This window comes from Bombyx mandarina, chromosome 25, assembly GCF_030267445.1.
Source record: "Bombyx mandarina strain Sakado chromosome 25, ASM3026744v2".
NCBI classification, from domain to species: Eukaryota; Metazoa; Arthropoda; class Insecta; order Lepidoptera; family Bombycidae; genus Bombyx; species Bombyx mandarina.
The window spans coordinates 262,309-334,397 of NC_143231.1; the positions used below are offsets into that span (position 1 = coordinate 262,309).

At 38.8% G+C, this 72,089-nt stretch overlaps 2 protein-coding genes across 3 annotated transcripts in view; both read left to right on the plus strand.

Annotated features, from left to right (window-relative positions):
• The first annotated feature begins 2,050 nt into the window (after positions 1-2,050).
• Poxm (paired box pox-meso) lies at positions 2,051-31,488 on the plus strand. Its single transcript, XM_089738349.1, has 5 exons — positions 2,051-2,270; positions 26,821-26,974; positions 27,428-27,560; positions 28,025-28,270; positions 29,190-31,488. The coding sequence occupies exons 1-5, from the start codon at positions 2,195-2,197 to the stop codon at positions 29,268-29,270; spliced, it is 690 nt and encodes a 229-aa protein (XP_089594475.1). The 5' UTR covers positions 2,051-2,194; the 3' UTR covers positions 29,271-31,488.
• A 12,461-nt stretch (positions 31,489-43,949) lies between these two features.
• LOC114243355 (high affinity copper uptake protein 1) overlaps positions 43,950-72,089 on the plus strand; it is a 29,623-nt gene continuing 1,483 nt past the window's right edge. The window contains exons 1-4 of one of the 2 annotated variants that reach the window (XM_089738539.1): positions 43,950-44,092; positions 67,388-67,485; positions 69,793-70,025; positions 71,539-72,089. The exon at positions 71,539-72,089 is cut by the window's right edge and continues 1,483 nt beyond it. In XM_089738539.1, the coding sequence (XP_089594665.1) occupies positions 67,390-67,485; positions 69,793-70,025; positions 71,539-71,740 (531 nt within the window). In that variant the 5' untranslated portion in view covers positions 43,950-44,092; positions 67,388-67,389 and the 3' untranslated portion in view covers positions 71,741-72,089. Of the gene's footprint in view, positions 44,093-50,907; positions 51,148-67,387; positions 67,486-69,792; positions 70,026-71,538 lie in introns of those variants that run through there. The other variant, XM_028174810.2, reaches the window with a different exon arrangement.

Sequence of the window (72,089 nt, forward strand, 5' to 3'; positions counted from 1 at the left end):
CTTTTCTCATTTTGGCGCCAATACATTACCTATATAATATTTTGCGATATTAAAATGGAGTGGGGTGATAAAGAGAACCGAATCGCTGTGATTGCATTACATAAAGTAGATATAATAATAATAATAAAAAAAAAAACATTTATTTCAGAAAAAATCCATATGGAGCCAAATGCAATTTTTAAAACTCTCCTTACGCTTGGTATTAGTAAAATGTTTGTGTACCGGGCTATAATAGGTGCAATGAGACCTCCTCTGTTTGTGACAGAAAAAGATCTGGCCGTCCACGTAATGTTCGTACGAAAAAGGTGGTCAAAGCAGTAAGGGAAAGAATTCGAAGAAATCCTGTCCGAAAGCAAAAGATTTTATCTCGGGAGATGAAGATAGCACCTAGAACCATGTCGCGTATTTCAAAAGATGGCTTAGGATTTGCAGCCTATAAGAGACGTACTGGTCATTTCTTAACTGTTAATTTAAAAGAGAATAGGATGGTAAAATCGAAACAACTACTGAAGCGGTACGCAAAGGGTGGTCATAGAAAAATTTTGTTTACGGATGAGAAAAATTTTACAATTGAGCAACATTTTAACAAACAAAATGACCGTATTTATGCTCAAAGCTCTAAGGAAGCGTCCCAATTAGTCGACAGAGTGCAACGTGGGCACTATCCGACTTCAGTGATGGTTTGGTGGGGTATTAGCTATGAAGGAGTGACTGAGCCATACTTTTGTGAAAAAGGTATCAAAACATCGGCACAAGTGTATCAAGATACCATTCTTTAGAAGGTAGTGAAGCCCCTTAACAACACCATGTTCAATAATCAAGAATGGTCCTTCCAGCAAGACTCGGCGCCAGGTCATAAAGCTCGGTCTACGCAGTCTTGGTTGGAAACGAACGTTTCGGACTTCATCAGAGCTGAAGACTGGCCGTCGTCTATTCCTGATCTTAATCCGCTGGATTATAATTTATGGTCAGTTTTAGAGAGTACGGCTTGCTCTAAACGCCATGATAATTTGGAGTCCCTAAAACAATCCGTACGATTGGCAGTGAAAAATTTTCCCATGGAAAGAGTGCGTGCTTCTATTGATAACTGGCCTCAACGTTTAAAGGACTGTATTGCAGCCAATGGAGACCACTTCGAATAAGCTTTTTATACTTTAAATTGTTTTATATTTATGTATTAAACTAACACACTGTAAAAGTAATAGATGTTATTTGCAATAGAATTTTTTTTCCTTTGTTTCAGTATTTATAGCAAGACTAGATACATAGTAATGCTTTTTTAAAAAGTACTTAGGCATGTAGGTATATCCAATATTTTTCTCAAAGCTCAAGCTCTATCCAACCTTTATGTAACTTGACGGTCCTATGTGTATTTCAGAATTCTGAAATTACTTTGTCCACTACTGACTGTTAACTACACAAAACCGGTGCCAAGAGGACGCTCGGAATAAAGGAAATCAATAGAAGATTATTCAAGAGTAGCTCACTCAGATGGAACTTGGATAGGCCTTTGTAACGGAAAGACCAAAGACGGTCATCTTAACTAATCTTTGATATCTCAGGGAAAAACTTGGCTCTCTTAAAACAATTCAAATCGTATAACGATTAAGCGCCTTTTGTTTTTAGGCCACTATTAAATACGCAACTTAAAACAATGTACAGGCTACCTGCATTATAATTTGGATCGTTCAATACTTGTAACAGAAATTATACCGCAAAATCGGCTCGAATTATTCCACAAAAGAAGAAATGTAAACCCTTTCATTGTAACAAATTAAACGAACGTAAAAATATCAATTACAGCCGCGTGTACATAGTGCGCCACTCGCACTCGCATGTACCGCACCCGCCAATGAACCGGCCCGGGCGGGACGCGCCCTCTGCCCGAGCGCAACCGACCAGACCACAAAACATACGTTAATCGTACAAGAATCACAACCGAGAGTCGGCTTTCAACCATCCGCATAGAGTTGAGAGTTGCACAGCGATACAGCGCACGCTTCGAATAAAATGCGACACGGAAAAGCGTGTGAAACGAAGCGGTTTGATTGGCGGCGTTGCGGGCTCCGCGGTGGGCGGAGCGAGGCCTGCGCCGGCGCATGTAGGTCCCTCACATGTGTCGTGGTCACGCGCCGTGACGAACGTCGGCCGTGAAGTTTCTGGTGATTGAGTGCGGCTTCTGGACATCACCGGGATGATGCTCGGAAGCATGGACGGAAAGGATTACGGTGCGCTCCACGCCGCCGCCGCCGGCTACACGATGGACCCCGGTGAGCGTGCATTACACTTTATTGCTATTTTCAAAATACACTACAGCAGGTGCAGTCTAATAAGAAGTACATAAATGGTATACCAGAGTGTAAATAAATAAACAGAGCGTATTTTCTACGATGAACTGTACGTATTGTTAAAATTACTGAAAATTTCGCCAAATAAAATTAATATTAAACTTTATCTAGGTATGTTAATACCTATAACTATAACTATAACTATAACTATAACTGCTAATACCTATAACTTCTCTGAATAACACAGATTCCACTGTCGTCATCGGTTTCACGAACCTATGTGAAAGTACGCGAGTATTATAAATATACCTACTGGAAACAACTATGCGATTAGATACAAACAAAAAATTAAACGGATTATAAGATAAATTGATTTTATCTGGATACAACTCTAATATTCGTGAAAATAACTATCTATCTATACGTATGCAGCACAGGAGTGTAATGTCTCGCTTGTGAGCTACTACATGGTTTTGTTGTGGGTGCCGACACCGTAGAGGTTGGAAATACCCCTAATTAAATGAATCAAAATACAGAAGTAAGGCAGGATAGTACTATTTACTGTTGTATAGTGAGGCGGCACGGGTAGGTGCCGCCACACTGCCGGTGTCTGCCGCACAACATCCATGCGTTCCAGTATGAAGGGTGGGAGAAAGCCCTTGTCCAAACTATTCGAAATAATGACCTTGTGGGTATAGGTTACGCCACTGCGGTCATCCACAGTGCGTTTCCAGTATTTCAGTCCTGTATTTTTTGCCACGTACCATCCGGCTTTGGAATGAGCTCCCCTCAATCCTTAGACATGTCCTTCTTCAAACGAGGCTTGTGGAGAGTACCTACCCAACGGTAGGCAGCGGCTTGGCTCTGCCCCTGGCATTGCTGAAGTCCATGGGCAACGGTAACCACTCATCATCAGGTAGGCCGTATGCTCGTCTGCCTACAAGCGCAATAAAAAAAAAGGTTGAGGGCGGTATTCACGTTGAGGAGTATATGGGCTTCATCGAGCGCGTTAAAATGGAACCACCAGTTCCATCACCAGTCTTTTTTTTTATATTTTCCCCATTTCCTCCTATTAGATAATATTAGTACTTCGTCTCGCAAGGCTTCCGTGAACACATACCTATGATAATTAAATGATCCTAAAAAAAATATAGCGGAAATCGAGATAGTTCGAGCGGTTAATGCAGTTCGGTTTATCTTTTATCCTGTTTTGTATTTTCAGTTAATTATTGAGTTAACTCCCTAAATAAATGTCGCGTATTGCCTTATGATTTTAGGCGGGAATCAACTTTATATATTTATTGCGTAGATGGATGGATGAGCTCACGGCCCACCTGGTGTTAAATGTTTACCGGAGCCCATAGACATCTACAACATAAAATGCCGCCACCCACCTTGAGATATGAGTTCTGTCTCAGCATAGTTGCAATGGCTGCCCCACCCTTCAAACCGAAACGCATTATAGGCAAATAGGCAGGGTGATGGTACCTACCCGTGCGGACTCACGAGACGTCCTACCACCAGTAATTTATAATTTTGCGGGTTTGTTTTTATTACACGATGTTATTCGTTCACCGTGAAAGTCAATCGTGAACATTTGCTAAGTACGTGTTTCATTAGAAAAATTGGTACCCGCCTGCGGGATTGGAACACCGGTGCATCGCTCAACACGAATGCACCGGACGTCTTATCCGTTAGGCTACAACGACTCAAATAACATTTTATAATTTTTATTATTACAAAAAAGCATAACATTTTGCGGTAGGCAGCGGCTTGGCTCTGCCCTTGGCATTGCTGAAGTCCATGGGCGACGGTAACCACTCACCATCAGGTGGGCCGTATGCTCGTCTGCAAAAGCAAAAAAAACCAACCACAATGTATTATATTGAAAAAGACCTATATGAGCGCTTTTAAAACCGCCATGACTCTATGACCAATTCAGTTTGCAGTTTAAGGGACGAGCTGGATTTGTGGTACTTGACGGTTTGCAGATGCTAGGAGCAGTCCGCGGACCCAGTGGTGTTTTTAGGGATCTAAAAACCCCTTGCTCTCTCTCGTCCGACGTCAGACTTTCGTTCAGGGTCAGAGCCCGCGTAGAAAGTAGGACACTTCCTAGGATCAGACCCTCTTAAAAAAAATCTCGTTGAACGTATAACGTTGAGGTATCTGATATTTTACACTATAATTTCGGAGGGTACATATTAATTAGTGATGTTCTTCCTTAAATAAATCAATAAATATTCGATCCAACGGCATGTAGTTCTGGCGTGGGCTTTTTTTTTTATTGCTTAGATGGGTGGACGAGCTCACAGCCCACCTGGTGTTAAGTGGTTACTGGAGCCCATAGACATCCACAACGTAAATGCGCCACCCACCTTGAGATATAAGTTCTAAGGTCTCAAGTATAGTTACAACGGCTGCCCCACCCTTCAAACCGAAACGCATTACTGCTTACAGCGCTAAACCTGAAGTAATGTTTAAAGTGCATGAGATGATCGTCCACCTTGGTGCCACTACCGCCCGCCGTGGTCCATCTCCACCGTACGATCGTCTGCGTTCAGAGACAGATAATTTCAAGCAGCATTTTTGTCTAAACACTTCTTAGTGCTCTTGAGGCGCTGGATATCTGAATTCTTCAAATGAGATTTTTAAAGCGACGAGGAGCAGCCTATCTGTACTCCTGGTATTGCTGGTCTCCATGATCGAAGGTTACTGCCCACCATCAACCGAATCGTATGCTAGAGCGTATGCTATAGGTACCTAAAGGGTCATAAAGAACAATACCCTGCGATAAATAAACCACAAATTTATCATAATTTTTTCTTCGAAATGTGTACCTATAATTTTAATGAAAATAAAAGTCACTAGGTAAATATATTACTAACATACATGTGTATATAACATATAAAAGCTTAGTTCATTAACTCCAGCGATAAAATCTAGATAGTGGTTCAAATGTCAGATGTAGTATCCTAATGTAACAGCTAATGAGTGGTCAGTGCGTCTAGTACCGATCTCAGGCGAGCGATATCGCGTGACGTATGTGACTCGTGACGCGTCACTCTGCACATCACACGCATGACACTTAATTTAGGCTTTTAGTGCTTCCTTCACTTAAAGATTCCAAGTAGGTATACCAGTTTCCGTGTACTATTTCACCGCGTGCAGTGACGGATTGTATGTGCACTACGCTCAATGTATTGCATAAAACAGTTCTTCTTTCTTGATTTTCAGTATTGCAATTAGCTTCTTGCGATGCAATTCTTACCAGTGTCGAGTTCATAAATATCTTCGAATATTGGAATTGGAATGAAACGAGGGAAAATGAAATGAGATAAGGTTCATTACGGATTCCAGAAATATCAAATCATAATGTGATAAACTATAGGTAATTATTTTAAGTAAAGTGAGTATGAGTGTGTGAAAACGATACGTGTAAGAGGGGAGTGAGCGAAGAAATGATGTATATGGTAGAGGAGTATGGAAGAAGAAAACATGAAAACATGAAGGGCAGGAGAATGACGATGAAATGATGACTTATCTATACTAATATTATCTATACTTCTATACTAATATTATAAAAAGGAAAGATTTGTTTGTTTGTTTGTATTGAATAGGCTCCGAAACTACTGAATCGATTTGAAAAAACTGTTTGGAAGCTACACTATTCCCGAGTGACATAGGCTATAATGTTTTTTGAAAAAATTAGGGATCCTTACTAAAACTCCAATAATGTAACCCATGGTGTAAAAAAATTACCTAAAATATTCTTTACATCGCGTGCCCTGCGAAAACTATTGATGATAGAATAAAATAATGTACTTCGACTTTGTAGAACACATTATTATTTACAAAAAGTGTCGCGACAGTAAATGTCTACCTATTATAGTTATGCCGCAATAAGTGTTATTTTATTTAAAAAATATTTTATTTAAAAAAATAAAATAACGTCTAATATCTTTGAAAATTTTGTTAAAGACCCGAGCGGAGCCGGAGCGGGCCGCTAGTTTTAATGAAACTTAAAAATTTCAGGAATTGAGTATATTATTTACATTTTCATTAAATTAACCATTGCTTTGAGGTAATTCTCTATTCGGCTACTGGATATGTACACACATATGTATATTAAGTAAGGTCATTAACTAAATCCGTGGCTTCAGTAAAATGGCACTGAAAATAAATAAAAATGTTTTATAAAAACTCAAATAAATAAAGGAAAATGTATTATAATATATATACAATTTATCAATATCTCGTGTTAATTACCTGGTTTAGTTAAAATAGTGATTAGGGCGAAGCGCATTGTTGCACCGAACGCGAACAGTTTATCAATAGTTCAAAGGGCTTAGGTTATCGACACACGATAGTTCGGCGCGCGCGTCACTACTACCGCGCTCGGGTTAACTTAATTACGTACATATAACCAATATGTACATTCCGTTGTATATTTTTATACATTGTATATTTGTATATTTTAGCTTCAATACCAAAAATTTTATTTAAAAAAAACTCGCAAAATTGTAATGATAACCGATGACTGATATTGACATTCATCTATACTAATATATAAATGTACAGTGGTTTTTACGGATGTTCCGTTATAACTACTAAACCATGCATCCGATTGACTTAAAACTTGGTATCCATGTAGAAAATACATGTAGGTACTTAATGGATAGGCTAATATTTATATGAGTGTTAGACTCCCTAATAATAATGACAATAAATAATAATGTTAATTTTAAATGCCAAGCGAAGCACGCGAGTTCGGTTAGTCTTCTTTTAAAAACCAATCTAATGTGCCATCGGAAACTGATTAAAACTGTAAAAATAAAGATGTAGGTGAATTATTCTTAAAAAATTACCGATCTTGCCACATATACATGTTGGCACACGTCAGGGATGGCTGAGCGCTAGTTTCCGTCATCACTCGTATTTGGTTGAACTCAGTTTATAAAAAGTCAATAAAACCTTTTGAATAATAATTATTGAAACTCAGCACACAAACTTTCACAATGACAGGATTAACCGACAGTTTCCGACCGACAGACCGACTGACTGACTGACTGACTGACTGTCAGAGACTTACTGTCTGAGACGGACGGAATGACTGTCTGACACGGAATGCCACGACTCTGTCCACGTACCGCCATTTTATACTGTGGCGTTACGGAGTCTACCTTTCATTTTGTGATATTTATCAAAACAACATTTCATCATTTAAAATAATAATCAAAACCACCGTCTTAATATTCCACTAATAGTCGTTAATAGTCGTTATCCACGACATACATATATTGATAGTTTTATAAGGTATTTAATATTGTGAGTTGCCTGCCATAAATAAAAAGAACAACCGCTTTTATTAACTATAGGTACTGTAGCAGAATCGATACGCTTCCAGCTTCATCATGAGTTCCACGTTTTCTGTGTTTCTGTGTTTGTTTACATCAGAAATTCACAGTTGCTTTGGCTGTATGAGCCCTTTGCCTATTTAAAACATGCTACTTAACCAAAAAAAAATAGTTACCGCCAAAACCACTAAATGAAGTGAATAACTTTTTGGAGGGAACGCGAGGAGTGAAGTTGTGTGATTTGTTTTATTTAGTCTATTTAGTGCTTCTTCAGGTTTAAATATGTAATAGCGGTGATTTATTAACTGTTTAGAATCTGTGAAAGTGCACAAATGTGGGAATATGAAACAAAACCGCTGAACGTAACTTCTCGGGACGCTGGTTACATGGGCACAAGTCGTGCCGGAGAAAAAAATTAAAGAAGAAGAAATGAAGTGAAAACACTTTTTCATTTCAATAACATTTCTCAAATGTCCATGAGTTTGCAATTAGCGCATACTTTGTGTTTCTTAGGATAATTGAACCATCGCCCTTAGAAATGATTTCCATTTTTGACGTGACAACGTCTTATAATTCGATGGAGCCGGCTGCACGCACAAAAAAACATGACTCATTGAGGCGTTCCATTTAAGGCTTGAAGTGCAAGCGAGAGCGCGCAACGAGCGACAAAGAGGCACAATCGGCTTCCGCATTCGGCAGCGTTCGACATCTGTCTCTCTCCTACTTGAGTGAGCGATGCATCCGCGTGGACAGCTGCTATACAATAATACATTTACATGTTGTCGTCAAGTATGAAGTTCAGTGAAAAGTGAATGTGGTGTCAATTTTCCATAAGAAATATTTATCAAACAAATAAAATTAAAATTGTCTTTTGAAAATTAAACCATTCCATCAGTATTTTCTTATGACGTTGTCACGTTCATCTACGGTCAGTAAACCGACTTTACAGACAACCGATTTTAATACACTAGCGGAACTGGACTATTTGCCAGGCCCTCAGTCCACTGAGGATATTTCGTAACTCTGTGTGTGTGTATGACGCGACGATGGTTGCAATGAAATTTAGTTGGTGCGTTAAAGAGAGTTTTAGTAAAATGGCCAGTTCGTGGCTGTAATGTGAGTAACTGAATTCATCTTATTGTCGCAGGAGAATTTATATATTACAACAAATCATGCACAATCACCGGCCCCCAATTAGGATTCCCTGTGCTATGGATACAAGAGACTGACATACTTACTTATATACGTTTAAATACATATATTTTTTTATTGCTTAGATGGTTGGACGAGCTCACAGCCCACCTGGTGTTAAGTGGTTACTGGAGCCCATAGACATCTACAACGTAAATGTGCCACCCATATAGTTACAACGGCTGCCCCGCCCTTCAAACCGAAACGCTTCACGGCAGAAATAGGCAGGGCGGTGGTACCCACCCGCGCGGACTCACAAGAGGTCCTACCACCAACATATATTGATAAAAAACGCCCAAGCAAAGAGCAAACAGACCTTTTCATCATACGAATGTTTGCACCATGAGGGAATCGAACCCAGGACCCTCGGCACAACAGTCAGAATCACTAACTACCGAATCAGTCATTTTGAGACAAATAACAATTTGTACAGTAGGTATTATTGCGTCACGCTTATACAAATATATTCGTACTCGTAGGTATTTATTGACCCCGAAATTTGTTTGTTAATAAGCAGAATGGAAAATTATTTACTTTAAAATCCTTATCGTTTTAAAATTATAATACACGTGAAAGTCTGTTTTTTTGTTTATTTTTTGTCGTTATTTCACATCGAAATGAGGCAACTGAGTGATATGATTTTTTTAGTTATTCGATTAGGTCAGCATTAGGAGGCTGACATCCGCTGCAGAGCCGGGGGGTCGGAGGAGGGGGCCTTGGGCTCGCGGTCTGCTCCCAACATCTGCAGATCGTCAAGTCATAGCCGCGCGCCCCCTAAACACGGGGTCCTCCTCGTAGAAGGTTCTGAACCCGGCCCGAAAAAAAAGAAAAAAGAAAAACATTCCATCCCCACGAGAAACTACACTGACATTCATTCTTAAGCCGCGGGTTACAACTAAGTTATTAAATATCACGTAGACCGTACCTACAGATTTTCAATGAACCGTTGTATTTTTTTCACAATAAATAATTGGCAACCGCTTATTAACTATTAACAGCATAAAAACTAAAGCACTCGTAGACGTAGCCAATATACTGGGTTCGTTGGACATCTTTATATAAGCATTTATCTCCCCAAAGAACCTAAAAATAATGTTTCTAGATATTTGTTGTTTTTTTCTTTCTAGTCGATGGTGACCACCGTCAGTTTTAAGGAAACCGAAGCGAGAAGAAAAGTTTTAACGCTGCGACCTCTTGCTTGTGTCACGCGTATCATTCCATTCCGCCCATAGTGTACCAGTGCAAGTCGTCTATTAACGAGTCGAGTACTGACTATATTGACATCTCATGAACACATCGGCTAGAGTCGTTTATCATTACCGCACTAAAGGTGCACCCGACAAACAAAAACAAACTCGCAAATATCTCGGAGACTCCGTTCCCGTGTCTTCAGAAAGCTTTGGCCCCATCGTTTGGCATCAGCTGCCCTCATTAACCCCAGTAAACACTGTCGGGCAGCACCATAACTCATGGCCGACTAATTATTGCACGGCACGCGCCATAGACACGCGGACTCACTAATGAAAACCGCCTAGCGCTCTCCGCGCGATCCGTCTGCAATCGTAACAGACGGTAATTTGTTAAGCTGTGCCATTTATGGGGTGGTTATGGACTATTTTGAGATATCCTCTTTGGTTTTCGACCCACAATGGTGACTTAGTGTTTTGATTCCATGAACTGGATAAGTTGTAATGATTTACATGAGTGCCCAAAAGAGATGCCAATTGTGAAATAATTTAAAAAAATGGCTGAAATATATTACGAATTGAAGGCTAAATAAACAACGACATAATCAGAGCCTAAAAATTAACAAAGGACAGTCTAAGCCCGGGCCGCAGAACGACAAGACGAAAAATTATATTTACTAAAATGTAGTTCATTTAAAGCTGCTCTGAGAAATAAATTGTTTGAGAGGATCCCTTCGTGATTGATTGATGATGAAGACGTAGCGTAGGCCTCCCACAAGTTGAACCGATGACTTATTGAGGCTCGCGGGGATCGAGGAAGCAGCGCAGGACCGATCTTTGTGGCGAGGCTTGCGGGAGTCCTACGTCCAGCCGTAGTCCGTCTGTGGGCTGATAGATAGATCCCTTCATAACCTTTTACCGTTGTACCAAAGTAGAGTTCATCCATACTACCGAGAATTTGTAGTTAATCTGCAATGAATTTCCAGAGAACTTTTCTGCTACGGCCATCCAACCATCCAGCTTTGGAATGAACTCCCATCCACGATTTTTCCCGAGCGCTATTACATGTCCTGCTGCAATCAACGTTTGCAAAAAATTCTCAGCAATAAAACAACAATAAACAACAATAAAAAATTATAGCGATTTGGCTGTTCCTCTGGTATTACTGTCGTCCATTTGCGACAGTAGACACTCATCATAAATTGGGCAGCATGCTCGTCTGCTTACAAAGGCATTAAAAAAGTTCAGTTTTCAATAAATAAGATCAACGAAAATATCCAGTATATTTTTAAACATATATTTAGTTCATAAAGCCGGCAGGTTCATGTTCGCAATATCCGAAATAATTAAATCGACAAGAACTGTTAGTTAGCTCACTAAGCGAATCGTTTCCTGGCGACACTATTGTCATTCGGATTAAAAATAATACAAAATTATAACAATAAGGATTTCTTCAATAAACAATAAAGAACATAATAGACAATAAAGAACCTTCTTCTTCAAACTTCTACAATTTAAAATGAGAATCAATCAATGTATTCGAAGTCGAAGATAAAATTTAAATAACTAATTCTACATGAGAAGCACCGGATTTCAAATAAATAAAATGAGTCAACAAAATTGATTCATCGCTCAAACCACAGTCGAATTGACAACTTGCTACTTTTTTAACGTCTGTTAAAACTGAAAGAATATCGTGCCCCATGTCGAATCGCGCTGTGACTACGGCAAAATTTCATCGAGCAATTATTTTCCTAATTGTACTTTTGTCTTGTAACATTTAATGAAATAAGACGAATTGTTAACATACATTACGTGATAATACCTTGATAACACTTGCCAAATCATTTAGACTATTAATAACCGTCGTTCAAAAGTGCTACTATTCATCATTTTCAAAATAGATTCGCAACTGGCTTACTGTGATGTTAATAACCTTTTCAATTACATATCATTAGGTTGGATAATCTACATGTGTACTCTGGCAAAGTAACTCAACAGATACACTTATTATCTGTATATTAATACGTGAAGGAAAAACGTTGTACCCCTTTTTACGAAAATTGCGCGGACGGAGGAGTATGAAACTATCCACACTTATAGAGAATATAGAAAAGGAGTGCAGAATGTTAGTTTTTTTTTAAATTATGCTAATAAATTCATTAAATCAATTATAAAAAACATTACACACACTACGATGCATTTGAAACACACACGCATACCTATATACTCTTTGTTTGCTGTCAAACTTTTGTTAATGTTTAAAGTCTGGTCAAATTGAGAATATATTAATATTGTTTATCTTTAATATTATTTGTCTATAGTGCAGTCTTGGCGAAATCTGTGATTATAGAAGTATCTTTGACAATAGAACCATAATAATGTTCAAACTTATAATTTCAATTAATTATAGTCGAATTTCGACTTCTTCACTGGTGGTAGGACCTATTGTGAGTCCGCACGGGTAGGTACCACCGCCCTGCCTATTTCTGCCGTGAAGCAGTAATGCGTTTCGGTTTGAAGGGTGGGGTAGCCGTTGTAACTATACTGAGACCTTAGAACTTATATCTCAAGGTGGGTGGCGCATTTACGTTGTAGATGTCTATGGGCTCCAGTAACCACATAACACCAGGTGGGCTGTGAGCTCGTCCACGCATCTAAGCAATAAAAAATAAAATAAAAAAAAGACTACCGAGGGACCACTAGTTGGCTTAATAACATAAGATAAAAACGTGTGCGAGCACAAAAGCTGGAACGCAGAATCGCCTCGCCATTTAAGCTTGTTTAGCGAAGAAGCTTAAGAGAGCATTCCGGCCACCCACCTCTCTGAAATCAGTTCATCTGGTCGAAGTTAATCTGCATAAAATCCTACCGGGTCCGGTGGTCAAGTGGGAGCGATGTTTGCGAACGCATTAGCCGAGCCGCGCTCCGTCAACACTGTAATGGCGGTAAACACTCCAAGCGCCGTCGGCCATCGCGCTACTGTGGCCCGCTCGATATCGCAACGGGCCTTACTATATTTATGATGAATACAAGGGTCCATTAAGCAGGTACCTCTTCTATATTAGCCATGGGACCAGGTGTCACGATGGCCCGGGACACAATATAAATGCCGCGACACGGTACATATCTTGCCGGAATTGAAATGACCACGAAACAATTTAATCGGTGGTCTAGTCCAACGATCCTGGATACTATACCTACTAATAACATGTGTCTGTGGTGAGGCTGTCGTTCAATCCTGGTCGGAGTTCGTATCTCTGTCAGTGCTGCATATTTGCTATTCGAAGTGTAAGTATTCGTTCTTGACTCATATATTTGTACTCTACACACATACGTGAAGTTGCTTTAGTTCCGGCCGGTAGACGTGGCAGTCAGAATATTGCTGTTGGCAATTGACTTAAAGGTGGTATTGATTTTGAGGGTTTTAGAGGGCATCGATTGAAATGTACAAATCGATTATAAAAATCAGTTAAGCCTTAAATGGTCCTTTCATAATTTAATTAGGGTGTTGTCAAAGAAACTGCGACGTACCTACCTTGCAGGAGCATTTCTTTAGATGTGAAGCAGTAATGCGTTTCGGTTTGAAGGGCGGGGCAGCCGTTGTAACTATACTGAGACCTTAGAACTTATATCTCAAGGTGGCTGGCGCATTTACGTTGTAGATGTATATGGGCTCCATTAACCACTTACCACCAGATGGGCTGTGAGCTCGTCCACCCATCTAAGCAGTAAAAAAAAAGAAGTAGGTACCTTCATACATTTGGAATGGTTTTTTCCCAATAAGAATACATTGTTAAGTCCCTTTAATACATACACCTCATAAGCGCCTCACAGTTCTACACCTCTGTCTACCCGCAGTACTGTTAGTTACGTCAGTTACGTCACGTAAATCTAGATGTAATATATTCTTCGTTTTCGCGTGTCGTAAACCTAATTAGAACTACTTTTACCTTATACCTAATCTCGCATTTTTATTGTCATTATATTATTTCCGAACTATAACTTCACAGTTGCCGTACCGTGGTCACGGACAGCAAAGGTGACGTCTTCTTTAGTCCTTCACCGTGAATACTAATTTAGTTTATTTTACTAAAAGTAACCTTTAGTTTTGTAATTGAATCTAGTTAGTCTAAAATTCACCTTAACTAACATTAATACCAGGCGGGTCATCTTCAGAATTAAAATAAAAACTATGTGGGGTGATATACGATAAAGGGAAGATCTTCCACCGAGCGGGTGATATTGGTCGGTAGACCAACACGGTCCAAATGTTGTTGTTCGGAACTTGTATATATAGAAGCTTATCTTGCTTTAGTTAACGTTATCCGTGCTGAGATTAGCTCGCAAGTGCCAGTGCTGCTCGAAGTCTGCAGTGAGTTGAAACTGAGCTTGAATGCTCCGTGATTGTCGCCAGTGTTGCTTGAAGTCTGCGGTGAGTTGAAATTGAGCTTGAATGTTGCGTGAGTGTCGCCAGTGCTGCTCAAAGTCTGCGGTGAGTCGAGACTGAGCTTGAATGCTGCGCGCGTATCGTGAGTAGTCCGTGTGATGCACAGCTGCCACGCCGGAGATGTGTGACTCCAAGTCGTGGGCTGCGATGAACTGTAGCGGCGTGATGAGGCAGTGAAGATGCGTGTCGTAGGCCCAGGAATCATGGTGAATCGGCTGCGATGGTCCTGGTGAGGCTGCGATGCTGGCTTGCTGTGGGACGACTGTCGATGACTTGTTTTTAACTGTGAGAATGCGGGAATTGTGGTAGCCAAGGCTCTTGATGCGTTGATGATGAAGTGTGAAGATTGCAATTGTTCCGTCGCAGGTCACCAGTTTGTAGGTTTTCGACGAAAGGAAAGATCTTCCACCGAGCCGTTGATATTGCTCGGTAGACCGACGGTTTTTCGGAACTTGTATATATGCAAGCTTATCTTGAAAATGTCGTAAGCGAGATTCATCTGTCAAATATCTTGCGTTGTATTATGGCTACCCGCCACAACTAAATAATTAAAAATTAAATACAGGCCAAATTGTGCAACCAAGGAAACTTTGAAAAAGTTCAATAGAAATGATTTGTTGAATGTTTGTTTTCGGTAGCGCTAGTTGAGCACGTATTCACGAGAGGAACAAACGTGTATTTGAAATATCACATGATATTTATCTATCGGCTGTTTAATATCACCTATATTATGATATTTTTATTGACTTAAAGGTATACTTATCTGGTTTTTGTGGTTTTCTCATGTACACATCATGTTTGAGCATTAGAATACACCATGTTTATAATGTCGACATTAAAACTTAATTCTACCAGAATGACGACTGTTTTGTTTCAACAATAATAAAAACTAGTGATCCCGCAATAGTCGAAATTCGACCATAATTAATTGAAATTATACATGAAGTTTAAACATTATTATGGTTCTATTGTCAAACACTATAATATTACTGATTTCGCCAAAACTACAGAACTATAGATAAATAATATAAAAGACGAACAATATTATTCTATTCTCAATTTGACCACAGATTTTAAACATTAACAACAGCTTGAACAGAAACAAAGAGTATATATGCATGTCAAATACCTACATCGTAGTGTGTATAATGTAATTTTTATTGATTTAATGTTTTATTATGCATAATTTAAAAAAAAAAATTACCATTCTGCACTTCTTCTCTATTTTTCTCTATAAGAGTGGGAAATTTCATACTCCTCCGTCCCCGCAAGGTTTGTAAAAAGGGGTACAAAATTTTTGCTTCACGTAATAATAAATAGATAGCGCAGGGCTTAAGTCAGTCGAGTAGATTAAAATGTAAATTTATTTTAAATCAAAAGGATTGAAGCTTCAACACGTATGAAGTAAAAAGCACGACATTTTAAAAAATCATTTAAAAAATTTAAGAAAATACATTGTAAATAATATGTAAGATTGTACAAGTGCTGAACTTTCCGCATGGTTATCACTCACCATTAGATGGCCGTGTTGGACTCGTCTGCCTGAATTGGTAATAAATAACAGACAGTAAATACAGCAAAGAAGATCCTCCACATAAAGCGGCTCACGTAAAATCCATATTCAACTTAAATGCGATTTGCAGACAGACAAACATACAAATAAGGCACGGATAATCCCTTAAACGGTGTCTGAAATCATTTCCCAACAATAATAAACGTTATTCCCCTGGCACACAGTTGAAAATCAAATGGTTTAAATGAAAAACAAGGGCTGCCTTTCTAAACAATGATGTAAACACGTCTAATTGACAGGAAATTGTAACATTATTCGTTATTTGTGCATGTACTTAGGCGCGATCTCAGGTTACAGTGCCACCGTACAGGGTTCGACTCCCGATGCGACAGTATTTGGCAAATAAACTACACCGCTTGACACTAGAAGTGCTCTGTGTTCATATTTCGTGTAATGGAAAATATAAGTAGGTAGGTATGTATTTACATAATTACAGTTTCATAGAATTCATTCCTTAGATTTGGTGCTGACCAGTGGCAGATCTGTAATGATAAATGCAGACTAATTTTTTAAGTAATAAGGTATTATTATAGGATTACTAAGATATCTCATTTTTAGTATTTCTGATACTTACGTCGAAAAAAAATAACAACCGTTCTCGATTTGATTGTCTTCGACACTTAAAGTTGGTAATTGCCATTTATTGGATTGCTATCTCTGGTAAAAGAGTCTTTAACCCATCCTGTCGGGAGATAGATACGCACGCACGCATTGAATTGGGTACCTACCTACAGCGCGAACATACAAAAGTTCACATTAATCATTTAGTAACTAAACGATCGAACACCATTAGATAAGAGTCGTTCCAATTTTGTGTTTATTGTTTCGACACAGCATTAGCGCGGGACGATAATGAAAAAATGAATAATTGAACAAGATGGCGCGTGCTGGGCCGCGGATAACCTAACGATAACCGTTGACACGTCACGTCAGATGTCCACGCCACTCTCTGGTGAGCCGCGGGAAATAGAAAAGACTCGACAGTAGCGATCATGAGTAGACTCGGTCACTACAGTGTGGGTAATCAATAAACCCATTTTGTTACTTAAGATGGAAATCCTAATAATATATGCGATATGCGTCATACAAAAATAGTGGACAGGACGCATGGGTGCTGGTGGGAGGATCTATTGTGAGGATCTATCCCGTTCGACTAATTTCTGCCGTGAAACAATCATGGATATGCGGCTACAGGTTGCTATAGTTATAGGTCCATCTAATTAAAGACATTTACTGCCAATCAAATTAAAAAACCAATAAGATGGACCTCTATAACTGTGTAGCGTACGTTATTAAAAATGATTTACTGGTGTAAGTTATTTATTGGTGGTAGGACCTCTTGTGAGTGCGCGCGAGTGGGTACCACCACCAGGGACGTCTTAAACTAGAATGGGGCCCTTGGGCACACAAGAATTTGAGGCCCTTTTGGAAAGTAAAAAAAGCGAATTATAATAACATTTTTTTACTGAGTATGGCCATTGTAGGTAATCAAATACAGTATGATATAATATGTCATTAATGATATTAGAATGCTGCTGGTTTTTAGGTTACGATTTCGATAACGGTTTCTTTCGGGATTTCTGTTGAGCAAAATCTTCTATTATAGGCATAGTATATGCCTTGTAAATACCTTCTGATTACTGATTTGTGAAAAAAGTGTAATGTGCTCGACAAAAATGTTTTGAGCATAAACGTGTGAGAGAAATTGTCGGTCTTTCGGGGCCCCCTGAGAATGGGGGCCCTGGGCACGGGCCCCGTGTGCCCTTATGGTAAATACGGTATTGACCACCACCCTGCTTATTTTCGGCCGTGAAGCAGTAATGCGTTTCGGTTTGAAGGGTGGGGCAGCGCAGTAACCACTTAACACAAGGTGGGCTGTGAGTTCATCCACCCATCTAAGCAATAAAAGAAAAAAAAATGTACTTATACTAGTTACTTAGATCTTTGTCTATGTCCTGGAAATACATAAACATGACCAGAACTACTACACTCAGGCCTCGACCACCAAACATCTCCAACAAATATTGACTGCGATCAGGAAACGAACTCTGTGAAACAACAGCCAGTTCCACCAGGCATTTGTCTAGACTAATCACGATGTTAACGAGGCTATAAAACATGACATTTAAGCTTTACTGTTTTCTATCTGAGGTGTCGCGTGTGCAGATTCAGGTTAATAATCATATCCCCTATTCATTACATATTCCGTAAAAGTTCCTACCTCGTCCCGGTCATAGCAACGATCGCGGGCCAGCACTAGTGCTCCTATAGGTACCTCGAGACCTCAAGGGCTCTTACTTCAAGTGTCGGTAGCTGTTTGCTCTGCGGCCGCGTTTGTCGGCGCACTGTCGTCGTGTGTGGTCGGTGACGGTCAGCGCCCGGACAGCAAACAAACACTACTGTTCTGTGGCGCGGTATAGTTTTACTGCATGACGTTAGAACTTTTGATGATTTGTATGTGATGCCAGCCATTCTATACATATTGGATTAGAACGTATTAAATATGCACCTTCGATATCCTGCCTCCAAGGTACGTAGGAATATTACGCCTATGAGCATACCAAAAACCCCTAGCTCTTAGCTTAATCACTGGTAGTACAACACTTTGCAAGCCTGCACGGAAGCAAGGGCCAATATCCAATTATGGCGTCCAATTATGCTTGGTCCATATAAATATAATATATACATATAAGTATGTATAGGCTCTCGGCGACTTCTCAGGTCTCCATTCGATTTATAAATTGAAAACAGTGCGCTGAAAATGCACACAGTCCATGGAGAATGAGAACAAAGGGATTTTTTCTACCATTTCAAATGCGCCCCTGTGCCTTATCGTCTGGTGATAGCTCCGTTCGCTCTGTGACCGGGTCGGCACTGACCATGCTGCACATACGTCTTGAGGGAGGCAGCGATTATCACATTTTGATTTCCATGAGTGTCATTCGCCGCTTAAAATCGACTGAACAATTTATTAATTCGGCCGCGTGTGGTCAAAACAACTGCTGCAACGACTGGTGAATTGTTGCACTTATTTGCATTGTTTTTACGTAACAAGATCATGAAGTTTAATGGCACCGTGGTTAGGGATAGATAGGGCGATTGGATTTTAATTTTGGTATCACACGATGGCTTTCATCGTAAAAATCGGTCCTGGGTCCAAGCATTAAGTACAAAATCACTTAGAAAAATTGATACCTGCCCCGGGACTACTGCGACGTTACACCGGACGTCTTACGTATTAGGCGACACACGCTACTAGTGTTTGGTTAGAAAGTTGTATTTTAAAAGGTACATAGATAAAGCCGTGTCAGATCAATTGAGAACGTCTAAATATTGGAAAAGCTTCGAGTTGAACAAACAATGGCAAAATTATGAAACACAATATACTTTTGTTTACTACGCACTCGAAGAACGCTGAGACGTGATTGGCCGGCTTTATTGACAGAAAGAGATAGACAATGTTGTTCGTCTAATTTGAAAATCCACTTCTGTCACAGAGCCAACATCTTTCATTGAAATTCCTTCATCTTTCTTCAATCTTAGTATTTTTTAATTATGGTTATTAGTCACGTTGGGCTTCGTTGACTCCTTACCGGAGTCCATGGACAGCACAGCGGGACTGCCGCTGCTCTCCTTATAGCTTAGTTGAAGTTTCATTGCGTGCATTAATGCATTGCAGCAAACAGGATGGTGGTACCGGTCTATGCGAGCTGGTAACATGATCTACGTACTGAACACTACAATAGAAATAATTAACTTGATTTCTTATGTATTTTTGGCCTTGCGATATTAAACAGACCATTATTAGAGTGCTGATAGGGCATATCTTTCGCCTCGCAACGTCCGTGAAGTATATATAATAAAAACATCAATGACCTAGGCGGACCCGCTCATGGGCTGATGCGAATTATCAACATGTTATCGACAAATTGTTAATCTCTATAATATATAAAAATGAATTGCTGTTCGTTAGTCTCGCTAAAACTCGAGAACGGCTGGACCGATTTGGTTTTGGATAATTTTGGTCTTGAATTATTCGTGGAAGTCCAGGGAAGGTTTAAAAAGTGAGAAAATATAAAAAAGCTCGGAATTATATAAAAACAAACAATTTTGTTTTTCCTTTGATGTGTTCCCCGTCGGACGGATTCCTTTTGTTTTTTTTAGTTTATTTTATACAAAAGTTTAGGTCTTTTATTTATCGATTGAGGCACTACGAAGTCTACCGGGTCAGCTAGTCTGATTACTAAAACAGATTAACAGCTAGTCGATTTTGTTGCCAACAAAACCATTAAAGTTTCCTAAAAGGCTGAAGTCGGAACTTAAACTCGAATCTCACACCCATTTCAAACATAAAAGAAACTAAAATTAATCAGAAATTCAGCCCAAATGACTTTTATTAATGGACAAAATTTAGTGATGCATTGCGCGCTTTGTTGCGTCAAACAATTCGATCTTCAAACGAAAATCACAATATATAACGCGGAATATAAAATCTTTGAGTCTGAATTAATGAATGCGAACACTAGTAGCTGTCAACAGTTGAACGTCAAAGAACAAGTCGTAAATTACACAGAGAAAGAATGATGTTTCCCGCTGAATCTGTCTCCTTTGCACTAAAACAGTTAACGTATATCGCTATCTCTTTTACAGGCCAATTAGTAAAATTCAGCCGGTCCAAGCTACCGCCACTTGTTTTTCATAGTAGTGCTCGAAATATCGATAAAAAATTATTCTCTTACGTTCGATATTAACATAATCGTGTTTATGTTATTTCTAAGTGCTCTCATTATCATTATTTTTGAAGCAACGTTTATTTATTACCCGTTTATTAGATAATGATATCCAACAATGTTTTCAATATGAAATTTGGAAAATTGAATGAATTTGTTTTCAGAGTAAAATTTGATGAACTGTGTATTCGTTTAACTGCAGGCCCTTGGAAAGCATAGCATGTTATTCTCCATTCACTTTACCTACGTGTCCAATAAAAAATAGTATTGACATTTAGCAGATAATGCTGAGATGTGATAATTTACAATGTTCAAGCATTCTGCTTATAGGAACGTGGAAGATTGTTCAAAACCATATTTTAGCTAACGAGCAAGTGGCTCGATCCAACGGGAGTTGGTGCCATTCTGAGTACTCTAGACCCTTAGTGATCAGTGGCTACTCGAGCCGGGGTGGGAACAGAATGACCAAAAGTGAGCTTTCATAAACAACTTGAGCAATAGAAATAATTCTCAACCTGCAGTCTTAGAAATAACATAAAACTTAGTGGTACGTGATCTGTCTCAAACCTATAATTTCGTGCTTGAAACAGACTTTATAGCTATGTACCGACTTTATACATCACTGTGTCGTTATGAAATTTATAAAAATGTGAAAGAAGGCGTTTTTGTATTAGTTATTAAATTGTTAACCGTATACTTTTCTATTAACGACGCTTAATCTGGGACTCACCTGAAGTTCTGTCTTTAACATCGAGCTATTCCATTATTTTCTCGTGCCTGTCCCCTAATTTCAAATACGCTGAGCTCAGGGACCCATCTTTTTGAAAGGAGATCCGTAAAAACAGAGACATTTATAATTCTCGGATCGAAATGTCGCGAAGGGAACCAAGCTTCACCTCGACTGCGCTGCCTACCCATCAGTTATCAGGACGCGCCGCTTGCAGGATCGGCTTGAGGCAACACAAAAAGCTATTCAGGGCAAATAGCTATACCATAGGACGTCATCAATGGTATCAAATTTGAGATTTCTTATAGTCCAACTAACCACTCGTCTACCCATCGTAGCAATACATAATGTTACACGTGTCCAAACGATAATATTAATTAAGCCACAATTAATAAATAAAAAATAAACTAGTCGTTTCTGTTTGGATTCTGATAAACATTCGTAAGATTTCGAGCTGAGTATCGTAAGACAAACATTAAAATGGCTGCGCATTCATCTGAAGTCAGATATGACAGATAACATATAATTCCACGTGTATAGATATTTTTTTCGCTTCAAATGTCAAAACATTCGGTCATGCGTGTCATAGAATAATAATAAAATATTACGATAAGGAGAAATATGTTCAAATTATCTTTGAAAAAAAGCGGAATCCAATAACAATGTGTAATATAAAAGTAATTAAATTCGAAAATGTTCACTAGTGTTTTACTGATTAAAAGTAATAAAAAATTACAGCGTTTTACAGGGAAAACAATTAAAATTCACACATAAACATAAATTGTATCGCAAAGGAAAACGCGTATTTAAGCGCTCAATTATTTATTGTAATAAATGAGCCCACTAAGTTTCTCGCCGGATCTTCTCAGTGGGTCGCGTTTCCGATCCGGTGGTAGATTTTACGAAGCACGGCTCTTGCTAGGGTTCGTGTTAGCAACGTCGTCAAGTTTGAGGCCCGTGAGCTCACCTACTAGTTAAGGTTACCCTTAGATAGGAAAAAAAAGGTAATAAATGCATAGTGACTGGACGGTGTGCTTAATTAAGCATGTCATCTAGAACAAGAACGACGTCCGTGAGATATCTGCTGAGGCACACCGGGCGCGACGCAAGTTTCCGCAGCCCCGAACATGGCCGTTCCCAAGAGATCAAAAACATTGAAAGCTACATTTGATCTATTACGTTCGTATATATGAACGAAAAGAAAAACATCAATCTTATTCGCTTGCATTATCTCGCTGCAAAAGTAGACAGCATGGAATACCTACCTTACGGGCTAATAATTCGGTTTTTGTTTTTAACAGCCGATATTATTCGACGTGTAATTCGTCCGTAAACACGTAGATTGTGTGCGTATTTCCTTATCAATCCGCATCATCCTGGTACTGTGTAATGAATTAATGAAAACGAAAGATTACATTTATTTTAAATTACAATTGACATCATCGACAACCCCTCTTCACATCACTAGGTGCGTCGCGTCATTCACTAATATGTACATCATCAGCTCTTATATCAAAGTGTTAGTCGATTTTCATTCCAAACGGGAATAATTGTATGCGTTTTGCAAGACACACATTAACTATCATTCCTTTTAACTAATTTGGTATATGATTAATCGGATGTTTATAATATTTTGAATTGCCTAGTACACCTCACCTCAAAAGGTCACAGGCGGGCGCATCACGATGCTCAGCAATGAGCGATCGACTGAAGGAGGAGGAGGAGGAGGAGGAGTACACCTCATAGAATGAGAACAGGAGGTCTCTACCTTATGTACCTATCCAATATCGAAATTTGACAAAAATGAAGCACATAGAATTCCTTAAAAATAATAAAAAGACAAAAAAGTTACGTCAAAAAAGGTTACCGTAAAATACCGTACCTACGCGTAAGTAAAAGACAATTCCTGTAACTAATGTAACTATTGACTTGCTTGGCATATGCAAAATATACTCACATATTACTAATAAAGAATAATGAAATAAAAGACAATGTCCTACTAACACGTGGTCGACATTAGCCCATGTTTAGCTTTTTCTGAGCGATTTTCTTAAGAAACGTCAATTAGAATGACTTCGTTGAACACGGCGCGGCCCTTTGATGTGAGTGTGTGGGGCGGGGACGGAGAACAAGCAGCTCGCTTTGAATTTCAACCACTGGCCGCTTATTATTGAATAGAAGCTTCAAGAAGTGCACTCAAAACGCCTTCTTGTAGGGAAGTACAGTGGCACCATACCGTCTGGTGGCGGGACGGGTCGCGTGTTGCCACTGCAGCTGAAGCACTAACGCGGCTAGCTTTGAGGGCTAGGATATTCATTTGCAATTTAATTGGGTCTTCAACCTCGTGTGAGATGGCCACATTGAAGTTCTGCCTCAGGGCCCGCTCTGTAGAAAAACTTTCACTGCAAGTACCATTTAAGTGACACAAGAAGTTCAATGCGATAAAATAAGAATAACTGAGTAGATATCATAACGTAATTTTAGGTGAATATCTTTTTACTTGCAAGTAGAGAAAAATCAAAGGCAAAAGTCCACCAGGAAAATTCGACAGTAAAGCGATATATTCGAACAGCCAGTCTCACACTAGCTTCAAATTTTACTGTTATGATTATATGGCTCTTTCAGTTCTGTCGTACTTGTGAATTAAATCTACCCAGATGGTCAGTGAGCAGTTTTTGTGGTAAGCAATGTCGGTGGCAAGTGGTCGCAATATGTGTCGTGGACGCAGCCCCGCCCTCTCACATCAAATATGCCGCCCGGCGCTTGCAGACGCGTCCTTATTATCTTATTTTAATGGATGCCTTCCTCTTTAATTAAAATATGAATGATGTTTGCGACATACCAAAATCCAAGAAATCTATTATATATTTCACGAGCGTAAAATGATTAAGGTGCAACAATATTCTAGAAACCTTTCAGTCTTGTTATTTCATTATGCCACTATAGTCCAAACGGTGCGAGACGATCGGACGTGACACATGCCATCAATGTCATATCCTTTCCGCTTTGACAGGTTGGTGTCGCATGACAAGCCGTCACTCGTACGCGTCTCTGTGACGTTTGGATGACATTTATTAGACGGATGCAACGGGATACTGATATATTTTGTGCGTGTTTTTAATTTTCATTAATATTGGTAACTAATTTGAATATGTTGCCACGTTAAAGTTACTTTTGCCTTAATTTGCTTTTATTATTATTTTTTCGCCACTATAAGTGAAAAGCAGTCTTATCTGATTCGTACTGTAGTACATATTTAGTGTGCACTGATAATGCCAGGCTATCTACCGTCCAATCGCATTCTGGTGTAAAATACTTTGTTTGAAACCCACAACACAACCCACTGAGTTTCTCGCCGGATCTTCTCAGTGGGTCGCGTTTCCGATCCGGTGGTAGATTCTGCGAAGCACGGCTCTTGCTAGGGTCAGTGTTAGCAACCTCGTCAGGTTTGAGCCCCATGAGCTCACCTACTAACTCGGCGAATCTAGAATAACCCCTCGAGGTTACTAGAATAGGTAGGTTTTTATTTTTTTATTTCTAGCTTTTGATTTAAATACGCGCGCTAACAACATCTCGGCGGTTTGCGCATAAATCATCTTTATATTCTAATATAAACAACATTAAATCAAACACCCCTAGGGAATTACTTGTAATTTGTAAGAATTTCACACAATTTAAAGCCATTTAACAATAAAAACGAAAAATAAACTCCGATTCTTTCGTTCTTGAAGAGAAAAAAAGAAATATAAATCAATATGTGCCGCGTTAATAATGAAATATTTTAACAAGGTGACCGTTTTATGAGCGAGCCGGGGATCGCGCCGGCTCCGACTTACAAAAAGACAACAATCAACGGGTTACCAGCTCTACAAACGACAAGCTCCAACAATCTCCAGGAGAAATTAAAATATATATTTTTCTCTACCGAGGCAAAGGAGTTTGTATTAAATGGTATTAAATGGCTATCGGAACAAATAGTTATTAAGAATAGCGCTACTCAGCTTGTGGCCTGTGGTCAAACTCCCAATTTTAACGGCTGTCTATATAAATTTAAACCCAAAACGGGTGACTATTTCGCGGCAGAAATAGGCAGGATGTTGGTACCAATCCCGCCAGTAAACAATCATTTTAAGTTTCATTATTTTCTTACGAAATCGAAAAATTATAATGACCAATTTTGTATGCACTGCACGCATGTATCACAAATGCAATTAGCTTTGGACACTTTTCGATTCGGTATCATTAGGCGCGTATAGAATACCAGTGCTGGGAGTCTCGTAATTCTCACTCAATACTGCGTGTTCAATCCAGTATTTCTTTATAACTGGTAACATTGAAATTAGAGCGTTTTGTAAATGTCTGCGTGCGGTGGCGACATCAAAGTGGGTGTCGGTTTACACGGGCCCGTGACGTCAGCACATGTGCCGCTCCCAAAATCCCAACACAACACAAAACACTAAACCTACTATTATGTGGTTTTAATCCAATTGGAAGGGAATTACAACAATAACTAACTATGTATACCTAAGTAAAGAAATGGAGATTTGTTCTTTTCTGACGTACATGGTAGATGAGCCCAAAAGCCACCTGGAGGAGACAGGGTCCAAAGACGGCACCCACGTTACGGATATTAATCCTTCCAACAGCAACACATTATTGTTTTACGATGCAAATAGGCAAGACTTACAATATAATAATATCTTACCTCATCATAGTCACATTTCATCAAACTTTGGCACTTTTTTTAATTTATTTTTGTGGCTTAGATGGGTGGACGAGCTCACAGCCCACCTGGTGTTAAGTGGTTACTGGAGCCCATAGACTTCTACAACGTAAATGCGCCACCCACCTTGAGATATAAGCTCTAAGTTCTCAGTTAGTTACAACGGCTGCCCCACCCTTCAAACCGAAACGCATTACTGCTTCACGGCAGAAATAGGCGGGGTGGTGGTACCTACCCGTGCGGACTCCCAAGAGGTCCTACCACCAGTGATTACGCAAATTATAATTTTGCGGGTTTGATTTTTATTACACGATGTTATTCCTTCACCGTGGAAGTCAATCGTGAACATTTGTTGAGTACGTATTTCATTAGAAAAATTGGTACCCGCCTGCGGGATTCGAACACCAGTGCATCGCTCGATACGAATGCACCGGAGGTCTTATCCTTTAGGCCACGACGACTTCAAAACGACGAGGGCTTTCGCAGCTGTATGGCTTTTTTCAGTTAAGGTTGAAAAATAATTCTAAGTCGTGGGTGGGTAGGGTATGCCAATCTAGCTCATCTGCCTTTGTTAATAGTGATAAATTTCCCACGCAGATCCAAGCGGAGGAATGGGCAATATAGGCGTGGGCGGCTCGGGTGGTCAACAGTATGGAGAAGTCAACCAGTTGGGCGGAGTGTTTGTCAATGGAAGACCTCTGCCCAATGCTGTGAGATTACGGATTGTGGAACTAGCGCAACTTGGAATCAGGTAATCATGGTGATTTACCTCAATAGGAAGGCTTGCATGTAACATAGATACGCTGATAGAAACGGACCACCGTCGTAACCTAAAAATGTAGAATCAGCATTTGAGTGAAGACTTGTCATTACGTTCATAAAATACCTAAGTTGACCAAATGAACATGTGTATATAATTTCGCTAATAACTAAAAACACTTTTAAGATTAAACTCTAGTCCTTCTTCTTCTTCTTCTTCGTCGCTTCTTCATTACTGAGGGTCGTGACCACCTTGCTCCAGTTTTTGCACCAGCTTCCTCCAATGTTGCCTGCATTCGGCATGCTTAATGCTCAATCTAGTCCTAGGTGACGATAAAAATCGTGAAGTGATCTAAACATCACAATGAGTTCTTGTACAATTTAATGATGTTTCAATCATAAAATCACAGTAGTTGTTAGTAATGGATTTGTTATTTGATCCCAGGCCTTGCGACATTAGCAGACAGCTGAGGGTCTCGCACGGATGCGTGTCCAAAATACTGGCCAGATACCACGAGACCGGGTCCATACTCCCCGGTGCTATCGGAGGATCCAAGCCGCGGGTCACCACTCCGAAGGTGAGAAGATTAAATTACTTTCCATTATTATGTGTGTTGCGTAGGTATATATAAATATTAGAACAGAGAAGTCAAAAGTGGTTAAAATACACCACCCACTTTGCTCATGAGATTGAAGTTTCATCTGTAGCGTGCGACGGCTGCATTACCCTTCGATTATATTTTGAAGTAATGTTGCATGACACCGTACAAGTTCCAAGACCATTCCATATGTCGGTCTGCAAGGCTCCAACACCGACTGGTGAAAGATCTTCCCTATCTTAAGAAATTAACTATCACGTTTCCAAGAAGCAATTGGACCGACGTACTCATGACTTCCAAGCATTGTATAAAAGGTCTTTAACACTTCCAAAGTAGTGCTTATATGAATAAGCGCCGGTCCTGCAGTGCAGTGCAATGAGGCTAACCCCACCTATCTACCAGCGTATCAAACAATACATTTCTCATGGTCATGTTTCCTACAGGTGGTTTCGTACATAAAGCAGTTGAAAGCGAAAGACCCTGGTATATTTGCGTGGGAGATCCGAGACCGGCTACTAGCTGACGGGGTTTGTGACAAGTACAATGTGCCCTCAGTGTCTTCTATATCGAGGATATTGCGGAACAAACTAGGCGGTGGGGCCTTGTACCCGGTACCGCCGCTGTACCCTGTACCACCTCAGAGATGCTGGCCATTGCATCAGCCATACGACTACTATGTCTATTTGCAGGTAACAAACATAATGCTCTAACTTCTAACATGCTGTTAGGTTCCTCTTTGTATGTATTTTTATTTATTTATTCCGTAGAAGGGTGAATCAGCAAGAGCCCACCTGGTGTTAAATGCTTACCGGAACTTATAGACTTCACAACGTAAATATCGCTTCACACCGTAACACATGAAGTTCAAGTCTCAACTATAGTTACTACATCTGTACTGTGTCGATCGGCTACTCCCCGCTACAATCCGGAATGCCTGACTGTATCGTAAGAAAAAAGGGGGAGGAGGGTGGTAGGAACCCGTGCGGGCTTACAACACGAGTAAATACCGCTTAGAGATCGCAGTACGCTACAACAGTACGCTGTAGTACTCAGAGAACGCTGTTGTATACTCCTCGAACTTTAATCGCCCTCTACAACAGACTCAGGAAGGGATGAAGTAGAGTAGCTATTGTTCTAAGCCACCACACATCCATAACTGAAACTTCTATATAAGACTGTAACGGATGCTATAATTCAACTTTCGCTAATTCTCGGTATCTGAATAGTTGGATGTTTTATATACGTAAACAATTGACTAATAATAATACAATAACATTATCCAGAACTGTTTTAAAGCAGTGGATTTTATCTAACAATAATATATCCGGATGTTGATCAGAAGAGATGAGCTGCTAACAGTAGCACTTTTTTACTTACCTCACATCCGCACGGGTTCCTTCATAGTTCTGCCTATTTCAACCGCGAAGAAAACACGCGGTATAGTTTCAAAGATAAAGTGGCCGTCATTTCATAAAATTCCGACGAGTATATAATTATGTCAAGGTAGGCACCGGTGAACGACGATTCTGAATGTCTGCCCACCTAAAGGAAATAATAACGATATTATTCATCAGTATCTTTATTTAATTGATCGTTTGTCACCACCAGGGCAGACAGCACGGCGGCGGAGGAGCTCACCTAGCCCCGCACCAGCAGCCTCCGCACCACGCCCACGCACACGCGCTCTGACGCTACGCGACTACTGCACTCATGTGACAGTGACAATTACATTATCTCATAGTGACAAGTGTGAACTAAATCCGCGACTTTAGACTCCGTGACAATGTTTGTTAGCCGTGTGATCGTGGGTGATGAAGTGCCTTGACTGACATTCCACTCGGCTTGGAACGGTGGTCAGCTTCTCTCTCTCTCGACGTCACTCTCTTACAATCAGTAGAGAGAAACGTAGCGAGTAGTGCTATAAAAACCTCAAAATAAATTGTTTAGTCGCGATTGAGTCATTTGTTGGAATGGCCAGAATTATATAGGTATTATTTATACTATGTATTTCTTAGAGACTGCGTGCCCGCAGTGAGCGGTAATATAACCTCTAATTTATTAAGTTGTAAATGCTAGATAAACGAGAAAGTATTATGTAAATATAAGTCATATAAGCTGTAAGATAATAATTTATTGATAAGGAAAATATATATTCATTTTTGGTTCGGTAACTAGCGTCAAGTGACCGGTGAGGTCAGCCGTGACTCCTCGGAAGATATTGCGTGCCAGCTGACGGATCCTTTGATGAAGAGCTGTCTATTTGTGGTACAGTACCAACTAATATATAGATCGTGAAGGATAAACAAAATGTAGCTTAAAACTCAGTTGCATAGATAGATACGGGGCGAACTTTTTTTTTTACTGCTTGGATGGGTGGACAAGCTCACAGCCCACCAGTTGTTAAGTGGTAACTGGAGCCCATATATATCTACAATGGAAATGCGCCACCCACCTGGATATAAGTTCTAAGGTCTCAAGTATAGTTACAATGGCTGCCCCACCCTTCAGACCGAAACGTAATATTACTTCACGGCAGAAATAGGCAGGGTGGTGGTACCTACCCGCGAGGACTGGCAAGATGTCCTACGGCTAGTAATTACGCAAATTATAATATAATTTAAAAAAATGAAATAAAACTTATAATAACTTGTTGAAAAAGACACATACATACATATATTTTAGTGTGAGAGTTGCCCGAATACCATTGTTGCGGTATGGTACCCACACGGGTCGGTACCAACATGCACACCAGACATCCACTAAACCACTGCGCGGTCCCATTTGAACGGTTAAGACTTTTATTATGTTCTACCTCGTGTAGCAAGGGAGGCAGTCGGACTCGCCTGACAAAGACTATGAGCTCCGGTTACCGCTTAACACCAGATGGGCAGTGTTGCTGCTGGGCTTGAGTTATTTTAAGCCAAAAAACTAAAAATTACGTGCTGTCCAAAAAACATCACATAGTGATATATATGACATCAATAATACATATATACCTACATACATACAATAAGAGTAACACCGCGCGATTTAACCGTAAAAGTAATTATGTACTTCGTATTTGAATTGTAGTGCTCCGAGTCGCAATTAGCACGCAAAATATTAATGTGTTCGAATTGTATACTTATAATAATAATATTATAATAACTAACTAGTTGTGATATTGAAATAAATTAAATATCATTGCGGATAATAATAGATCCCGAAATGTAAAATTGCAGGAAACATTATTGATATTCACTAATTAAATAAATATTGCATAAAAATAATGTAATATTAATTAGTTCGTAATAGCTACGGCACGAGTTACGATTTCGATATAATATCTAGTTTGTTATCTATCTAAAATATCTAATAGTCTCTCGACGTATGAAGTTTTAATGTGAGAAATGATCAGAGCATCGCCCGAGAAATCGTCACAAGAAAAGCACTAATTAGAACAGGCCGCCTTCAGGGCTAGCATGAAGCCTGGCGACGGATGTGTTTGACATTACTACAAATATAACATTTGCTCATAATACATTTAGTGCCATGTTTAGTGCCAGCAGCCCTATCCACCGGCTTAGGGCAGCCCTATTGTTTTGTTTTCCTGGCACACCTGGTGCTAATCGGTTAGGTGATGCCGAAGTCTCAATAGTGGAGTACAACGGCTGCCCCACCCCTCGAACCGGAAGGTATGATCTAGTAGCAACAGCACCCCCCTCACAACACACTTTTAGACATAGTAACGACGCGGAAAACTGTAATTATGTGTTGGATACAGTTATGCCTCATTATAATTTAAACTACCTGATGTACCACGAGTAGGTATGTGTATAATTTTATTTGTAAAAAGTTTTAATGTAAGTTTTGTAATTGATGTTTATAATGTTCAACGTGCAAAAAATAAAATGGTTTGTTGAGATGATTAATGTTGTTTTTGTTCTTTTATTGTTATCGTTGTAGTACCCTGATACATTAACGGTGCTTTTAGGCACCACAAGCACCGGTCACCGTCGTCGTCGAACCCGTCGCTTGCGACGAAGGGCTCGACGAGCGAATTAACCCACAGACACAGCCTACTGAGTTTCTCGCCGGATCTTCTCAGTAGGTCGCGTTTCCAATTCGGTGGTAGATTTTGCGAAGCACTGCTCTTGCTAGGCTCAGTGTTAGCAACACTTCGGTTTGAGCCCCGTGAGCTCACCTATACACGATAGGGTGAAACTGAAATAGCATCTCAAGGCTATCATCATAGGTAGGAATTACTACAAAAAAAAACAGTTGTAGTAATAGTGAGGCGAGCTGGCTGCAATTCATTTTAGAAATACACAGACAACATAGTTGTTATGTGCATTGCCTTACCTCCAGCCTTCAGCCTCAATGCAATCGGTTTGTTTGTCATTGAATTACAATAAACAGTAAAAAAAGACGCGCAAAACCTTTGGCTGACCTGATGATGAATTTGAGAACTAATTGGATCACTGTACTGCATTTTCATCAGAACTTCAACACAAAATTGCCAAGTTTCATGACACGATAGTTAGATGTGAGTGGAAATTGAATTGAAATATATAGGTATATTTTTTATTGCTTATATCGGTAGACGAGCTCACAGCCCACCTTGTGTTAAGTGGTTACTGGGGCGCATAGACATCTACAGCGTAAATGCGCCACCCACCATGAGATATAAGTTTTAAAGTCTCAGTATAGTTACAACGGCTGCCCAACTCTTCCAACTGAAACGCATTACTGCTTCACGGCAGGGTGGTGGTACCTACCCGCGCGGACTGACAAGAGGTCCTACCACCAGTAAAAGAGTAGTAGTAAGGCTGACTACAAGCTATTGGCGCTGGTGGATATAGAATTTGCTGGCGCGATAACATTGACAGACATGCCTATGCTTGTCGTATAAGCTTGGTTTGCCAATAGCTCGAAAACATCAAGAAGCAACTTAGTATTATTGTGCACCTTTACAACAAGATTATACAAGCACGGATTTAAGGAAACCATGAAGAACCAGTTGTGTTGTTTGATTTTTTAAGTATTTTCAGGTGTCCGTATTCTATGATACGGACACTTGAAAATACCGGTTGTGTACCTACTCGTATCAAGCCATGGGACTATGACAGAATTCTAATCCTGAACTGTCTGTCGTTTCTAAAGTAAGTATTGATGTAATAAATTTTCGCGAACATCTTCTGTGGTGAAGGAATAGCCATGTGCAACTTATGAAAAACCCGTAAGTTTTAATTCGTAGTCTAAATTTTTTTTTTCCCCTATCTATGCCGTTAGCCTTGAGAGGCTGTTTTAACGTAACCTTAACTAGTAGGTGAGCTTTTTTTTTTTAATTACCCTTGTAGGCAGGCGAGCATACGGCCCACCTGATGGTGCTTAATACTCTTCACAAGCCTCTTTTGAAGAAGGACATGTCATAGCGCTCGGGAAACACCGTGGAGGGGAGCTCATTCCATAGCCGGATGGTACGTGGCAAAAAAGACCTCTGGAAACGCACCGTGGATGACCGCAGTGGCTCCAGGTAGTATGGATGAACTCTACTCCGGTGGCGGGCGGTGCGATGGTAAAAACGAGATGCCGGTATCATCTCCAACAATTCCTCAGAGCACTCCCCATGGAACATACGGTACAAAATACAGAGGGAACCGAAGTTCCTCCGCAGACCCAGACTCAGGTCAGGTTTGAGCTCACGGGGCTCAAACCTGACGACGTTGCTAACACGAACCCTAGTAAGAGTCGTGCTTCGCAGAATCTACCACCGGATCGGAAACGCGACCCACTGAGAAGATCCGGCGAGAAACTCAGTGGGCTGTGTCTGAGGGTTAATTTATTCGTCGAGCCCTTCGTCGCAAGCGACGGGTTCGACGAGAACGATGACTGGTGCTTGAAGTACCTAAAAGCACCATTAGTGGATCGGGAGGATCCAAAATGTCGTGTTTGGGGCGACGTCGACTGCTTTCCAATCTGTCCGCAGGATCGGGAATGAGTCTAAGCATTCGACTCACTACACACACCGTTCACGAAATCATTATTGCTCCTAAACCATAAAACGGCGAACACACTTTTATAGGTAGAACCCATTACATACATCCGAGCTTATCAATGACATCTAACGTGTAAAATTAGCTGTTTACAATCAAATTGTAGAGTCTAAAAATACATAACAATTACAAGACTAACTTTTTGTTAAAATGAACGAGTCCTCAAACTTTATTAAAACAAATGTCATTACAAACGACTAATATATAACGGTAGGCAGCGGCTTGGCTCTGCCCCTGGCATTGCTGAAGTCCATGGGCGACGGTAACCACTCACCATCAGGTGGGCCGTATGCTCGTCTGCCTACAAGGGCAATAAAAAAAATAAAAAATAATAATAATATTTGTGTTTATCTAATCAAATCTGAATATTAAATACTATAAACATTAGGGTAGTATTTAATTGGTGGCTTTGAGGTAATTCTTTACGTACTTACTCTTACTTTACAAACCCTAAAATTTAAAACCACCTTATCAGCAGAAAGCTGAAAATTATGCAAACTTCAACGTTTTTTTTTAAATCCTAAAAACAAAATTATTGAACCGCATCGAATTGTCAAATGCCGCCGCTCTCTGCCCCGGCGGCTTTGTAACCTGAGAAGGACGGGGTCGCGGGTCACAGCCAGGTCGGCCCGCCACAACTAGCTGATTATGTGGCGCCTTGCTCACCAATTATTTTGTATTCGATAACAAGTTGGAAAAAATGTTTTATCGCTTGATATAAAATGTTAAGGATTTCATTTAATTATGTAGTGTGTGTGTGTGTTGTTGTAAACTTTTTTAGTTCATAGTTCACTACACAGTCCATACTTTACTATTTCGGACGTAAGTTAAAATTAATTAAATATCAAACCGATCTTCTTCGAAAATCATTAAAATAATAATAACATACATTGTTTACTTATATAATTTGGAAATAACGAATGCACTACTCGTATTTAGTTCTGACCTGCACATTATTTTTAAGAATAAGACAATGAAGTTGAAAAATGTCGAAGCGAGCCCGCCGCGTCGTAACTTGACCATTAATGCATAAAAACATTATGTGATTGTTACAAGAGTTGAAAAGAATTGTTTAATTGTCCCGAAACCGGTAGGAGCCGCGGAGACGAGAATTGCGGACTACGGGAATAAAAATACATTTACCACATAGTTCAAAAATGAAGACGGCGATAGCTAATACCTAATGTTCTAAGATTTTAATTTATAAGCGAAAACGTCAGATGTCAAAGAAAATAGGAAGTTATAAGGAAAGACAAAGAGAAGCTATATTGGCGTGCGGGCGACGTTGCTCGGTGGACTCACCATCAGTATGTTGATTTTGGACACGACTAAAATAAATACAAACTTATCGCATATTTGACGCTATTCAGGCTTCCTCTGAGATTGCTTATATGTAGGTACTATGGAAACTACTGCTAATTATAAGCTGAAGAACCCAAGATATAGGTTTGAGTCTTGCTTAAGAAAATGATCTAACATTAACAGTTCCTGTAATAGGATTTAAATCGAAGACTAATAAATGTAAAAAAAGTGTAAATTATTTGGCTATTTTCGTTGATACATAAGTAGGTACATAGTTTCCTTTCGTTGGATAACTTTAACTGCAACTATACTGAGACCTTTAGAACTTATATCTCAAGGTGCGTGGCGCCATTTACGTTGTAGATGTCTATGGGCTCCGGTAACCACTTAACATTAGGTGGTCGGTGAGCTCCTCCACCCATCTATGCCATAAATAAATAAAAGACGAGACGAGAGTCCACCTACCGGAGCCCACTGACACAATGGCGCGCCTGGGTGTGCGGCTGCCGGTTTGTTGGCTTAGTACAGGATGGCCTGCGACGAGCCTCAAACGAAACAAAAAGAAACTACAACATAAACATGAACAGAAGATAATTTTACTGGTGGTAGGACTTCTTATGAGTCCGCACGGGCAGGTACCACCACCCTGCCTATTTCTGCCGTGAAGCAGTATTGCCTTTCGGCTTGAAGGGCGGGACAGCCGTTGTAACTATACTGAGACCTTAGAACTTATATCTCAAGATGGGTGGCGCGTTTACGTTATAGACGTCTATGGGCTCCAGTAACCACTTTACACCAGGTGGGCTGTGAGATCGTCCACCCATTTAAGCAACAACAAAAAAACCACTTAATACGCATATATAGTATACTTTGTTAGAATTTGAAATGTATTCTGTTCGAGTCGAGATCCGGGATTAATTAAACGGTGTGTTAAATTGGATTTTGCGCGCAATTCAAAAACGTTAATGCTACAGTCAACATTTTTGAATGAAACTCTCTTTGATTTTGGCAACGTGTCCAATACACCATCTATACAGTGGCGTAGCTAGGTAACCAAGGGCCCTGGCAAATTAAAAAATGGGGCCCCACTGCTATGTAAGCTGATCAGGTTTTATCAAATAAAAATATGTTTATTTTTTATTTTTTTATTTCTTAGGTGGGTGGACGAGCTCACAGTCCACCTGGTGTTACGTGGTTACTGGAGCCCATAGACATCTACAACGTAAATGACACACCCTGAGATATAGTTCTAAGGTCTCAGTAATAGTTACAGCGGCTGCCCCACCTTTCAAAAGGGTATATACAAATACTAAAAAAATACAAATAGTATATAAAAGGTATATACAAAATGCTAAGCTACTTAAGCTCTTTTTTGTGTTCTGCAGGGCAGGTAATAAAAATATTAAACAGTAACAACAAAAGTTACAATTAATACTTGGTGTAGGTTTGGCTAATAAAACGAAATAGAGAAGATTGAAGGGTTTATTGTATGAAGATCGGGCCTTTTTTTTTCGGGCTGGGCGCCGAACCTCCTACGAGGTCCCGAGGGGTATTTTTGACATTACAACGTCTTATAATTCGATGGAGCCGGCTGCACGCACGAAAAAACATGATTCATGCGGTGTTACCTCGCTCTGAGGCGTTCCATTTAAGGCTTGAAGTGCAAGCGAAAGTGCGCAACGAGCGACAAAGAGGCACAATCGGCCTCCGCATTCGGCAGCGTTCGACATCTGTCTCTCTCCTACTTGAGTGAGCGATGCATCCGCGTGAACAGCTGCTATACAATAATACAGCAGTAATTCTACAGTCTTATAAAACAAACGTGTGGCACTCGGGAGCTGCCGTGGTAAAGCTATTGCATAGCATTTTTTATCAACTTATGCAATTATAATTATTAGACAATGATAATTTAATATTAAAACAATAATAAAACAAGACCACGCTATGTTAAACATTAATAAAAGCAAAACCTTAACTGTCCCCTTCACACTCATAAGCTAGACCACGCGAGAGAGAGATGGGCAGACTTTTCATGATGCGCATGCAGTCAAATTCAATTCAAATTCAAAATCATTTATTTCAACTTGGATGTCATCAAAAACACACTTGTTGAATGTTAGTGGGACGTCACGCCACGCGCTTATTCACAAACACTACACAAGCGCAATGTGTGAATGTGTTGAACGCGAGCTACATGGTAGGCGGAGTGAGGGGTGTTACGTTTTTTTCGTTACGGAATTTCATGATTCGGTCGCCGCGCTCAAGGCCCGCGATAAAAGCTATGCAATAGCTTAAAAACCATCTTTATATGATACCATTTTAATAATCCAGGAGTTAATAAAAGTAAATCTATAAATTGGACAATATTCAGAATGTTGTTAAAATTTTATTCCGGAGACTCCAACCTCTCGTAGTCTGAGTTGAAAAAATATTGTTTACGGTTGTAAAGTCGATTTTATTTGCAACTCGACACGCCGCCGACGCGCCATTATTTACGTAACTAATAATAATAGTATTATTATTGCACGTATTTTAATTAAATTTTGTCGGTATACGTATTAATGATAAGGCTATTTGATTGAAAATTTAATATTGTATTTATGTAAGTTATGATTAAATCAAAATATTTTTACCAATCGCCATTTAAATCTATTATTACAAAATACCTACTTGAATACATAGAAACAATGAACATATTCGCCAATGCAACTTCATTATGTGTTTCATGATTTACAATTTGATGAACATAAAAAACATTAACTGAGGCAGTAAAAAGTTCTTTATCTTGTTTTCAATATTGTAATTGAATTGGACACGTTTGAATATGAGAGCGATGGGAAAATAAAAATCTGGCACATTGCCATCTAGCGTCACGTATGTTAAGCTTGTGAAGAATTCTTTAAAACTTAACTACAGATTCAAATGGTACTGCTACTAACCAATAGATGCCATTAAATATCAATTTAAAAGTCAATTAGGCTTAGATTTTTGAAACGGTTTTGGCATATTTGTCAAACAAATGTTATTTTTTTAATCTAAAGATAACTGTTTTTTTTTCAATTATCTAACAATTATCAATAAGTTGAAAACAATTATTTGACCGTGGGTATTGAGCGGCAAGAAAGTGATGAACGCATGAATTGATTGCGACAATAGATATGATTGATTAAAATAATTTACGAAAGCCTCAATGTTGCGCACGGCACTAAAATAATAATTGGTGTCGTGTGAATAACTGTTAAGGAGTAGTTTCATTTTGCGACGGTTTTGTTCTTTGATTTTTAAGAAGTCAATGGCCGTTTTCCTATTACAGCACAAGAGCGCATTATGCGGCATAATTAATGCTAATATTTATTAGTTTTCCAATTACAGAGCATAATGCGACTCAGTGACGCACAATGCCGAATTATGCTGAAGCTTAGTTGAGCATTATGCCGCATAATGCGCTCTTGTGCTGTAATTGGAAAACTACCATAATCTATACAATAGGGACAATATAGATACCTCAGCTACCCAAAAAAGGATCTAGCATGCAGCATTTTTGGACATATTTATCTGCTAATGTTATTTGATGAGTTAGTTGGAAGCTATTAGACCGACTTATTATAGCTTCAAAAAGTCAATCAATCATCTTAAAAGTGTTATTAGTGTGTTAATTGATATGATATATATTATACTAACTATGTATTTCAGTGCAATGCCGAGTAACGGTAACAAGTCCATCAATGGAAGATGAGCTCCCTTTTTTTTCTTCTACCTAAGCTGGTAGCTTTTAGAGGCTATGCCAGCGTAACTGGACGAGTAGGTGTGCTCACGGGGCTTCGCGGAATCTATCATCAGATCGGAAACGCGACTCACTGAGAAGATCCGGTGAGAAACTCAGTCGGCATGAACTCCTATTTGAACGTATGAAATAGCCGTGCGTAAGTGAATGCACTTGTCACAAACAACAAACATCACAGCGTGAATGTCACCGTTAACCTTGAGACATGAGGTCGAATTTCCAATTGTATCGTATAGCAGTATCCCACCCTTCAAACAAGAAACAATGAATCTTTAAGGTACGCAGGCTGGAGGTGTTTGCTCCCATGGACTCTGAATAGGTTTGGTTATTATGCATATTTATTACAAGACGACATTCCTTCATCGTGGAAGTCGATCCTGAACCAGTATTTTGTAAATTTTATTCCAAAAGCAAACTCTCGGCTTCCTTTATTCAATCTTTTTTTAAGGCCAATGCACTTTACGAAGTAGTTTTACGTTAAACTTCTGCCGAGATATCTACAAATGCAAAAATATTTCTAAAAATATTTCCAGTCGCTTGGGCTCTCGGCAGAGTGATCGTGGTCATCATTTCGCAAAAACATAATGGAAAACAATTATTGTACAAGAAACTGTCTGTGTCTTAACTGTTTTGCGCACGACACCGCTGGTGCTATTATCAGCAGCTTTTGACTCAATCATCACTGATAGGACGCTACAAACGCTGTTGCCACCGGCGCGGCCGCGCTCTGTGCCGCCAACTGGTGAGGGAGAACTCACAGGGACCACGGCTAGAGACAGCATAGCAAATACTCCTGGATTTGAAGGAAGCGCTTGATCTAAATGGTCTCCATAACAGAGTAAGTTTTTATTCAATCATAAGCGAGCCAGTTTCTGAGATAAACATTCAAACAAATACATATCATATCGTATTTGTAATGTAATTGTATTATGCAAAGAAACAAAACTTAAACCTACAGAGTGTCCAACAAGAATAAGAATATAGTTTAAAAATAAATACCAAACCTGGTTATCCTGCTCAGGACATCCTTTCAGGCCAAAGGTTATAGTGTCGTCATCAGCCCACTCCTCAAACTCTTCAAGCTAGCTCGGATTTCTTGAAGTAAGAAATATTGCATTTACTGCTGGTAGGACCTCTTGTGAGTCCGCACGGGTAGGTACCACCCTGCCTATTTCTGCCGTGAAGCAGCAGCATGCGTTTAGGCTTGAAGGATGGGGCAGCCGTTGTAATTATACTGAGACTTTAGAATTCATATCTCAAGGTGGGTGGCGGCATTTATGTCGTGGATGTCTTTGGGCTCCGGTAACCACTTAACACCAGGTGGGCTATGAGATCATCCCACAATCTAAGCAATAAAAAAAATTAGAAGATCCCGTAAAAACATACATAGATGCATGACAAGCTAATAGAAGCGTGTTTAAATATTTGAAACGATTGTATGGTACGCAATGGGCAATGTAACACAGTTTTGATTCAGTGATCAGTTGATGTCAATGACCTCGTATGACGGGGGGTCATTTACGAGCTGAATATTAGTTAATCTATAGATATAAAAATCGATGAGGATGTATGTTCCCCATTGACTCCGAATCGGTCCAACTGAAATCGATTAAATTTTCAGCAAACCCTCAAATTAGCGTAAAGTGTAATTATGTGAAGTTTGGTAGCGATCAGATCAAAGGTCGGCCACAATTAAATCTAAAACGCGAAAGATCCTAATTAAAATGAATAACAATATTATAACCATTTTAAATTAACGTAAGGTTACCTATTTTCCTATGAAATTGCCGCTTAGTATAAGGAACGCCAGTATTTTTTATGAATGACTAGCTGACCCGGCAGACTTCGTAATGCCTCAATCGATAAATAGAATACCTAAGCTTTTGTATAAAATAAACTTAAAACTAACAAAAGGAATCCGTCCGACGGGGACACATCAAAGGAAAACCAAAATTGTTATTTTTATTTAATTCCGAGTATTTATATATATTTATTTACCTTTTAAACCTTCCCTGGACTTCCACAAATAATTCAAGACCAAAATTAGCCAAATTGGTCCAGCCGTTCTCGAGTTTTAGCAATTCATTTATATATATAGAGATTTTGAAGTGAAAATTCTTCAGGCGCATTGAGAGTAAAATTTAACTCGCGACAGATTCGTTATGGCTAGACAGAAAATATACAATTTAGACCGAGGGAGAGTGAGAAAATAGACAGATCGTCTCGCGAACCACTCAACCTTGAGAGAGAGGGAGAAAGCGAGCTAGGTCCTTTCCCTTATACACATTCTGTTTACGGGCGTCGGCCAATAGATGGCTTGTTATTGGATGGATGAAAATTTAAAAAAGAAGTTCCGCTTCTTTCGTCCACAAAATTTTACGCCCACCATTATTTTTTCTATCTATCAAAATATGCACCCATAGTATCGATACATTAACTGAGTCTGGCCGAAATTCGCGAGTTTCTCCATCATTGTGTCCAACTCTTCACAAAATCCGCTGTAATGCTGACGCCATTTGGTAAGAAACTGTGATGAATTACAGCGGCACTAGATCATAAAAATAGTGACGCTAAATTTGATAAGGGTTAAGTTTTCGTTTGGGGCATCGTTTAGGTACCGCGCTTAACCAACATGATGACCGCTTACAATTAACAAAAATAATCCATTTTTCATTGCATTCCTTAGAATCCCTTCGTTTCGCTGTGTTCGTGCGGTACCCACTAATCAAGTTTTTTTACATTGCCAACTTGACGCAAATAGTGCAATATTGTTTTGATGCTTGAAAGCTGTTGCTAACTCGGTGATTGAGTATCGTCAGCTTCCACTATCGCCTTTAATTCGTCGTTATTGTCTTTAGCTTTCGAGCGACCACGGAATTTATTTTTTAAATTTAAATATCCATGTTCAAACCTATAACGAATCGTGCGTTCGCTTGTAGTGCTCACTGTCACTGTCACTGTCATTAATATTGTGAGCTGTTTGTGCGACGTTGTTACCCGAACGGAACTTGTATTCCATAATTACTGGTATTTGTTTCGTGTCCATATTGATGAAAAAGATACAAATGTAGCGAAAACAAACATTAATCAATAAACAAATGACTGAATTTTAAAATTAAATTCATTTTATTTTGTGTTGAATGCCAGCAACACATAAATTACATTTCAAATGGCCAGTATTGTGAAACGACAATTGCTTAAGTAAAGACTTATTATTTGTCATGAACTACGTCCCAGTAGTTAAAAGTCACACCGTTCAGAAAAAAATGGTCTTATGTTCTTAGTGCGAGTTTTTTAACGTTCACGCTATCAAGAACATTGGCAAACGTAGGCAAAAAGAAGTCGTCGTGGCCTAAAGGATAAAGGATAAGGATAAGAAGAAGATTCATATATAGCGATGCACCGGTGTTCGAATCCCGCAGGCGGGTGCCAATTTTTCTAATGAAATACGTACTTCACAAATGTTCACGATTGACTTCCACGGTGAAGGAATAACATCGTATAATAAAAATCAAACACGCAAAATTATAATTCGCGTAATTACTAGTGGTAGGACCCTGCCTATTTCTGCCGTGAAGCAGTAATGCGTTTCGGTTTGAAGGATGGGGCAGCCGTTGTAACTAACTATACTGAGACCAACTCCAAACAAATTTGAGTTAACTTTTACGCTATCGATAATGTAAAGCTATTCGCACTAAACACACAGATGGTGTAGCGACGGACGCGCCCGGGCACCAAGGCTTGCCCGTGTCCGCATGACCTCCCAAGCCCAGCCAACTCTAGCCACTACTAGATTCACAGTAGGTAGCAGTATCATCACCTCAATTATTTTCTCTTTTCCACAAATCTTCCAAGTCCGACCCTCCTCATTTTCCCGGTACAGAGTATACGGCACGACAAGGTAGATGTCACCATTCTACCAGCTGTATCTGCGCTCGGGAATGCAGTAGGAAACCGAGTTATGCTATAGTAGCAAGAAATATCCTTTTTTTGGCACGAGGTGGCTAAACTATATAGGCATCTTGTTTTAAGTGGAGTATAGAAGCTCTTGTGAGCTCACGCCCTAAATGCTGTCGTCTGCTTAGAGATTTGTAAGTCGATTGAAGTCTCCGGGTGCATCACTACCGATTCTATTGTTTGACCAAAAATAAACATATTCACATAAATTATGATGACGTAGTTACTGCTTAGGTACCTATTGATAAGTATTATTCGTGTATCTAGTTCTACAACGCACCAAATAATGCTGGTTGAATATTAATTGCGAACGTAAAAACCAGTAAATGAATTACAATTCCGTTATAAAAACCTTTTAGTGGTGTGCAATGTACGGTTTAAACAAGGTTAATTGTTTAAGCAACTGATGTCCGTTGCTTAAAGCATCTAACATTTTAAGTAACTCTACTGACTACCCGCATCATCAGATTCAGGACTCGTCGAGCTACTGTGACTGTTCTTCTTATTCGGGTGTGCGCGGAATTGTGCAGACCTTTTTTTTATTGCTTAGATGGGTGGACGAGCTCACAGTCCACCTGGTGTTAAGTGGTTACTGGACCCCATAGACATCTACAACTTAAATGTGCCACCCACCTTGAGATATAAGTTCTAAGGTTTCAAGTATAGTTACAACGGCTGCCCCACCCTTCAAACCGAAACGCATTACTGCTTCACGGCAGAAATAGACGGGGTGGTGGTACCTACCCGCGCGGACTCACAAGAGGTCCTACCACCAGCAAAACTTTTGTGTACTTCGAAACTAGGGGATCTTTTTCGTCATATCGCATACCCTTCAAAACATCACCACTAAAGGCCATCGGAATATAATTTATAGGTTGAAGATACCGCTCCATAAACGACATCAATGATCTGTGAATCTCGGACTTCCGCTACAAAAATACAATACGTAAAGAATGGATATGTGTTTTTCCTACATAATCATGGTCACATCACACATACCTGCAACTAATGTAGGTATTAGAATTTAAATTGTGTAATGTGTAAATTTGTAAATAGTAAATTTCTTTTTAAAAGAGAAAGCAATGAGTGTTCTGCCAATAGTTCTTAGTAGTGATACTGTGTTCCGAATCGGATATATTGAAAAAACAAAGAATCAATTATCTGGCTAGCAGACAGGCTATCAGATCTCATTAGGCAAGCTTCGTTGTATCTTGACAGCAATTATATACGTTATATCCGTTGAATTTGTTTTATTGATATCTAATCGCAATTAGGTACTAAATACAACTTAATCAATTTAGCCGAAACGGACGATTTATAATGATAAGTATTTTTAATTTATATTGCAAGTTTTCTGTCAATCTTGGTTCATAACAATTGATTAAGCAAGCTCTGGACGTTTCACTTTTTTGTAGAAGCCATTTTATTGTTTGGTGAGTTTCATTTGCGAATTTATTTTGTGTGTTTTTTATTATTAAAACAATTTCGTGTATAATGCAATAGGTTCCACCATTACACTCTCCCATTTTTTTTAACTTCAACGTTAAAGATTTGTAGAAATCCAAATAGCAGTGTGATTGTGTCATTTTGTATATTTTGTTTTTGTTCTAAATCATTCATTTTATAATATTTTAGCACATCTTGCATTTTTTATAAGAAGCGAGGGCGTTTTGCTGGATTTTTTTTGTAAAACAAAATTATACACAATAAACATTTTTGTAATTTCCTATTATTATGTATTTTATGATTATGATGAGCTAACTAACTTTATTTATCGGGATGAATAAACAAAGCTACTGTTAAATTTCATATACATTTTTACTAAGGTTTTGACTTTGTTCTATTCCGTATTATTTCTATGTCAGAGCAGAGTCGACTTTATCGTACTTGTAAAATTTGGAGGAGGTATTGTTAATGCTTTTTATACAAATTGAAGAACTCCTGGTCAATAGGCATCGTAGTTCTAAATTAGAATCGGTTCGCATTCTATGAATGTCTATGAATGAATGTCCGAATGATCTTCATGAGTACTTAAAAGTCGTCACAAGGCGCCGTCTGCTACCGTCCATCATTACACGTAAGCTACTGTACTTATTGTATGGCTGCCCTACCTTCTAGACCAGGGATTCCCAAAAAAATTTGGACAAAATATCCCTTTTCATAAATAAACTGTAACCTCAGACGCCCATAGCCAAATAACTTAAAAAATCCTACAAAATAATTAACAATTAAAAAACTTTTATTTTATGTGTAAGTGGTGTTGGGAATCCCAGACCTGTACCGAGACGCACAAATGCTTCCCGCCAGATCTAGTTTACTATATCTTGGGGTAGAAAAGGGATCTTGTATAGCCGGACAGACTACTGCCAATATAGGATCATATTAGCAATTATAAAACCGGTCGCCAATAAATAGGTAAAATAAATTTGAAATAAATAAATCAAATCAAATCAATCAAATCAAAATCAAAAATTTTTTATTCAACATAAATGAAAGTACATACTTGTTGAACGTCAAAAGAACTACCGCCAATTCACAAGAACTAGCCTCCGTCCTGAGAAGAATTGGCAAGAAACTCAGCGGGCATGTTTTTTTTTTAAATATTAAATTATTTTTTTAATATTAGATTTTTTTTAAATATTCATTTTTACATGAGTATAATAACATAACAATTATTACAATATTGAAATGACCGGAGCGAGCAACTCATTCCCACTTTGTGCAATTTTCTAGATAATCATTGACTTTATAGTAAGCCTTATTGCACAGATGTTCTTTAATAGTTTTCTTAAACCTATGTAGGTATATGTAGGTTCTAATAAAAGATTAAAGCCGATAAAATAACTTCTGTGATGACATATTGCTTACCATGTTCTTCATTTATTATACATTTGGAGCTGGAATATAAAATATGATTGAAGTTTATCCAGAGATCACAATGAGTCTAAATTCATTTTAATAAAGTAAAATATCCTAGTAAAATGAGGAGTAGTACTTACAATGCTTTCGACAGTTAAAATTAAATTTAGACATCAAGTTATCAGCACACGTATGCTGATAAATGTATTGAATAATAGTTCAATAAAATATATTGCGAATAAATGCCTATTACATAAGGACATTACAATAAACAGTAAATTCAAGTTTCTTTTACAACGTCCAATTGAAAACTATTTACCATTCTACTGAACGGTAAATACGTAAAGAAAATATCGAAAAGAAACATATCCTTCATATACATCTGTTTTAAAATTATACTACATATTCAGAGCACGTAACGTCGATTGCAAATATCAGGGAAGTATTAAATTTTTCGAATACTTAACATTGTTACAAAATATTTTATAAAAACTAACAACGGTGTAACGTCAACCTAAGCTGAATGCAACAAAGTCACAACTGAACTTTCAAAGTATGTCTACAAGCGATTTTAATGTCGAGTCCTTTGACAAAAGGTTGGAAATTGACTGGGATGTTTCTAGAGTGAATAGGTTACTTAGTTAGCATATCGGATAGCATTTATCAAGGCTCCTGAGTTCTCTGCCAAACGGCGCCTGCATATTTTATACAGATGACTTTAAATTTTCTTCTATTAGTAATACCACAATCTTCAGTAAGGCGTAACTACAAGGAAGCACATTTTGAAAAATACTGATATTGGATTTTCATGTCTTATCGTTAAATGTCAAAGTGACTGCCCGCCACCGGAGTAGAGTTCATCCATACTACCTGGAGCCTGCGGTCATCCACAGTGCGTTTCCAGAGATCTTTTTTGCCACGTACCATCCGGCTATGGAATGAGCTCCCCTCCACGGTGTTTCCCGAGCGCTATGACATGTCCTTCTTCAAACGAGGCTTGCGAAGAGTATTAAGCGGTAGGCAGCGGCTTGGCTCTGCTCCTGGCATTTCTGAAGTCCATGGGCGACGGTAACCACTTACCATCAGGTGGGCCGTACGCTCGTCTGCCTACAAAGGCAATAAAAAAAAAGTGAAGTAATATTTTTGGGCCGGAATCATAAACTATGTTTTTAAAGATGATTTACCAAGTATCGTTGGACCGTAACCATCCAACGATTAATTTCGAATACCTTCATTAACGACATTAAAAACATCACATGCAGAGTAACGACATTTGAGATTGCAAACCCGAATTTCATACAAATAACACGCACGCTCTCTATCTTTAGGTGTGTAATGTCATAGTATTGCTGTTGTGTAACACATTAATATGCAACAATCATATTATGTTTCTTAAACAAAAGGTTGTAACTTTGCGACGAAATTCATTAACAGTATTTTCCACGCTTTTTTTAATTCTCCTTTTAAGCATCTTATATGTTCCCAATGAGTTAAAATTACAAATATATGTAGTTAGAATTAAGCTTTATCCTCTTTAGTCCATTTTTAAGCCGTGGTACACAGATTTAAAAAAAAACATACACATGTACATATATTACATATCTGGAGTCATAACTATCCTTTTTTTTTTTTTTTTGCGGGCCGAGTGCCGAACCTCCTACGAGGTCCCCGCGCCTAGGGGGCGCGCGGGGTATGTGAGACTCAGCGATCTGCAGGTGTTGAGAGCAGATCGCGGGCCCAAGGATTTTAGGGATAACTATCCAACCTAACTGTAGCAATTATTTTTTATCTGTTTTTTATGTCATTCTCTGTGTTTTACTTTTGAAACTACCAAACTTAAAGAGGCTTAAGACCTCCTCTTTGAAAATTTAAAAGGATGATTTGCGGTAACACGCGAGAGTCCACCTTTGGTAATGGGAGTAAATTTTATGTATTAAAAGATTAATTTCCAAAGATAATAAATACCTCTAAATCGTCTAGCAGACTTGCGAGCTCGGCCTCTTGGCGAGTCACTGGATCAGAATAAATAAGTGCACTTCTAGCAATGCTTCATGCAAAAATATATTTTTATTAAAAAAATCGGAAATACGCCATAAACGCCAATACCTATACGACGAGCACAAATTTTAAAGACACGAGCAGGAGTTTTAAATGGAACTATTGGCCATGTCGATAACATTGCTGAGAAGCTGCCAAATATGAGGTCTCCTGAGCTTACTTCATTACTTATATAGTTTAAAACAACTTAAAAATAAACGTTGTTAACAACCTCATTTTATTTTATCAGTAGAAGGGCACCATATATAGATATACATATATATTTTTTTTACATTTCTAAAAAAAACCCTACATACGTGCTGGCTTGAATCATTTCCGCGATAATCCGCGTGCTGTTTAAATGATATTCAGCACACGGACATATTTGTGACATGTCAATCCGGCGCATCGTTCTTACTTGGTATGCTAAACTTGGTTGATTTAAGTAATGTCGCACATTAACTGCTAGGCGATGTATTATTGTTAGTTCTCCAGACCTTCCAAGGTTTGGTGTTTTGAGCTTTGAAAACCTACTAACAGCTCAAATATATATCTACTGAAACTTCATTTGATATACTTATTAAAAGTGAACATACATTTGACAGCGCTATTTCTTTTTGGTTTTTGTTTTTAAATTTAACGTTTTAAACTAATTAGCTATATTATATTTGACGTCCCTAAACGATCTAACAATACAGGTTGAATGTGATAGATAAGTCAAAAATACATAACCTAAGTTTTTATTTACCAACTACATATTTACTTTGACTATCTAGCGAAAAACAATTGTAGCGCCATCTATCTATCCTAATTGAAAAACTGCTTCGAAATCTGGCATTTACATTGGTGGAAAACCTCCCCTTTTAAATAGGGTTTGGGAAACATTAACAAAATTTCCTAAGTAGATGACGCTTATGCTGTGTAGTTCTATGAGGTACTAGTGGAAGACGGCATTGTGTCGCTGGGACTATCAGAAACTGTTGTATTGGCCGAACACATATCTTACGTTGATGGCACTATGCCAGAAACCTTATCCTAAGTAGCAACAGCTCGACTCAATCTGGTAAATGGCGGGCGAACAAACTAATAACGCTAAAACGTAAGGGATCTTCCGACAAACTGCATATTACTGTGAACAGATCATTTAGATTTTTTTGTTGTTGTGGTCTAAAGTATAAGACGTCCGGTGCATTCGTATGTAGCGATGCACCGGTGTTCGAATCCCGCAGCCGGGTACCAATTTTTCTGATGAAATACGTACTTAACAAATGTTTACGATTGACTTCCACGGTGAAGGAATAACATCGTGTAATAAAAATCAAACCCGCAAAATTATAATTTTCGTAATCACTGGTGGTAAGACCTCTTGTGAGTCCGCACGGGTAGGTACCACCACCCCGCCTATTTCTGCCGTGAAGCAGTAATGCGTTTCGGTTTGAAGGGTGGGGTAGCCGTTGTAACTATACTGAGACCTTAGAACTTATATCTCAAGGTGGGTGGCGCATTTACATTGTAGATGTCTATGGGCTCCAGTAACCACTTAACACCAGGCGGGCTATGAGCTCGTCCATCCATCTAAGCAATAAAAAAAATAGAAAAAAACCTGCACCAGCTGTCCCAACCACTATTTACGCATGGCATCCCTCCAGTACGCCAACGACGACGGATGACTTAGAAAGGTAGAAATAGACAGGATATTTGGTACCCGAGCTGTCGTACAATACGTCCCACCATCAATATTTCAATGAGCACTGCACCGTATACAGTAACTTAATTAATTATTTAATTACAGTTATCTGATAGCTTTTGATTTCAATAAAGCCTTGTCTCTTATCAAAACAAATGCAAGGAACGGACAGTGCTCCTATTCTGCACTTAAATGTGGTTCTTGTAAAACAAATCAATTAATATTTGATTTACAACGAACGGTTTATCGTTGAAATGTTATGTGTAACGCGATAATTTTACAGATTGAAACTGTTTCCCAGTAAATACTAAGGCTGTCTTTCGATTGTAAGAAATTATAAAAACTAGTGGCCCTCCAGTAGTCGAGATTCGACTATAATTGAGTCGACTATTATCAAAGGCGGCAATCTGACTTTTGGACAATGATTGGTAAATCAGAAAAACGAATTATTTATTGACTTTGTATTCCATTGGCAGTCACAAAACTCTTCGGAACGACATCTTAGATAAATAACAGGTTAACTATTAACCTTTATTTAATGCAGGTTTTGAACCGTATTCTTTGAAGGAGACGATTATATTCAAATAAATCTGTATTGACATATCAATAAAAAATTTTTGTCCAAATGTACAGATTGCCGCCTTTGATAATAGACGACTCAATTAATTGAAATTATAAGTTAAAACATTATTATGGTTCTATTATCAAACACTATTATATTTCGATAATATAATCACAGTATTCGCCAAAACTGCACTATAGATCAATAATATTAAAGACAAACAATATTAATCTATTTTCAATTCGAATTTATGTATGTGTTGTGTGAAATACACGGTAGTATGTGTAATGTTTTCTTTATTGATTTAAAGTATCTTTTATGCATTATTTAAAAAAATATTAGCATTGTGCACTCCTTCTCTATATTCTCTATAAGTGTGAGAAATTTCATACTCCTCCGTCCGCGCAATTTTCGTAAAAAGGGGACAAAGTTTTTGCTTCACGTATTAATATATAATAAATAATAGGTTTGACTGTTTCGCGCCACTTCTTATTACGTTTTTCGATGTTTCAAATACATAACGTGCGTACGTGCGCCGCGTAACTTAGAAAATTTACATTTTTATGAGGAGACGTTGAAAGCAAAATTTTGGTTTGATAAGTTGTATATAACTGGTAATTAAGCAGTGACCGTCAGGAAACCGTTTGTGCAGCTCAACTACTCACAGATCTCTACGTACTTACTTACACCGTTAAACAATACTCCTATGCAAAGTTGAGCAGAAACCATAAGGAACCAACTTATCGAGTCCGTTTTTCTATTTAGCGTGCGATACAAGGCAACTTACATCGCGTATTTTATTTATTTTAATGACAATAACAATAGCAGCATCTTCTACTAGCAGCATTTGTCTTGAGGTTCGGTAATGATTGTGCTGTGGACTTTTTTTTGTGAAGCAATGATTACTGGTGACCTGGAGGGTTTTTGAGTTTCACCAGGACAGGTGTGCGAGGACGGGCTCAGCCAGGCGCGGTGGATTTGCTAACAGCTGCCCGTGCGCCTCCGTAAGATGTCTAGCAGCTCTAGGGCAACTGCTTCGCGATTGCATCTATCATTGGAATCTCGACCCGCTGAGAATGTCCGGCGAGACACGCAAACATATCGGCGCATAGCACGGTGCACGGTGGGCGCGAGGCTAGCCGACCGCATGTCGCAACTACGGCCGCCTCGCAACCAGCAAGCAACAACAAACGCAACACTCCTGCCAGTTGGTCGCGTCGCCCCGCCGCCGTTGCCCGTATCGCACTCCGTGTCATTCGCGCGTATTTGGCAGCTGTCAAAACGAACGCACGTTCGAATTCTGAATAATTTATATTTGTTTTTGTGGAATCGTTAAAGTTTAGGTATGTATGTATTTTTATGTTGCAATTAATTCTTATTTTGCGATAGGCGAACGCAGCTATGAGGGCCTTTACGTAGTGCGTTTATGCCTAAATAAAAAGTGGACGAAACGGAAGTTTTGACATTACATTTGAATATATTTTTAACAGCGACTGTTCGTAATTAGACTCAGCTATCTCCCTCGCATTTCTGTTATTTATGAGTATCGGTAACCACCGTTAGGTGGCCCGTATGTTCGTTTACCGTGTACAGAAACAAAAAAAAATCGTATTTCAAATAAAGTTGTAGAAAAGTTGAATAAATCGACATAAACAAAAATTTAGCAATAAGTAATATTTTACACCCACAATTCATTCTAAGCAATAATTACATATGTTCAACGCAAAAACCATAAAATTTGGCATTTCCGCTATTTGGATTAATTAAAAATCTTGGTGAATTGACACTTCATAGTTTATTTTGTTGCTTTATTGAATTCAAACAATACAAAGTGAACGGCAAACGTAACCTCACATTAGGTTGAATAACACCGTGTAATAGCGAGTACGTATATATGTGTGTTTTGTATTAAAGTATGTATGTAAACACAGACAGCTAGCATAACAAAACTAATATGACCTCTAAATTCGGATCGTCGTCCATTCGTATGTTTGAAGCAATTGTTTTATTAAATATAAACTTATAACTGCCGATGATACCAACGAAATTTGTTTTTATTTGTGTACTACTTACTACAATTCACCTTAATGTGAGTCCGCATCGACAGCTACCACGATCCTGCCTATTTCTGTCGCGAAGTAACAACTTCCGATTTGAGGGATTTACTGGTGGTGAGACCTCTTGGGAGTCCGCACGGGTAGGTACCACCGCCCCGCCTATCTGCCGTAAAGCAATGCGTTTCGGTTTGAAAGGCGGGGCAGGCGTTGTAACTATACTTGAGACCTTAAAGCTTATATCTCAAGGTGGGTGGTGCATTTACGTTGTAGATGGGCTCCAGTAACCACTTAACACGCGGTGGGCTGTAAGCTCGTCCAACCATCTAAGCAATAAAAAAAATTATAATAATATAAGCTTTTACTTAGATCCTCTTTCTCTCTTAAGTTTCAACGTTGCAATTTCTATGTCTATTTTTGGAGTTGGAATATCAATTATCTAATGTGCTTACTCAGCACTATTTCCTTGAACTAGTCAGTTAAGTGTCCGATAACGTGCCAGCCGAGGTTTATATAATATGTATATTATATGACGGCTGTTCCCCTGTAAAAAACCGGACACATGATTGCTATCCGGTAGAAATAGGCAGAATCAAAACACCTAGCCGTGCGGACTTTGCGTGCAAGTGCTCGTAGTTAATCTATTAAATTTTCTAAAAGTCGAAATTGCACATGGCTAGTGGCACAGGTAACAATGACTATAATCATTAAATGCTAAAAGTATAATTTAATCTGTCAACGTCAGCACTGAATACGTAACAATGGACTAAATTGTCCAAGGTAGACCACTAGTAATCGACAGGTGAACAAATTATTTTAAACTGTTTAAATGTAAACGGAAAGATCACATCGGCCTATCACAGAATAGATAACGAACGAGATATTCCGATAAATGTTTATCAGCGCTATTAGCTGACAACAAGAAAAGAAAAGGAAGTTTCCCGTCGTCGTTGGAAACCCAATATTTTACTTAATGCCGGGATATTGGAGTTTTCTTGGTTAATATAAAATGCAGCCTACGTCACTGGTGTATGCGAACTTAATACCAAGTAACTTAAAGATATCGATTGCATAATTAATTCAGTCTTAAATTACGATTTAATTGTAAAATTTTTGATGTGCCTCGGCACACACTTGTAGTAATCAAGATGCCCTGTCACCTCAACCACAAACCGACAAGACAATTGTTGAGGTCACAAGGCGGGCCCCGACTCGGATGAACAGCAAACCTGATTGTTTTAAATTAATCCGAATTGCTCGTTTTTGTTAGGGCTTTCATGATCTCAAAATTTGTATTAATATCACTATTATTGCATACGTTTTATTTATTTATTTTTAGTGCGTATTTTACTTAGGAACGGTTACTAAAGAATTCCTCCAATTACATACACATTACTATGCGCTCAGTTGTAACTGCCGCTGATTGTATGAAGTACATTGATTTCTTGAAACTACTCGCGCAGGAACTCCAACAGTTCGGTTTCGACCGTTCCTAGTCAATGAACTATTCAGATACTCTGGATTTTGTTAAACCAAAATGAAGACTACAAAGGCAAGGAATGCCCCTGTAATTGCTGTTGTCGAGGAGCGATACAACCACATGCAATCAGGTAGAGGAGGCACGACAATCTACACAGAACCCATACTTTAGACTCGCGCAAGTAAATCTACATCAAACGAAACTGGTTTTCCTACAAGAGTAACTGGTATTTCCTGATAGTTCAACTCTCGACCGCGACTTTGTGCTATGTATTGGAAACATAGTTCGTTCTTCCACTGGTTCAAGTTAAAACTGTCCAAGATTGAACGAAATTAACGCAACTTGTTGATCGACTTACTTAATCAAAGTTAACATGTAGTGAAATATTTAAAATCATATTATTCTTGTTATTTATTATTTCGTATCTGCTATTTACGCCAGAGACAAAAACAGATGGAGAAAGATCGTGGGTGAGAAGGTGTGGTAGGGGGAAGGGGTGGTGACCACCCTCAGTAGTGAGGAACACGACGCAAGGAGGACTTGTTATTTGTTTTAAACAGTGGGGAACTGGTGTTATTGAAAATGAAAAAATGACGGTCTAGTGCTTGTGAATCCGACAACATAACAAATAACGTGGTCTTTGCACTGAGCTCAATTTAACATCATTTACCTACTAAACATCTACCATCTCGTGGGCCACGCTAAGCTTAGCTCAGGGAATTGTATCATCAGTTACAGCTCCAGTACAAACGGTCCCAACCTGGCTAGCAAACCCACAGACACAGCCCACTGAGTTTCTCGTCGGATCTGCTCAGTGGGTCCCCATTCCGTTCCGGTGGTAGATCCTACGAAACACTGCTAGGGCTAGTGTTAGCAAGGTCCCCCGGTTAGAGCCCCTTGAGTTCACCTACTCGCTCAGTCACGCTGGCATAGCCTCTAAAAGCCAGTTTAGGTAAGAAAAAAGAGGCAAGCAAGCTTTATCCTGTGCTACAAGTACTGGGAGGGCACACGCAAGATACCAACAAGGATACCCAGATCCCGAATATCTACCAAATACCTTTAACAAATATACTATCCGTGACTGATCGGGAACCGAACCCGGTACCCGCAGTACAACGCTCAAGGTCACTAAGCACGCCAACGGTACGATCAATTAGTTTCATAAAACTCATTAAACCATAACATATTATTATATGAACATGTTTTATCAAATGCACCTTGATTCAAATTTGTCACAGTCGCACTTCAAGCGATTAACATATTTTGCAGAAAATTGCTTGGCCATCGAATTAGCGATTTTAAAGCTAGCCGACGAGCCAGCACAGTACAATGTTGCTTGCTTGTGGGGTTATACCACCGTGCGGGAGAGAAACTTTTTTAATTGCTTTGCCAGAAAAACACGTCTGTTTCTGTAACTAGTCGATGCAGTGCCAGGGATACGGCTCAGTTGCCGCTAAGAAAAACTTACAAATCTCATTTTAAGAACATTTTAAATAGTAGAGCAATTCATGATATGTTCCAAAGTGAAACCGGTAAACATTAAAAATATCTCTAGCAACGATGAATAGGGATGGACTTTACTAAAGTGCAGTAGAAAAGTAGAGATTGAGCAATTATTTTTATAAAAATCTCAGGTTTCTCCATAAAAAATCCCATCAAAACACAGATAGAACTACTGTCTCTTTGTATACCCTCTGCAATTCCTAATGACTGGCCAATTCCAACGAAGGTGCCACGTTGCTCCTCAAACGTTCCTCGTTCAAATATGTTTTTAACTCACAACAACAGTCACAAATCTATTTGCTTTTTGATTGTTTTTGAATTTAAATTGTCTCTCTCACAACGCCAATGATAAAATAGCGACAGTCATGGTATTTTAAGCCTATTTCCGAAAGGTCGAGTGTCGAAACATTTCGTTGTAAGTGGCCTTCGAGACTCTGACCGATTGCTTTCATTAAGTTACGCAGTAGGACGAGAAGGGCTCATTCTTTACGCCATCAAAATCTTGTTTTATAAATGATGTGATTTTATGAACATAACTAAAATTGTAAGATTAATTTCCCCTATAAAGTGTTCACTTTTTACGATATACATACATGATATGAAAGAAATATAACCACATATTAATAATTGGTAGGTAACAAAGATCGTAACAAAATCCTCTACTACGACAAGCAGTATGGGCATCTCGGCCCATCGAAGATATTCGCCCACTTACTTCACACATACATAAAGCTGAAATATAAGAAAATGCAAAACAAATAGTCTGTGTTTATGACGTGACGACAAACTTAGTGCATGTTATCGTTTTAAAAGCTCTGGACACCTAAAATTATCACAAATGAACGTAAAGTCATTACACAATAAAACAAACTTAACGTTTGACCAACATATAACTGTTTTGAGCGATAATTATTAAATATTAGTTTCTGATATTTTTAATTATAGACTGACCACATAAAATTAGTGGTGGAACTCATATAAAACTTTATTTATTTATTTAATAATCTTATCTTGTTGTATCGTTAGGTACACATGGTGGTTTATTTAACTTTAATGTATCACAGCTAGCTCTATCACGGTTGACCAATTTCACATTTGAACGGTTCGATAAGAAAAGCAACAAATTTGAAACGATAACGGATGTGCAGATAAAATTTCGAAGTAGCTCTGTGTAGGCTCTAGTACGGTGCCCAACACCGGGCCGTATATCTTATCGTCCCCTAGAAATACCAATACGTGGACCTGAACATGCTTAAATCGTGTATAAATAACTAAGGACACACCATAATGTCATAGAGAATAAATACATCAATCTAAATCCTCAACGTTTGTTTGAAAAAATTAGTTTGACATAATTATGCTACCTAAGGAGGTAGAACGGAAACTAATAGATCATCTCAATCAGTTCTTCACTGCACTTCTCTGAAAATAGGCGGTAAAGAACGCAGAAACGTACTCCTCCCTCAAAGATCGATGATCTTAGGCTGCAAAAACGGAAGGAATAATCTGGAGAGAGTTAATGTGCATGCGGGCCGCGTGTGCGAACACTACACTTGCATAAGTCATGACGGACGGAATGAATGCAAGTTCTGTAGAGTGTCATCTTGTTACGAAGGGACAATATATACTTCGCTTGCAAATTATCGGGTAGAGTCGATAAGAAGCAGATAGTTTATTATGCAATGTAATTAGTTTGTACTACCTACCGATGACCGTGAATCAAGTGATATAATTTTATAATTGATTGTTTCTGAGTTTATACATTTTTTTTTTTATTGCTTAGATGGGTGGACGAGCTCACAGCCCACCTGGTGTTAAGTGGTTACTGGAGCCCATAGACATCTACAACGTAAATGCGCCACCCACCTTGAGATATAAGTTCTAAGATCTCAGTATAGTTACAACGGCTGCCCCACCCTTCAAACCGAAACGCATTACTGCTTCACGGCAGAAATAGGCGGGGTGGTCGTACCCACCCGCGCGGACTCCCAAGGGGTCCTACCACCAGTAAAAAATGACTATGACTACAATATATGTTCCGATGTTTTTCGGTGACATTGCTTTATGATTTCGTAATATTACGGTTATAATTTTGTTAAATTAAAACAAATCTTGTAAGTGTGTCTTCTATGAAAACTACCGATATTTGAACTTGTTAATTAATGCTATCATTAAATAGCATTTTTGCTCGGAATTCCCTGTTACCATACATTTTTTTCTTAACTTTCTTAACCGGGAACTCTTCAAGTACTTAAGTTGATACAACAGTTGTTCGCAACGGACCTTTCGTGGAATAAAGTACCCCCATGTATTCGTATCGATAACTTTGCCGGGGGGACGCCTTCCGCTGTAACGCTAAGAGCAGGCTTAGAGACCTCGAGAACCGTACTCGTCGAACTCGGCAAAGGGTTCGACGTGCAACCTAACCTAAGCATCAGCCCGCTAAGTTTCTCACCGGATCTTCTCAGCAGGTTACGATTCGGATCTGGTGGCAGATTCGCGAATCAGCTGCTCTTGAGTTGTTAGGTCTCCCTTGGAGGCGCTCGGGCAGCTGTTAGCAAATTCCGCCCCTCTTGGCCGTGCTCGCCCACCTGTCCTGATGAAACTGAAAAGGCCTATAGACTACCAGTAATCCTTCATTCATAAAAAAAAATCTGCCGGTGTTCGAACTCTAAAGGCGAATAACATTAATTCTCAGATACCAGAAATACCAAACAACACCACGTAGACCATGATTTCTTCTGCTATTTCTATGTTTCTCTGGAAAAAGGAAAAATCGTGCTGCGATAGGTTTCGTAGTATTATTTAAGTACAATTTACAAAATACTACAGTTACTATTTTTTATCTGTTTATGTCAATATTGATACGGTGATGTGGACTGAAGTGAAAGATAAAGATATTATTATTAACACATGTGAAGCGATCGATCGCTGTATAGATTGCTAGTTCACAGTTTATTGTTATTTATATTAAGAATCTTTAATGGGATGTTTTTACTTAGCGCTGGTGGAGTAGCTGTATCATGTATTGTTCTCATGCTAGAGATTGCAGGGTTGAGACTACAAAACTTTGTTAATTTATAGCAACTTTTTTTTTTACCTGATTACCGAAGCCCACAGACCGCTACAGCCAACATCGCCACCAGCTTAAGACATGAGATTTTTTTTGTATGAGTACTAGCATATAGCGTATAGTATCTATAATAATAGTCGATATCTTTAAACCTGTAATGCAATACCTTACGGCAAAAGAAAACGTTGGCATGCACATATCCGCAATCGGTTTGTGATATAAACCTGGTCATAAAGCTGCGTCCTCACACGCCTCTGCGCCGGTACACCACTAATCACAGGAAGTAACACACATTTTGTTTTATTTAATCTGTAATATTTATTTTTCGTCTAGAACAATCCTCCTAGTCGTTCTAAGGTCGATTTCAGCGATGAGTACTAAATTGTCAGCCATTAGGTTAGCTATTATAGTTCTAGAACAATAGAGGCTCCGCGAGTGTGCTGTGTGGTTCGAATTACAGCGACTCCGATCAATTGCGCGCAGTCTTTTTTTTTTGTTGCTTAGATGGGTGGACGAGCTCACAGCCCACCTGGTGTTAATTGGTTACGCATTACTGCTTCACGGCAGAAATAGGCAGAGTGGTGGTACCCACCCGCGCGGACTCACAAGAGGTCCTACCACCTACCACCAGTTTAGTCTAACGATATCGGACAATAATAATTATAACTAGAACCGTCTAGGTAAAAACTGCTATCCTTGTTTTTTTCCTTGTCTTGACTGTGAGGTCATTCCATGAACTTCCACCGAGCGTCGAACGGGATTCCCCGAAGACTTATATGTCATTCAGATTAATGCAATAAAATTGATTGTCTTATTTATTTTATCAAACAATTTAAATAAAACATACAATCCACATAAAATGACTGCATATTCGGCACTGGGATGAATGGTAGCCGGCATGACATCCTTTCTCCGAGCTCAAAATATTTTCATGCTGAATATCATCAAAATCGAACAAGTGGTTTAGGTACGAAAACATGACAGGCAGATACTTGCGTAAATTACACTTATAAAGTAAATTCCAAATCTCTTTAAAATACTATAGCATTTTTAAATATGATAATAAAATCTTATATTGTACTCCCAACCAATGTATCTATGAACTAGCTTACAAAATTCATGAAAATTTATTCAAAAATTCCAGAGGCGTGGGCCAACAAACAAACAGACTTTACTTTTCTTCAGTGTACAGGCACCCGAGTATTGTTCTGTTATATGTAATCATATTGTGTAGACGTGGAAACGTAGACAGTGTAAAGAGTACCTTTTTACTCCGGCACATTATTCCTTCTTTAACGGACTCTGAAAGCAAAATTCATCTTTGTGCGCCGGCGGAGAAAACAGAAAACCTTAGCGTCATTAATTTTTTAAATGGCGGGCTTATCATGTTATCGGTTTAGGAACGGCTAACAGGACAACTGAATGGAACCACAACTAAAATTCGTTCTTTACGCAAATCATTAGCACACTTACTTAACAATACTAATTTTAGCACAAGAATATTAACTTCATATTTTTTAGTTTGAATAGTCGTTAATTGGAGTGGTTTTATCTTGAGGATTTAAAAAAAAATTACATTTTGAATACTGAGGTACTTTATACCCTGAATTCTCCCCGCAAGCCGTGTTTGAGGAAAGACATGCCATAACGCTCGGGAAACACTGCTAAGACATGTCCTAAAATTAATCAGCCAGTATCGCCAGCACTGGTACCCCCACTCAAAGGAAGCTCACAATTTATCCACGCACACATTCAAACATTGAGTTGCTGCGTCATGTACTGTATTCAAACAGAGCATATATATGTGCATTTCTTTGGTGACACAGCATAGTTTTACTATAATAGTCTTTGGCAAAAAGGCGGTATCACTAATCAGTCATCTTTAGCGCAAACCTCTAAAACCGATGGGGTTACAGGCGATGCAACACACTTACCGCCATTCGAGTTTATCTGGTGTTGTGATCATCTTCTGCGAACTCAATAGACAAGAAACTGTGCTACATCAGAATTTCGTTATTCAAGTGCTCTTCACATGCGCTTTTCGTCGTCATGACTCTGCCATCGATTCGGAATACATTTTCACCCTAAGAAGAATGAGGCAGGCACAATAGAGATTTGCTAAGAACGTAATGTGTCTGTCATGAAGCAGTCATGGTAGCTAAAACTGGATTGTGGCGTTCACGCCGTAATGTCTATGGAAGTGTGGACCTCGGTAACTCCTTAACACCAGCCGCGCCGTAAACTACACTAATCATCACAACAACACAGGAATATACTATTATAAGATACCAAGATTGAATCAGTGTAAGAGACGGCAATAACTTCATCAAAGACTGCAACTACTGGTCTACAGTACACAGTCCTGACCTCGGTACCAGATGAGAGGTACAGGGGACGCTTTAAGGGAATTTATACTAAATTAAACGCTGCGTGAAAACTTACTATCATTCGAGAGCATTGTAACAAAACTATTTCCAAAAACTATTCGAAATGGGACATCAAACAACGCACGTTTTTCTTTCATGGCTGCGAGATCTGTCTAGACACATCTAGAGCTTTCCGATTTTTGAGTGCTAGATGAACCTTTATCTTATCAACCTAAAGGTCGTCCAAGTACGTTCCCAGCTAAACGTCGCGTCTTGCTTCTCTGGAGTCTCTTGAAAGAAACAGCTGCGGCTGTTTGGGTAAACCCAAAAGAATGCAAGTTCATTGTCCTCATTGGCTTCTATGCTGATTTAGTATATTTTAAAGTAGGACGATCACGACACAGTTCCGCACACCTGCGCAAAATTATCGTGTTTGCAGTGAGTGTAGTAACGGATACAACATTGCTGATGCTGTTTACACTATTTGTTATTTATTTAGTTGGGAGACGCGATGAAGTGCTGATAACAATGACCTACAAATGTAAATAATTTGATTGTTTTAATAGAGAGACGAGCGTGCACCTTATTTGCCGCACGGGCACCAACCACACCCTGCCTATTTCTGCCTTGAAGCAATAGTGCGTTTCGGTCTGAGGGGTGAGGCAGCCATTGTGACTATACTGAGACCTTAAAACTCATATCTTAAGGTGGGTGGCGGCATTTACGTTGTATATTGGCTCCGGTAACCACTTAACACCAGGTGGACTGTGAGTTCGTCCACCCATCAATGGAATTAAAAAAAAAATGGATTCGTAGTCTCCATTATATTTGATAATCATAATTCATAATTATGTGTCGTTGCGCGACCTTACAATACGCTCTGCCAACCAGTCAATGCGGACTTTACGCGGGAATACTCAAAGAGCGCTGATGCCCATACTCTGTAAATTCCGCCTTTAACGAGACCCGTAGAAAGAAGCTGCGTAATGGTTATTCTAGACCGACACAAGTTCTTTACGAACTTATCACGGGACCAGTTAACGTGGCGTGATTGATTATTAGTATTTATTTACTGCACACCCAATGCTTTATTCAAATACTACTGCATCGTTAATGTATAGTATTAAAATGGAGTTGGTGGGTATGCTGTATGCACCCTTTCTTGCCACGATAGGGATGGATGCTACGGGAAATGTTTGTACATCAATGATTACAAACGAGAAAGTTAAACACGAAAATGAGCTTGTGTAACTCATGTGATCTATGAAACATTTCTAATTCGAGCAAAATCGAAGCGAATAGTTTGTTTATTCGAATAAGCCTTTAGACGCGTTTTTAACCGACTTCAAAAAGGAGGAAGTTCTCAATTCGACTGTATGTTTTTTCTTTTTTTTATGTTTGTTACCTCATAACTTTTGACTTGACTTGACTTTGGGTGAATAGATTTTGATGATTATTTTTTTATTAGAAAGCTGACGCTTCCCTTGTGGTCCAGCTTAGTCCAGTTCTGATAATGGTATCCATGAGAAAACCATATTATAAGACTTAAATTTGCATTAAGTACTTGCGCGTCAAATAGATATGAATAACTCAATAATTCAAGATCACGTCATCATTATTGTTTTTAGTGTGTATTCATTTGTTTTGGAATATCTTTCTTTTTCTATTTGAAGTCGGTTTTTGTTAAAGCTTGTCTATTTACAATTATCACTATATCCGCCAACACGGAATGCAGTTTTACCTCTAAGATGAATCGGCAAGAAACTCAAGGCTTGCTTTTTCCAAATATATGCACATCACACACAATATACAAAACGTTATTAAAACACATATAATATTTCTCCCGGATAATATGGAAAACGAATAAATATAGATATGAATGCTTTGAAAAATACAATTTCTGTCTTAATTGGTAGTCGTTTGCATTAATACGAAGTTGTTCACCTTGAACCAGCCCCAGTAGGTGCACCGCCACAGATAATCGTATTGTTTAAATCCGACTCCGGCAAAGTCGAAGGAGGTCATAATTTAAACAGACTATATCATCTTCGTCTGTTCCCTTATAATTTCGAAAATAATTGTGGTATTTATGCAAAGTTACATCTAAGATTTGAAGCTAATGCATAGGGTATATTCGGTCAGGTATGCCTGGTCTAGCTCGGGTTGATCGGTTAGAGGAGAAACCCATGAAGGCTTTGCGGCAGGACGATAGATTCAACGCCTGCGAGCCTGCAAGTCCCTATCACGAGATAGGTATTATTAGGAGGAGTAACTGACATAGCCCAAAGGATTGCGACACTGAACTGGCAGTGGGCAGGACACATTGCTCGCGGAACGGATGGCCGTTGGGGCCAGAAGGTTCTTAAGTGGCGACCGCGTACTGGGAGACGTAGCGTGGGTACGCCTCCCACAAGGTGGGCCGACGACCTATTGAGGTTCGCGGGGATCCGCTGGATGCAGGCAGCGCAGGACCGGTCTTTGTGGCGAGGCTTGGGGGAGGCCTATGTCCAGCAGTGGACGTCCATGGGCTGATAGAATAGAATAGAATGGGGAGGAGGAGGGTTATGTAAAATATACCGATATTTGCACAATATACGTAATGTAAGTATTCATAAATACGACGGACTAGTGACCGAGAAGAAACAGTGGTAAAAAAGCGTACCGACAGCCCACTGATTTTCTCGCCGGATCTTCTCAGTGGTTCGCGTTTCCGGTGAGTTCCGATCCAGTGGTAGATTCTGCGAAGCACAGCTCTTGCTAGGGTTCGTTTTAGCAACGTCTACAGGCTTGAGCCCCGTGAGTTCACCTACTAGTTAAGGTTACGCTGAAATAACCTCTCAAGGCTATCATCTTAGGCAGGAAAAAAAAGCTGTCGCCCATCGTCCTCCTCTGATAAGAGAGGGATTATTCACAAATATGTATTAATATAAATGTAAATTAACAGAATCCTGATTTCAATTAAATTACGGTTCTCGTAGTTCCGGTATTTCTTTACCGTTTCTCTAATCACGGATGATAATTAAGGACACATAAAATAAAATCTAATGATGAAACCAAATATCCGTTAAATCCTCACGGTCAACCGGTGACGCAATAATCATCGAACCGGGGCCCGCTCGTTAGGGCTATGCAACTCGGCTACTAAACTCTTCACCGTAGAATACTTTTAGAAGTTTTCTATTCAAGACTAAAGAAATCAGCGAGGTATGAATAAATTATATTTCTCAGTACATACCTATAGGTACTTTTGCAATTCTTAATGTCGTGAAACTAAATAAAATATTCCCCTGTGTTCTTGCACGAAGAATTCGTTGAAATACGTATTATAATAAATATCAAAGTATAATATCAACGTTAAAGGAAGCTAATTTATGCATAACCAATTTAAATTGTAAAATATTTTCTTAATAGTACAAATGAATATTGTGTAAGTAATCAGATATTTATAACTGGAAATGGGTTTTTGGTGTTTCCTCTTGCCTGCCCATACTAAACAAACCTTAGGCGAGAAAATGTACATGTAGACATATAAACTATAATATTACAAAAAATATTAGAGATCGTCTAAGTTTCTCTCTCCTAAAACAAATACTTGACCTGGAAATGACTCGATTATCTCTAACGGTGTGAGTTAGAGATAATCTATTACGTATACACAGCTCAATTAAGATCCAATTAAGTGAAACAACCTACAAAACGCAATGATTGGAGCCACTAGAACAAACACAAGCAACGATATCTATATTCAAGCCTTATCTGAAGAGCTCGGGTGGTCGAATTTACAAAAAAATATGACGTTGCATTTAGCTGAACCAAAATCACAGATTATCTTTTTTAAATGTCTTTGTGTGATCCGGGTATTAAACTTGTAATATAAAATTGTAGTCATCGCAATGCTGAGCAGATAATAATTAGTACAGCAACAATTAAGTTTGATTCAAATCATCTACGATAAGTATATTTTTCTAACGCTAGCCTTCCAAGAGGATGAACGATCTTTTTTTTTTTTTTTTTTTTTTTATTGCTTAGATGAGTGGACGAGCTCACAGCCCACCTGGTGTTAAGTGGTTACTGGAGCCCATAGACATCTACGACGTAAATGCGCCACCCACCTTGAGATATAAGTTCTAAGGTCTCAGTATAGTTACAACGGCTGCCCCACCCTTCAAACCGAAACGCATTACTGCTTCACGGCAGATATAGGCGGGGTGGTGGTACCTACCCGTGCGGACTCACAAGAGTTCCTACCACCAGTAATTACGCAAATTATAATTTTGCGGGTTTGATTTTTATACACGATGTTATTCCTTCACCGTGGAAGTCAATCGTGAACATTTGTTAAGTACGTATTTCATTAGAAAAATTGGTACCCGGCTGCGGGATTCGAACACCGATGCATCGCTCGATACGAATGCACCGGACGTCTTATCCTTTAGGCCACGACGACTTTCAAACGATCTGTCAAACTTTCTGTTATCTGTCACAACCAGATTAACAAACTACAATGTGAAGTAGGCAGCGGCTTGGCTCTGCCCTTGGCATTGCTGAAGTCCATGGGCGACGGTAACCACTCACCATCAGGTGGGCCGTGTGCTCGTCTGCCTACAAAGGCAATAAAAAATAAAATAAAAAAGAACAACGCAGAACGTATCGTAAACGTCTTGTACTGTATGGCGCAACGGCATATGTTTGGTTTTCTAAATTACATAACAGTTATACATAATGAACACCATGGAAGCGAAATCTTTATGTCAAAACACAATACAAGAGTTGGAAAATGACGTAACTATGAAGATAGTACAGTTTTATCTGTTCAGGCTAATTCTTATCAATAAAATTTCAACGTCCATGAAAAACCAATTAGATGTGTGGTTTTAAATGTACACGTTATTCTGTGATGTTCAACATACAGGTCATTGAACTTTGGAAAATATTATTCTAACTTATTTTTATTAGGGACTAATGACATAGGGGTAGTGGTGCTAAATACAAGATCATCGAGAATATCGAATTGCAGGATGTATAAAATTATCAGAGAAGGATTTGCATGGAAACAATTTTCCTAGTAGGCACAAGGTTTTCTTTTATGGGACATATATAAAGCAACAATTGTATGTAATAGCTTATTGCGTATGGCAGTGTGCTCTATGTTTTGACGAAAAAGTTCTGTCACAGTGAGATTTATAGTTTGAAAGGCTTTCCAAATAACTAGCTATTTGGAAAACGATTAGGTTTTTAAATTTACATTGACGTCACTAACCTCAATCCTACTGAGTACGTTATAAACAACTGCAATCCGTACTGTCAATGACTATGTATGGAGACGCCAAAACGGATGTCTCATATTCTCTGTTTCCTCAAAATTGAACCATTTATAATCAACCTGAATTATATATAAAAATTTGTTTCTCCTTGTACTTTTTTACTTTTGATTTCTTTTACTAATAAAATATGTTTGCTGGATATTTCAAAACGTCAGATTTTAGTTAATTTTTGTAGCATTCCTAATTCTGATATTTTTATTGGAAACAAGGAACAGCCTATGTCACTCAGGGATAGTGCAGCTTTCAAACAGTGCAAGAATTTTTAAAATCGGTTCAGTAGTTTCGGAGCCTATTCAATACAAACAAACAAACAAATCTTTCCTCTTTATAATTTTAGCGACATGTCTGTTAAATATATAGATGGCACTGCATAAAATTATTCTAGTCTCATTCTCCAGGATGGCAACAGATGTACACATCTACACAGACGTCACAGACCCAACAAAAGTTGCAATCGTTTGTTTCACTTAGTTCAGTACACGATCGCTTACCCGTTTGAATTACGTTACTAAAACGTGAAGTTTTTATTTACAAAACTGGTTTGTGCATTTCTTACAGTAAATTCCCCTTTCCAAATTACGAGGAAAATACGAGATAAACCAGCTAAGAATATCAGTCATCAGGAAAAGACACGTAGTATTTATCACCAGTGCACAATATTATTTCCAACAAAATGGTGATTTGTTTGCTCACTCTGACACACACAGTCCAATTCCCATTTGTGTTGTGATTTCAGTTTTAATCAACTGTTACTAATATTTAGCAGAAGATTGAGATACAAATATGCAGTAGGTTGTAATGTGCATCTTAGTAGATAGACAGGTGAGTTGCGCAACAGTTGTGCGACCTGTAAGCGCCGGTGAAAGCTACTATTGCACAACTAGCTATTTGCGCTAGTTGCAACCTAGCAGCAACCTTGGTGTGCATACCTCTAAATCACAACCACAAGGTCGCATCTACTTCACAAAAAATCGCTTTTATCCGAATTCAAATTTAGTGTACTTATCTTTCTCTTGTGGAGTTGTTGATTGAAACTTTTAGATAAATTATTTATTTCAAGAAATCTTATCCTAAATGATCGCCAATATCTGTAAAAATTGAGGGGGCCGGCACTGAAAAAGCAAACCCGATGGCAGCGCCACCTATGGAGTTCAATATTAAAACTAATCCATCAAAAGATCCACTCAAATAAAAGAAAAAATCATTAAAATCAGTACTGCTTTTAAGGAGTTTAGCGACAAACACATCACAAGGATTGTAATAATAACAATAAACTAGAACTCTAAATATTAGATTTGGAAAATTGAAATCAGGAGCATGTTTAGATATAAAATAAAAAAATTATAAAAAATATTAATTTTTTTTTTAAAGCAGGTTGTATTCAATTAGACTTTCCACTTAGACTAATTTCTTGTCGAGCTCTCTGCTACCAGCTATCATAGATCGAATATACAAGTATCACAAATGCAACAATAGAGACCAGCTGCTACATATATTCATATATGTTTGCTACTAAACGAAACCGGACTAGGAAAGATCATAACAAAGTAAGTCCGTTATCAGAGTCATTTAGACTTTACTCGTCGAGCCCTTCGTCGCAAGCGACGGGTTCGACGAGAACGATGACCGGCATTTAGACATAGTACATCAGTGTACTTACTAGGAGCGCCTCTTTCTTCAGTCTCCTCCACATTATTCACTTAAATATTTCAATATTGATGTTATTTTGTCGATTCAAAATCAGAAACAAAAATATATTTAGAATTGCATTTACCTTTTTCAGCCATGGACCACATGATGCACCACAACCACGACCATGGACATGACCACGGACACAGCGACGACCCATGCGCTGGACATGACCACAGTCATGCTATGGTGGTGAGTGCACATGCATTTTTACCGGCAAATGACAACAGCATTTTTAGCTACACGGTGACTTCGGGCACGTGCCCACAGTACTTAATATCGTGTATTCTCCATCGTAAACATCATAGATAAATAAAGTTATTAAAAAACTATTAAAGTTTTATATTGCGTTGAAAAGAAATAATGAAATAAGCAGTAACGTAACATAAGGGTGCTGATACAATTACGGTTTACTTACAAATCCAAGTGAAAGAGTTTTATTGTTGTACAAAGCATTACCAAAGTCATCATTTTGATATAATTTCAACAAATAAATAATAACTTTTTGTTGATGTGAGCCCCTTAAAACACTATCAACCGTTCCGAATGACTGGTAGGAATCTCATCGCTAATATTAACCTAGTCTAATTACCATGTGTCAAAACATATAAATTGAAGTAATAAAGCCAGAAATGTTATTCGCAACGATATTTTTCCTGTTAGAAACCAATAAACAAATTTATCAGCGTGTGAAGGAACACAAGTGACCCGTGGTTACACTGTTGTCGACTACAGTGCGGTGCCGCGGTGGCGATAGCGATGAGTTTACGACAAAATATATACTAATTACATTTTATTGTTATGCTATTCAACTCGTTCTTTCTTCTGACAGCTAGACCATCCGACTATCCGAGAGGTCGCAGGTTATGTAACACGGAAAAGAGCATTGACGCGTCACGTTTATCACAAATCAGTCGCTAACTTATTGAAATCGTTGATGACTTACTGGTGGTATTTTTTTACCGGTGTTAGGACCTCTTGTGAGTCCGCACGTGTAGGTACCACCACCGTGCCTATTTCTGCCGTGAAGCAGTAATGCGTTTCGGTTTGAAGGGCGGGGCGATATCTATGGGCTCCAGTAACCACTTAACACCAGGTGGGCTGTGAGCTCGTCCAACCATTTACGCAATAAAAATAAAATAAACAAAAAAACTTGGGCAATATCTGTGTCAACACCTTAGTTCTGCCAAGAAAATTGTGTATCGTGAGATAAAACTTATACTATACTAGTTGTGTTATTGCCTTGAGTGGTAGTCAGTCAGCACAGCATCCACCTAGTGTAACCAGCAATGTCAGAGATACAACTAAGCCGTTGCCTATCGAAAAAGTTCATGCTTATAACGCAATTACATACTAACAAGATATATTCTGTATAATACGTGTTATTCTTTAAATTTTTCGAATTCAGAAGGTTTTTGTAACGCGTATCAACAACAATGCTGTGTAATTGGTGTCTGTATGTCAAGAGGACATACAAAGATACTGACCGAATTCATAATCTACCAGAATCTATAAATATAAATACATATCTAGATGTCGCTACAGGAAAAACATCACATCAAAATAAGAGATTCTAACTAAAAACCGACACTATGACAATTTCTTATTTTGTTTTATTTGCTCTACAACAGTTCTTGATATGTGACATATCGTATTAAAATATGTTGAATGATATCTACGCGGGTCATTTTGTGGCAAGGGGTTGAAACAGCAGATCCACGATGTTACGGCGGACTCACCGTATATTAATTACCATACAATAATGTAATGTCAACTTTCGAGTGACATCAGTTTTGTAACATTTTACTGTCTTTCTTTGTTGCATGTCAACATTTTCAAATTTCCTCTCAAAAAACAAATATTTACTATGCCAATGCATGATGGCATGTGGTAAAAATGTGTTTACAAGTTAGACTCGCGTGGCTTCCTTTGGGGGCTTTGTTTTGGCCCCGCGTCCGTTGTCAGCAAAAATATTTGGCAAAAGTCAAGTGAGAGCGTGGGAATCATATTACTAAGTACAATACGAATACAATTTAGTTTCTGAAGGAATGTAACGTACACACGGCAAAAAAGACTAGATGATTATTTCAAATGGGGGCAGATGTTGTGTCGCATACATAAAACGGAACATCTTTTAGTTTATTTTCTCTCTGAGTTTAACGTTTATCAATTGTGCTAGGGCCGCCCCAGATTCTTATAACGACTATGTCTCCCAATCGGAGAATCAAATCTCAAAATGTATGCGGCGTCTATTGATGTTATTCCTGGCTACACGTAAAATACATTACTATTTTTCCTTCATTTAAATCATCAATCAAATCAATTAATGATCAATAATTAATTAATTAATTTGGTCATGAATTAAATGTCACCGCCGTCAATGATGAGATATGTGAAATCGCAATATCTATTGCATTCATTCAATGCACCGAACGTTAAGCTAGATCAAATTTAGGTAATATATAATATGATAAATAACAAAATTAAAAATATTTTCAGTTCCATTCCTGCGTGTGCACCGAAATATTGTTCCAAGGATGGAAGACTACCAACGCCTTGGAGCTGTTTGGTTCAGCAGTAGCAATCTTCCTCGCCGGGGTGCTGTACGAAGGTTTGAAATACTACAGAGAAGCGCTGCACACACGGGCCTCATCTGCCACCGATTCCAGGGTCAATATTACCAAGAGCGAATGCGGAACCAATAGTCCGTGTGCCGGTACTGCCGTTGTCAAGTAAGTTTCTCTGTGCTATTCGTAGAGCTAGTAAGAGACATGATGGTTTAGAACGAATGATTTTAAACAGCAGATTTCATCTCTCCTTCAATTCGTGTCCTCCCAATACTGAGTGTAGGTCTCTTTGAGTGCACCTCATTCTTTTCGGTCTCTTACCTTTTGCGTTAAATTCCTAACAGTAACTATGATCAGGTCATCAGGTCATTGTTTCACGAGTCCCTGGGATGTCTGCCCGTGTAACGACGTCCTGTACGAGGACTCCACAGCTCTTCTTTTTTTTCATGCCCATTTCATAGCTTTGGCTAAACTGTCGTCTGTGACAATTTATTGACATTCTCTTGGTATGTCCAAGTCACCTTTAAATGAGGCTCTTAGAGATTCTCCGCGCTCTGTCAACGAGCCAGTTCGACGAGATAACAGCGACGAACAAACTATTAAGTCGGTAGAGGGGAAGCCATCATGAGAAAGAAGCTGATAAAGTTGATTTAGTTCAAAGAGTCTACTGACTGACATCCGTTTTTGAAAAAAAATATTTCGGGTTTGTAGACTAATTGGGCCGTATCTTCTTCTTAATCCCTTTACTTTTGACAGAATGCTCGTAATCATTATATGTATAGCATTTGATGTGTCTGACGATGTCCTGCCACCTTGTATAAAACTCCGGCATAGACAAAAATCACCAAAGGAATTAACTCAGTTTTTCACCAAAGGCCCAATTTTTTTTGGAGATCTGCGAACTCTAATCGCTAAAATTGATTTCTTTTGCTATTGTTAACTATATAAAAACTTTGGAGGTTATTTTTATTTTCACGTAATTTTTTATATTTAACATTCAGCACGTCCTAATCGAAATTGTTTCACGCATATCTCTTATTTCCATCACAAGCATCGAACCATTTTTGCATAATTTCGTTCATTACATATTCAAGTATGTACAGGGATGAACGTGGCGCCATTTAAGTAAATCGTGACGTATTTATGTGCGTCTGTCTGATTGACGGTCACGACGAGCCTGGCTTTAAAGAATTTATGAGCTTTATGTGTCCAAGAGAACGGACTTCGAAATAGCTATCAATTGAAATTTTGTAGTAGTATTGAGTTTATCGTTTCAATACACACCTGAGTCACCCGATGGAAAGTGGTTACTGTCATCTATTGATAATATACGCAGTAATAACGGCCGCCGTGAGATAGTCCTAGCTAGACCAGAGAAGAGAGAAGAGGCATATTGTATGTATTATAGTTAGATAAGTAGTGCTAATGAGATACCGAAGAATCCAAAGTGACATATTTTGCAATTAACGTTTTTTATTGTTATCGACATATTTTCCTGCTCCTGTTTCCTTATTACAGTCCAATTCGTAATTCCAATTCAATTAATTCAACCTTCATTATGTACCTCATTCGGCATTTAAGTTGGGCTGCCTCAATGCTGTTATAACTTCACAGTTCGTTCTGAGCCCGCCGAACGATCTAAGCAATAAAATCAATGAAGTTCATCTTCTGCTTTCAGATACTCAATGCTGTCGGGCGGCCACATAATACAGACGTGCCTTCACTTTATTCAGTCGACCGCCTCGTACATGCTGATGTTAATCTTCATGACCTACAATGTGTGGCTGTGTCTGGCCCTTGTTCTTGGTCTGGCGGTCGGCTACTTTTTCTTCGGATGGAAGAAGAACACGGTGGTCGACATGACAGAACACTGTCAATAATTACCGTGTATTAGTGATTCTTGTAGCAGCAGGCGTGTCAGATTTCGGATTTGAGATATTAAACTAGAGCTATTAGTATTTTGTTAAAAATAGGACGCTAATGTCATTAACATTAATATTGATATGTCTATAATTATTATTGCTCAGCTAAAATATGATATAAAGTCAGTTCAGTTGTATATTGGCCGTTAATCGTTTTAATAATGAACAATTTGTCTTACGTATATATATAAAAATTATATAGTTTATTATAACTATCAGGGTAAGATGGTGCTAAAAAATTATATTATTTGTTAAAAATACTCGATTTAATATCTGAATAAATTGATTCGTTGTTCAATTAAATATT

Excerpts from the sequence above, each read along its gene's own strand:
- Poxm (XM_089738349.1), top strand. The coding sequence starts at position 2,195 with ATGATGCTCGGAAGCATGGACGGAAAGGATTACGGTGCGCTCCACGCC. Across the intron at positions 2,271-26,820 it reads CGGCTACACGATGGACCCCG|ATCCAAGCGGAGGAATGGGC; the intron begins GTGAGCGTGCAT and ends TTTCCCACGCAG. Across the intron at positions 26,975-27,427 it reads CTAGCGCAACTTGGAATCAG|GCCTTGCGACATTAGCAGAC; the intron begins GTAATCATGGTG and ends ATTTGATCCCAG.